Source organism: Photinus pyralis, unplaced genomic scaffold (assembly GCF_008802855.1).
Source record: "Photinus pyralis isolate 1611_PpyrPB1 unplaced genomic scaffold, Ppyr1.3 Ppyr1.4_LG10, whole genome shotgun sequence".
Classification (NCBI taxonomy): Eukaryota; Metazoa; Arthropoda; class Insecta; order Coleoptera; family Lampyridae; genus Photinus; species Photinus pyralis.
In genome coordinates, this window is record NW_022170250.1 from 430,937 (window position 1) to 486,869 (window position 55,933).

At 38.6% G+C, this 55,933-nt stretch overlaps 1 protein-coding gene across 1 annotated transcript; it reads left to right on the forward strand.

The window, feature by feature from the left end:
* Positions 1 to 3,259: 3,259 nt before the first annotated feature.
* LOC116162135 (nuclear pore complex protein Nup88) lies at positions 3,260 to 54,676 on the forward strand. Its single transcript, XM_031475674.1, has 10 exons — positions 3,260 to 3,502; positions 37,537 to 37,706; positions 52,460 to 52,585; positions 52,639 to 53,016; positions 53,060 to 53,243; positions 53,289 to 53,529; positions 53,580 to 53,944; positions 53,993 to 54,219; positions 54,263 to 54,511; positions 54,559 to 54,676. The coding sequence occupies exons 1-10, from the start codon at positions 3,296 to 3,298 to the stop codon at positions 54,623 to 54,625; spliced, it is 2,214 nt and encodes a 737-aa protein (XP_031331534.1). The 5' UTR covers positions 3,260 to 3,295; the 3' UTR covers positions 54,626 to 54,676.
* The last annotated feature ends 1,257 nt before the right edge of the window (positions 54,677 to 55,933 follow it).

The following is a 55,933-nucleotide window of genomic DNA, read 5'->3' on the forward strand; positions in this document are numbered from 1 at the left end:
TAAGATCGACCCGCAAAAAAAATTTTCTTATAGAACCTGGCCTGTAGAATCCATAATTTCAAACAGTTCCAAGATTGGGCTACTAGTTCAAAAGTTACAGCCCTTTGAATTTTTTTTCGAATTTGGTTTCTAGTCTATAACTTTGGATTGAGAAGTCTGATCGAAAAAGTACGAATTGTTTTGGATTCTACGCACCAAAATTAATAAGAAAAAGTGTTTTCCCGAGAAAATTTGGTGCAGTCGATTTTTGGTAAAAAAGGAAGGTTATACACTGCCTTTTTTTGAGCCCCGAAAAAAAATTGTCTCAGATCGACCCGGAGAAAAAAATTTTCTTATACAATGTTGCCTGTAGAATCCATAATTTCAAACAGTTCCAAGATTGGGCCACTAATTCAAAAGTTACAGCCCTTTGAATTTTTTTTCGAAATTGGTTTCTAGCCTATAACTTTTGATTGAGAAGTCTGATCGAAAAAACTCGCCTCGCCTCCCTTCCACGTTTAACTTCTCCTTGCGCCTGGTCAAACCAACAACCTTCATCCCCGCATCCACCAAGGCTTTGACGATTGCGAGGCCAATACCTGCACTCGCACCCGTAACAATCGCGACCTTACCGACCCAACGTTCCATTTTCATTTGATACAAATTTTCAACAGGCGACCTTGCGTGCGAATTGATTTTTCGTGTTCGCTTCTGCCACGTAATGTGCCTTAGTCTGATCTTGCACAATCCTAATTTCTCACACAAATTAAGCACTTATTTGAGTCTCACTTTAAAACGGAGACAGTTCAAGGACAAATCACCAAAGAAATGGCATTATCCCTCAAAACGCTTAGCCCTAAGGACTATCGTGATAGCTTTTTCTACCTTTTTAAAGAGAAATCCTTAACCCACAGGCTCCTAGTGTTGCGTCTGGTAGTCCATTCCCAAAAATTTATCGTGCAAGTGCTAAACGCGGTAAATAGGGAGGGGGGGGGGGGTGCTCCTGGGCATGGGGTATGGAAAAAGAGACATAACCTTCCCTTTTCAAAGAGAATTCTCTAACCCACTTACTTCTGGTGTTACATTTGAGGATTCTTTTCCAAAAATAATGGTGCAAGTGCTAAAAATAAGATATTAAGTGGTGAGTGGGGGGTATGATGTATCAACCAGGAAAAAAGGTTCAACGGTATATTTCCGATGGGAGTATTCCATACCACCCAGACTCCCGGTTCTACATTCTCCTTCAAACCGTTCAATCGTAAATAGACAGGAGTCTTTAGAACTGGGCTTCAGAAAAGGGAGAGGCACAATGCACAAATGGATGGCAAAAAAGTGAAAAGGTATTTGAATTTTTATGAAATTAAAGGGAGTGTTTGATAAAGTGGAATTAAAAAATTATGAAAGATGATGGAAGATGGGAAAGTAGACAAAAAATTAATGAGCAGGATTAATGAACTATATGGAGAGTTAAAATTGAGGTTAAGAATAGAAGGGAAGGAGTCCGAAGTGTTTGGGACATGTAAAGGACCAAGACAGGGCCCACTTAGTCCAACCTTATTCAATTTCTACTTAAGACACATTGAAATTGGAGAAAGTATTCAGAAAGGGCCAAGGTGGAGGAATAGTAGCGGGAAGTAGAAATATATGATCTCTGGTATACGCGGATGAGCAGAGGTTGAATTAAATGTTAGGAAGAATGGAAAGGTATTGAGAGAGGAAAGGAATGGAATCAAATGTAGAAAAGTCGAAGATGATGGGAAGGAAAAGGCTGACAGAATGGAAATGGAGCAGGGAAAGAATAGAAGAACTAAAAGAAATTAAGGATAACAAATGCCAAAAACTAATGGGTAAATGCGCAGATAAGAGAATTAAGGAAAAAGGAGGTGGTGGCGATGACTGATGAGAAAGGTGTGGCGAATTGGAGGAATGATTTTAGAACAGGAAAGTACCTGTTGGATGCAATGGTAGGAGAGGTGCTCATGTACGGAGATGTAGCGGTGGAAGGAACGGGAGGAACTGGAGAAAGTACAAAGAAGATATTAGGGCACCAAATTATGTACTAGATGAAGAAACAAAAATAGAATTGATAACAATTGTTTGGCCTTTAGTCTTTAGTTTGATGTTGCTGTTGATTATTCCTGTTCGTATTGTCTATTATCTTTCAATCTGGTCATGCATCATTTCACTATACGTAGTAAAGTAGTTACTTACTAATATAATTTTGTTTTCTTTCGTTGTTTTGCTCTGTACAAATGATCTTTGTTTGCTCATTGTGTAGATGGAAGAGCAGCGTTTTGCTGAATCTACGCCATGATTGTAATAAATATGATTATTATTATTATAATGATCGCAGTAAAGATTCGAGGAAAAGGGCGATAGAGAGAAAGCGAATTGGCGAAAGAATGCTTGACAACGGGGATGAACGCAAAGAGGAAAATATTATGAAAGAAGCGGATACGCATTTTCTGAAGTCGAAAGGAGGAGAAGAGAGGAAAAACTAACTGGAAAAAGGGATCTGGATGCACAATTACAACAGCAGAGGGGGAAAATAGAAAACGGACGAGGTAGTTATAGTTATAATGAGCTAATAAGGGTAGTGGCCACCGAAATATCTGTGAGAAGGAAGGAAAAATATTAAAACAATAGCCAGATTCAGATGCGTAAATAAAGAGAGAGGGAGAAAGTATGCCGAGCGAAAGAAAAGAATTTGGAACACATTGATTGATTGTAAAAAGGTAAGTACAAATAAGAACAAGCAAAAACTGGAAAGAAATAGTGAATGAGGGAGAAAGAGGACAAAAATGGATGAAGAGGATAATAGAAGAAAGAGAAGAAATGCAAAAAATATGGTCAATAAAACATCAATCTATTAACGAAAACTTATTATTTCTATTATTAATCTTAATTTGTCTTTAGAATAAGGAAATCAGTAAAAATTGTCGAACTAGAAATGATATAAAAATATCCCTTCCTACAGATGATCTACTAATATACACTATAAAGGTACCTTACCCAATATTGAGCGATCTTTAATGTACATAGAGGCCCTTAGAATATGACATAAGTGTTTTATGTTAATTTAAAACACCTTTCATAAGTTGTGTAGATTTTCCTCCATAGAAGCCTAAAGCAGTAGTCTTTTTCGTCTAAATTTCGCTGTTCCAATAAATTTAAAATAATTGAGAATGTGAACGGAGAAATAAACCGCGCTTGTACAAGTAGTTCAAATAGCCCCGCGTAGCTAAGCTTTCACACTTTAGTAGTGCGAGTGTACGCCACATCGTAGATCAAGTGAGGTGACGTAAACATCAACAACATGAGTTTAACCGACTATTTAAAGTTAAATAAGCACAAACTATTCGAAAATTTACGCAAATCCCTACCGGCGAGTATTATCAAGACTCAAAATGTGTTAACGATAAACGACGGCGTGCTATTCGTTTGGGATTTTCAAGACAATTGTGTTCTAACCTTAAATGTGAAGGCTGTGCATTCGAGGAACGACGAAACTGTCCCTCATCAAGTAAGTGCTTGTTTTATTAGTATCGTAAGGTGCGATTTAAATTTGCTTCATAAATACGAAATGGTATTACCCTTTCTGGATGAGTAGCATTAAGACATCGAAGGTAATTCTTGTCAATCTTTCGTTGCACACTGCCTCTATAAATTGTTGCCTTATTTTGCTCTGGATGGAGACAAATCGATGTTTCGGTATTGTCAGTGTAGCCTCTACATCGAGTTCCAGGTAATACTTTGATCGCAATGGATAAAATGTGTTCTGCTCACTTTTAGTCTCGCTTTTAGTTATCCTGGGGATAAGTTAAACCGAGACCATAATACTAAGTACTTTGCAGCAGGAAGAAATACTTTTCTGTCATGTATCACTATCCTCGCATTACTGAAAAAACATAGAAGGTTGCTTGCATAGTTTTGAACATGTCTATAAGTACTTACAGTCTGAACTCATTATGGTGTTCCACAGGGATCTGTAATTGGATTTACTATCATTTTATTTTACTTGATTACAGTGTAAATAAAATCGAGCTGTTTATGTAATATTCATACAGCTACTTGTACTTAATGGTGACAAAGTATAAGTATTTAATAATACATTTGTGAAGTAAAGGCTGTTTTATGCAAATCAATTAAAATTTGTGTAGGTAAGTATTTGAATCTAAGCATAAGCTTCAGTGTCAGGTAAGAGAAGTTGAGAATCTTAATCAAGCCTACAAGGATATAATAATAATAATATATTTCATGTTGGGCAGAGAAACTTTACAATCGTCAATTAGATGAAGAAACACATAACACCTTAAAATTATCACATACTACCTAAATTAAAATCTTCAATCCCTGACCCTTGACCCCTGACCCCTTGACCCATATTTATATATATAATATACAGTGTGTCCCAAATCGGGTGGGATTGCATGGGTAACTTTGTTATTATTAAAGATAGAGAATTGGTTAAATGGGCAATATTTTGCAGTTTTGGATGTTTATTTAAAATTTCCTTATGGAAATTTAAAATTTCCTTATGGAAATTCAAAATGTCGCATAGGTTCGACGTAAATTCAAAAAAACTAAAATTGGTCATTTCCTTGAATGTCTTATATCATCGAAAGTATAAGAGATATAAAAAAAAGTTTTATATAAAAGTGACTGTCTTTGATACGCTTAATTTAGAATTGATGTCAAAAAAAATTCAAGATGGCCACTTTTGAGGAACATTTACCAACTTCCTAAAGTTAAATGGGCGCCATATTGGATTTTTAGATTACTTGATAGATTTTTAAATTCTCTTTTTAACGAGCTATTATAACATAAGATTGAAAATAAGATACCAGTTATATTAACGGTTTTTATATTTTAATCAAGTAGGCTGTGATGAATTAAAAAAAACAAAACAAAATCTATTCGAGGCAACAAAACAATGAAAATAATTACACCAGATGTTTAAAATACTGGCCATTATTAGTGAAACACACTTCAAGACAGTTTAGTTTAGGCAACGTGTTGCCATTGATGATTATTATTATTATTGTATTGGTAGCTACTTCCACTTTACTTTTATTTTTTAATTAAGTACTTACTTTTATAATTTAATGTACTGTACATAATTCGTGAATTGTGACCTGAGCAGCCAGTTTGTTGGTAGGTAGCATAAACTAACCCTTCCTTCGAAACATACGTTGTCGAGAAAAATCCTTTAAGGAAGTTTATTGGAGAATTTGTAAATAATGGTGAGCAGTTAAAGATCCATCGAAGATTACCGGTCCAATTACATGACTTCCCATTATGCCATAAAATACATTAATTAAAAAAAATATTACTTGATTTCGGCGGGAAACTACAACATGTAGGTTTTCCTGTGACGAGTAGTGTTCATAATGTCGATTTGAACACTTCGCAGTTAGAAAAATAAGATTTATCTGTCCATATACTCGGACTGGTAAAACTATTAGTTTCGATATTCTTGCGGATAAACCACCTACAAAGTGTGAACTGGGACAATTCATCAATGGTAATACATTGTGTAAAATAAAGCGAAGTGTCTTGAAATGTCTTTAACTGGACAATGGCATGACTTTTTTCGAGGGGATAGTTTGTAGTTATATCACCATTTGTAGGTATGTAAGTATGGATAATAAGTCAATAAGTGATGTTATAAAAATCAAATTTTTCTAGGCCGCTGCCCGCTTATATAAAATTTTGGAGGGAGTTGTATTGCCCAAACCCCCCCTCTCATGAGTGCGTCCCTGATTTTTTTAAACATTTGATGTAATTATTTTCATTGTTTTCTGCCTCGAATAGATTTTGTTTTGTTTTTTTTTAATTCATCACAGCCTACTTGATTAAAATATAAAAACCGTTAATATAACTGGTATCTTATTTTCAATCTTATTTTATGATGGCTCGTTGAAAAGAGAATTAAAAAATATATCAAGTAATCTAAAAATCCCATATGGCGCCTATTTAACTTTAGGAAGTTGGTAAATGTTCCTCAAAAGTAGCCATCTTGAATTTTTTTTTGACATCAATTCTAAATTAAACGTATCAAAGACAGTAACTTTTATATAAAACTTTTTTTTATATCTCTTATACTTTCGATGATATAAGACATTCAAGGAAATGACCAATTTTAGTTTTTTTGAATTTACGTCGAACCTATGCGACATTTTGAATTTCCAAAAGAAAATTTTAAATAAGCATCTAAAACTGCAAAACATTGCCCATTAAACCAATTCTCTATCCTTAATAATAACAAAGTTACCCATGCAATCCCACTCGATCTGGGACACACTGTATATATATGTTTGTCGAAATTTGTATTTAGTTGAGAGGTCTGATCGAAAAAGTACGAATCGTTTTGGATTCTACGCACCAAAATTAGTGAGAAAAAGTGTTTTCGCGAGAAATTTTGGAGCAGTCGATTTTTGGTAAAAAAAGAAGGTACTGCCTTTTTTTGAGGCCGTAGAAAAAAATTCTTTTTTTGGAAATTTTGAAATGCCTAATTTGTCATTTTTTAGGAGTAACGTTGGTTTGCAATATGGCGTCTCTCTTATCCCCTTCACTGGGATTATTTAACTTAAAAAACATGACATAAGAAAACATAATAGGTGAGGAAGTGTTTGCTAATGATTTTGGCACTTTGTTTCTGTGATTCTGGTACACTAATTTCCAAAAGTTAAGTATATCATTTATGATCCTAATGGAGCGTGTTTTATCAGGAGGAATATATTTTTGTGGTGAAGACATTACTTTGTAAGTCCTTTCCAATCATTCTCTTAACGAAATTGCGTGGCAAGTGCGAATTTCGTTATTGACAAAATTCCGTATAGCTGTATTATTACAGTCGAGATTTTCCCGACAATGATTGATGAAATAACAAAGTTTGACTTTTGATTTATCCTTCGGATTTTTACCTACCAAGACGGATTGCTTTAATAAAGAATGGAGTAAAATTAATGGGGGAGGCCGGAGGACGGACTCGTTTTTCTTGATTTTGGTCGAGTTCCGTCTTCGTTTTATTTTTTTATTTCTACAATTACATCCTCTCGATTACCTCAAGGTCGTTTTTAATTTAATTAGAAGTTGTGCGCGCACGGTTAATCTTGTAAATTTATTGTAGCCGGGGATTTTGGGACAGGATCGGCACCCGCGGGTTTAATGTATTTATCAGGCGAAATGTAGTTTTTCGTAAATTAATTGAAAATATGACGGCGTTCGAAATTTATCACTTTCAGATGCGTGCCAAGTAATAATATTATAAATTACGGGAAAAAGGTCGCCAATCAAGGCGATTTTCTCTGCGTGCACTTTTGAGTTATTAGCGATATTAAAAAATAACTACCTCGAGCTGTTAACTGTGTAAACTAGACCGATATTTATCGCCATTTCTTTAATTTGTCGCCAGACCGTGCGTGACTAATTCTCGACCAATTTTATACGGGCTCGCGTAACTCTTCAACCTTTAAAATACTGCCCCATCAGAAAGGGAATAATCAAAAGTGCCTTAGAATGATTTGCATAGGAATCGCATCTGAGATAACGACAACCCTTCCGGCACTCGTTATCAGAGACGTTGATTGGCCTGTTTTAATCGTTTCTGTATCCGCGCGCCTTTACGCCACCGTTAAAGCACATCGTTTTATTGTCGGGCAAGAACACCTTTTGCTATTAGTTTTATATAAATGATGGTGAAAACCCGAGTTGGATAATAAGATTCCTTTCCGTTCACGCAAATCCACATTTTTCTATCTGCCATGCACGAGAAGCATCACAGATCCGTACAGATTGATGATATCTACATACTCTCCGATCAGCTGTTTCCACAGTGCTCGATTTCTAACAAAATTTATTTTGAAGATCGACCTAAAGCATTGTATGGTAGGGGTAGTAAGCAAATTAAGAGAACCGTAGGGACTACGTAGAAAAGTATTCCGGCAATTTGTCTCATTACCTATTAAATGGCCCTCATTGTGCCCATAGAAAAATTTTAAGAAACGAGTACTGTATGTAACCGAAAGCCACAGCGAATAACCCCTCGTACATAACCACAGCTGTCGTGAAGATGTGAATCTTAGTAACAGAATTGCTCCGTACAGATTGGTGATATCTTCCGCCTTACGTGTACCTACGTGAGGAAATAAATAACTGCGACTTAAATTACCTAATGGTCGATTATTGTAAGAACGACGGTAAATCGAAAACAAAGCTGTAAAATTTCCAAATCACTTAAAAGCGAGTAATTTTAATATTTTCCCCCTAAGTTAATTTTAATGTAGGATATTGGCAAGATTTTCCTAAACGCAGATTGCTTCCATCCATAAATCAGCTTTTTATGTGCCATTTACTCTGGTTATTAATCGTTTGTCAGAACTAAACGGCAATTTGCAAAAAAACATTTGAGAAATTTCGCAATAGATCATCGATTCAAAACCACACTTCTTATCTATTATTACATTAATTTCGTCCGGGGGGAGGACGGGTTTCCCACTCCTTTCGCTCGTTCCGTTTAAATTTTTAGGTTCGAAACTTTGATTTAATCATCCATTACCGAAATTAGAATCAAATATTGAACCAAATCTCAAATTTGAATAATAACAAGGCAAGGGAAAATAATTGGAAAGACAATATTAGTTTCCATTGATTCGAGGCACGCGATCGGGGTGTGTCTTGAATAAATGACACCAACAACGTAATGACTTTATGAAAATTAATCATCTCCTCTATCCCTTCATCTATAATACGCCAACGAAACATAGGAGACGCAATTGTTGTTTTTAAAAATCCAAAAGGCATATAAGAGCACGTATGAGCGCTAGAATACTCGCCGGTCATTTTCTAGGAGCACACGTAATGACCGTGTATCCTTAGGGACACCGTGATGGAGATGGTCTGGGAAAGACGTCGTACTCGCCACCGACACAATTTTTCTACCTCCGCCTCATTTACTTTCTTCACTTTTGTTCCGTGCCGCCGTTTTCTGGCTCGTCTCACGTCGCTAATTCCTCATATTGGAGGTATTGGCGAGAATCGAGCCAATTTCGGTAGTAAACACGCAAACTTATCATCATAACCGAGGACAAGGGTTGTAGTTCAAGACCGGTCAAGGGGGTGTAAATGACCAGTGTCCGTGCGTGTTCAACAGGTGCCCTTTACCCTATCAGTTTCGAAGGAGATTGTTTTCCCCTTTAATATCCTTATTTTTTCCACTCGTATTTATCTTGCGGTTAAGACTGATGCCACGAGAGCCAACTGACATCATTAACTATCGCTATCCAATAAACCGAGGACGGAATTGCCCACATCTATAAACCCTACATTTATTTATTTTCTTTCTTAATCTCGCGATCCGCTTTGATATATCACATGCCTTTGTGTCTTAATTAAATACATCAGTTTGTACAGAAGCCACTGGGAGTTTAGCTTATTTCTGACGGGGATTGTTGGATTTCCATACGAGAGGTCAAATTAACTGCCTTTATCAATTTCTTTGACTTTCCATCTAGAGTAAGTATATCTCGACGCCCTCTAGTCACTTTTTTAGCTTTTCTCGGCGGAAAACATTTTTTTACCCTTGAACGTGCCCTCTTCTTCAATCTCCAATACGAAGAGTGAGTATGTCTCGATACCCTCCAGCCATTTTTTGCCTTTTTTCACCATAAAAATTTTGTTTTCCTTTTAAAGTCCCCTTTTCCCGCTTCTTTAGCCTCCAATACCAAAAATGAGCATGTTTCGATGCCATTCGGTCATTTTTTCCCTTTCGTAACCTAAAAAATGTTGTTTTCTCTTTAAAGTTCCCTTATCCCGCTTCTTCAGCCTCCAATACCAAAGAAAGAGCATATCACGATGCCCTCCAGTCATGTTTTTCCCTTTTTTTGTCCAAAAAGTGTTGTTTTCCCTTTAAAGTTCTCTTTCCCCGTTTCTTCAGCCTCCAATACCAAAGAATGAGCATGTCACGATGGCCTCCAGTCATTTTTTTTGCCTTTCGTCGCTCAAAAAATATTGTGTGCCCTTTAAAGTTCTCTTTCCCCGCTTCTTCAACTTCTAAATACCAAGAATGAGCATGTTTCGATGCCATTCAGTCATTTTTTCCCCTTTCGTGTTTCAAAAAATGTTTTTGCCCTGTACAGTCCCCGTTCCCCGCTTCTTCCGCCTCCAATACCAAGAATGGACATGTCTCGATGCCCTCCAGTCAGTTTTTTCCTTTTCGTGGCCCAAAAAATTTTGTTTGTCCTTTAAAGTCTCCTTTTTACCGCTGTTTCAGCCTCCAAACAAAGAAGGAGCATGTCAGGATGCCCTCTAGTCATTTTTTTCCTTTCTTGCCCCAAAAAATGTTGTTTGCCCTTTTCCTTTACCCCCTGTTTCAGCCTCCAATACCAAGAATGGGCATGTCTCCAATCATTTTTTTCCTTTTTTGGCCCAAAACATTGTGTTTGCCCTTTAAAGTCCCCTTTCCCCACTTCTTCAGCCTCCAATACCAGGAATGAATGTCTCGACTCGGTCGTTTTTTTAGCCCAAAATTTGTTTCTTCCCCTTATTGAGCTCCAATCGTATTCCTGCTTTCATTTCGGTCGTGCTTTTCCATTCCTCCGCTACTGTTCTTCCAAGATACTTGTATTTATTCACCTGCTCTAAACCTTGTAACGTTTTATTTAAATTCGAAATTTATAGTTGGTATTCATACGCCATCTAGGTGTTTCCTTTGTAAACCCGTTTAGTTCAGATGTAAGTTATTTCTATGATAGATTTTTTTACTACCTTAGTTCTTTAGTTCGCCGCTAGGGGCCATCCGAGTGCTATAGGGTTCATTGACCTTACTTCATTCTCTTGTCGCTAGAGTTCACGGTATGTACCTTGCTGCATAACTCGTTCCCTTTAATTTGTACTTTTCCCTCCCAGAGAAGATCGTGCCTTCATGTTGGTATCATGCAAATTTTTGTCGATACGCCATTACTGTTACTTGGCTTATTGTCTACTTGAATAATGGCTTTTGGTATTGGATATCTCCATATTTCTCTCTATTGCTGATGTGTTGTGGCTGCTCCATTGAATACGCTTAGCGGATTTATATTTACAAGTAAAATTGGTGTGAGGTATGAACGGATATTACGTTACATAAATTTACACGTGTTGTTCCTGTTTAACTGTAAGTATTACGAAACCTTTTGGAGATGATCACTTCGATATTTCTAATTCTACATAAAATATACCTTCCGAGGCCCGATTTTGTCTACGATTACTTTTGTCATTCAGAAAATTCATTCCTGTTAGTTTGATTACGTTGTATAATTTAGATTTGTTTGTTATACGAGATATTTAGTTACCTACGTATTGTAATTGAGTTCCGGAACAGATGTCTACGATGTTAGTGACGTTACTTTTGTGTGTTGTTCGTGTTAGTTTATTTACATTTTGAATTAATTAGATTATATTGCTGTTGTATAGAAATTTAGATAATTGTGCATCGTAAAGTAGTTTTCATTCTCTCACACACCGATTTGTACGGACAATTCGTTGTCGATCAAAATTTTGCTTTTGATAGTTGTAAAATCATTCGAATTATTGATTCTTATTAAGTATACGGTTTTAGTATACGATTTACCCTAGTGTCAAACGTTAGACATTGCTACCGCAATATTTATGCACCGCGCTGTTCACTATTTCTCTTATTTGCTTGTTTGTGTTTTTATATGTTACAGATAAGGCAGAAAAGCGCCCTTCTGAGCTCAAAAGACCGTTACAACCAGAGTTCAAAGGTAATTTTGATTTTCGACCGCTCCTTTATATAACGTTTGGTTTTCGATACATCGAATTGTAATTACTACATTTGTTTGATGGTCATTTAACAAAATATAGCTCTGTTGTTTTCTGCGGAAGCCAAGACCATGACCAGAACAAGGGTTTCTTAGTCTGCCCTTTTTCCCAGTCGAGAAGGAATAGGCAACCCGCACTGAAAGGGCTCAGATTATACCTCTGAGTACCATAAACTACACCACTTTAGGTGACTTACTTTATTATGCAAGTTTGGAGTTAAAACGCTACAAAAAATTTAACACTAGTTAGCGCCTGGTAGTCAACCCCTACTCATATTGGCTTACCTGTGCCCCAGTGGTCGACCTCAAATATTCTGAAACGTGTTTTCACAACCATGGAGCTTAGTACGGTCGCAAAAAATGGTCCACTAAAATGGTAATTAGCAATCAACGTTTGCGTAGGTTCCAGGGGAAATTAAGCGTGGCGTCACGTCGGAACTTGAAGAGGTACGAACTTTATCTCATTTTAGGACCTAAAACATTGATTAATCCAAGTCTCGGTCCAAGTAAAAAAGGGTAAGTGACAAACAACAGCCTTGTCTCACTCCTCTTCCAATTTCAAACGGCTTTGATCTCTTCTGTATGCTCATCAAATGCTTTCTCATGATCTATCAAACAAAAATTTGCCTCTGTACCCATTGGATCCCTAGTCTGAGTACTGTACCATAAATCCGTAAATGTATTGAAACCCTTGAGAACAACAAAGTAAATCTAGTACCAATAAAAGTGTGATTTTGTTGTTTTGTATTAAACACAAGTAAATAAATGTATCGTTGTAATTCACTAATGCGAATAAAAGGCGAAATCTGGCGAACTGAAGGTAACACGGAAATAATAAAAAGAAATTAATTAGGCAACGTAGTCAATTTAATACGGCCTAGCGTAACGGGAATATTTAAATAAATGCGCGCCCATTTTTAAAGCGCCCAAGTTCTGACACAATGCGCGTTACAAGTTTATCAAATTCCAGACATTAAGACTCTCTAGTTGTCAGAAGTAAAGGTGGGGGGGCGCCCGTTTTTTGACAAATGCACGTACATTAGAACCCCCGCAAGGATTTCTCGCGCGCGCTACCGCAACAAAACGCCCCACAAAGACGCGAAAAGGGATTTCTAATCTTATACCGACCGAATTATTAATATAAATAATAATCAGAAATAATTTTCGGTAATGAACACAAACGCGTCTCCGTCTTTCGGCGACAGGCGCGAACGAGACGGCGAACGTGTATTATACCTGTAAAGATTGCATATTTCTCAAAATATTCGTCGCCATTTTAATTAAAATCTAACGAAACGATTGTCGGTTTTCGGAACGATTGTCATTAGTTAACAAGGTTGCGATTGTGTATTGTTTTAGTTTGATAGCGTTTCTGAAATGTATTATTGAATTGTGTTTAAGGAATTTGCCGTTTTGTGGGGGAAAATGATTTGTTTGCTTTTAAACGTTAAATTAACGCTTTTGTATAGTCTAATGACGTTGGATAACCCCCGTTCAAAACTAGAACAATTAAAAAATTAATCTTCGAATTCAAATGAAAACGTCTATTACAATAGTGCGAAATGTGACAGACAGATGGCACGACATAATAATTTTGTTTGATATACACAATTTATTTTTTTCGTTTTTTTTATATGTATCATTTCTTCTTGTGTTAAGGATTTTTACATCAAATACAATCGTTTCTTTATTTTTATTATCTCTTGTTATTTCTCTTTTCTTTTATTTCAAAAAGTGATTCTTTTTTTCATTCTACGTTCTCTTTAATTCTTTTTTCGAGTATATAGCGATATACGGACCCCGAGCTACGATCATGAAATTATATAATAAAAAGGTTAGAGGGTACCTTAAGCGTTTACAACAACAAAAATTTGCGGAAGATGCCCTAAATTTTCCACAATTTTAATAAAAAAATTCACTTACTTTCATCAAAATGTGAGGTTATGTTACTTCATACTACCTACAAATTCGTAACTTGGTAATTTTGAGAAGTGACACCTTAAGTGGTTAACTTTTTCGTCTACTAAATCGAAATATGTTGCGTTTATCTTCCATGCGCTGTCTTCCCCCATGGTGATGCACATCGTATGCGGAAAGGTGGTAGGTGAGTTTATTACTTTATTGGTCGGACTTATTTTTTGGTTCCGTCCGCTTCCTAATTGTTTCCTTAAATTTTGCGCAAGCCATTGTCCACGGGACATGCCCCTCCTCTTCGCACACTCCGCACCTGTTTTGACATTTCTCTGTCCCTGTTGTCTGTTGTTTGTAAGAAAGGAAGGTAATACACTGCCTTTTTTTGAGCCCCGAAAATAAAATTGTCTCAGATCGACCCGGAAAAAATTTTCTTATAGAATGTGGCCCGTAGAATCCATAATTTCGAACAGTTCCAAGATTGGGCTACTAGTTCAAAAGTTACAGCCCTTTGAATTTTCTTTCGAAATTGGTTTCTAATCCATAACTTTTGATTGAGAAGTCCGATCGAAAAAGCACGAATTGTTTTGGATTCTACGCACCAAAATTAATAAGAAAAAGTGTTTTCCCGAGAAATTTTGGTGCAGTCGTTTTGTGTAAAAAAGGAAGGTAATACACTGCCTTTTTTTGAGCCCCGAAAAAAAAATTGTCTCAGATCGACCCGGAAAAAACAATTTTCTTATAGAATGTGGCCCGTAGAATCCATAATTTCAAACAGTTCCAAGATTGGGCTACTAGATCAAAAGTTACAGCCCTTTGAATTTTCTTTCGAAATTGGTTTCTAATCCATAACTTTTGATTGAGAAGTCCGATCGAAAAAGCACGAATTGTTTTGGATTCTACGCACCAAAATTAATAAGAAAAAGTGTTTTCCCGAGAAATTTTGGTGCAGTCGTTTTGTGTAAAAAAAGAAGGTAATACACTGCCTTTTTTTGAGCCCCGAAAAAAAAATTGTCTCAGCTCGACCCGGAAAAAAATTTTTCTTATAGAATGGGGCCTGTAGAATCCATAATTTCAAACAGTTCCAAGATTGGGCTACTAGTTCAAAAGTTACAGCCCTTTGAATTTTCTTTCGAAATTGGTTTCTAGTCTATAACTTTTGATTGAGAAGTCTGATCGAAAAAGTACGAATTGTTTTGGATTCTACGCACCAAAATTAATAAGAAAAAGTGTTTCCCGAGAAATTTTGGTGCAGTCGATTTTTGGTAAAAAAGGAAGGTTATACACTGCCTTTTTTTGAGCCCCGAAAAAAAAAATTGTCTCAGATCGACCCGGAAAAAAAATTTTCTTATAGAATGTGGCCTGTAGAATCCATAATTTCAAACAGTTCCAAGATTGGGCTACTAGTTCAAAAGTTACAGCCCTTTGAATTTTCTTTCGAAATTGGTTTCTAGTCCATAACTTTTGATTGAGAAGTCCGATCGAAAAAGTACGAATTGTTTTGGAGAAATTTTGATGCAGTCGTTTTTGGTAAAAAAGGAAGGTAATATACTGCCTTTTTTTGAGCCCCTAAAAATGGGGGCATTTCTTCACCTCCACCCTTTTCCTTAAGCTGCACGGGTTGATTCCCACTCAAACCCTTTCTAGACCGTCTGATTTCGTCCTTCTTCGGACTTCCTTCAAAATGATAATTGGGTCTGATGTACTGCCGTTTCTAGTTAAGCAAGGACTAAAGAAACACCAAGAAGGATTCATCTTGCAAAATACGAAAGCGGATTGAGACAAAGGTCGCCATAAAAGAAGGTGAACTCATAGCTCGTTTGGATACTCTTCAAACTTGTCATCGAACCTCGAATCATCTCCAACAACTCTGTTCGAACTTTGTTTAAAAATCTTTTCTGACGCTCTCAAAATATTGCTTACCATAAAGTAGTTGGGTATTCTTAAACTGGCTTTAATTTTTCAGTGAAACAAGGCTACGATCTCACAAAACAACGGATACCTACTACATAGCGCACCCGTAGAGGTTTGTTACATCATAGTAACCCATAGTAATTTTTCAGTGAAGTAGGTATAACACTGGCCCTCGTTTCGCTCCCCTGAGAGACGCCTCTTCAATAAGAGCATGGTAATTACCTTTGATGGAAAATCGGTGTTCAACTCTGTTTCGTGTTTAATAATTGCTTCAATAGAAGCCTTCTTAAGCGAGTATGCGACAAAAATAAATTAATCTAAACGCGACATAGATTTACTTTGGAAGAATATGTGAAAAAAATCTGAGAGAAATCGTAGGAAAAACTCGGAGCGTATATAAGGTTATTACAGCACAAATTGGTGATTTTTTATCAGACGCAGAGCGGCACGTATAGCGAAATAAAATTGTATTATAAAAATTGCTCACTTTCAGACCTGATCAAGACAAATTCCAATACATTGTTTATTGTGGAAGTGAGATGAATAGATGAGGCACTCGCCGGCAGACAAAAATAGATGACCCAGGGGTATACTTTTTCGTACGTATCTCACACAACGTTTATACTTTATGGCTTTATAGATGTCCTAAATTTCAACCAGAAACTTTTAAACAAATGTCACATATTCCATTAATATCAGTTGGGAGAAATGTCAAATATAAAATTGAAAAGGTTGCATACATGACGACGTTTACGTTTTGCGGTTGAGCTTCATTAACGTCGCTTTTCGCCCGCGGATCTTTTAAACCAATGAAAACCCATTATATCTACCACAATTTAGCAACAATTTATTTTCAGTTTAAGGGAAAATTAGGATTGAGTAAGTAATATTAAGACAGGAACAGTAGGCGGTGACAGTAAATTAGTTCCGCCTCCGTACATATACAGCACTGCGCATTGTCAACACCTTGGAATTGATTTTTATAATTCTCAGAGCTCAAATTATGTAATTATGTGCTTCAAAGGAATTTTCAAATTAGCGGAAAAAAGATACCCGCGGGTCATAACGTTACGCGAAAGCCGAAGACGGCGACGCGCGATTTTCGCCCGCCACGTGGCAATCCAAAAATGATACACGCCAACACTAAATACTCGAAATGTGCGTACGTCAAGTCCGAAAGGCACAAACGCCCGAGGGCACCTCATCTCAGAAAGTCCATTTTTTTATAACTCAACAAAGTATTGCAACAAAAGGCTACAATTATAAGAAACTCGCATTTTCGTGGTTGGGAATTTTCAATGGCCCGTAATTGCGTATTGTTAAACAAGTGTGTTTAATGGGGTAATTATTAAAAGAGTTTTGTAATGATACGGGTCACTTGAATTAGGTAGGTAACAATCGCGCTTTGAGGAACAATTGAACATTGTACGCGCGGTACTCGAGGATTTGAACGATTAACTAAATTTATTACGAGAGAATTGCGGTCCAATTGAGGGTTAGTGCCGTGAGTGCGAAAATCACGGTAGATAATTTCTGTGTTCTTCGTAACTGCAGGAGCTACAGATCTACGGAATTGGCAGAAGTCTCCAAAGACTAAGAAGCTCTCTATAACAGTTCCTCCGCAGACTACAGACGCTCCATAAACTGTTAAAAGTAGTAATCGTTCCAATGGACTGGAAGATTTTGGTGTTTTGACGTTGTTAACAACGATTGGTTTGTTATTAAAACGCACGTGTACCAACCCCGCCCGCACCCCTACCATACGACGATATTATGATAGTTCCAGCCCCCCCCCCCCGCTTTTACATTCTTCCGCAGATTCGAAAGCCCTTTGTAGAAAGCTGTCATGAAAATCCGTAGGGCTGAAGGAAAACCCAGGCTCGGGGAGGTGGAGGGGGAGGATACACCCTAGAGAAAAAATTTCCCGTCGCCATTCTAAGGTCTTCGTACACTAGGGGTAATCCACATTCTTCCACACCACAAAGATTTGAAATCTCTTTATAGAAAACTATCACGCAAGTTCTTAGGGCTCTAAGGTTGAGAGAAAACCTAGCACTGGGGGATGTGGAGTATGCCCAGGAAAAAATAGATTCACTGTTCATACATTCCATACCCCCCACACCTCCCGGTGCTGCGTTTTCCTTCAATCTTTCAATCCTAAAGATTGTCGTGGTAGTTTTCTATAAAGGACTTTCGAGTGTTTGTGGAAGAATGTAGAATCTGGCAGTCTGGGGAGTATGGAATATTCCCCAGTAGTTCATGATCGTATGATTGTTGTAGGGAGAGTATTGAATCTTTCTTTCCTGTGAAAAGATATTCTTTATGGAAACCCCCAGTTCCTTTCCCCTCCATTATGATAAAGCTTTCGTGTATTGGGGGGGTATGCCAGACTCCCCGGCTTTTATTAAATTTTTAGTGTTAAAAGACTTTCGTCTTCTATAAAGGGCTTTCTAATCTTTAAGGGAGAATGTAGAAACGGGGAGGTATGGAGTTTTCGCCAGTATTTGATGATCGTAGGATATGGTTGTTGGGGAGGGAATATTGAATCACCCTTTCCTGGGAAATGATTCGATTTTCTTTATGGAAAACTATCACGAAAGCCCTTAGGGATGAAGTAAACGTAGCACCGGAGGTCGGGGGGTATGGAATAACCCCCCCCCCCCCCGTGTACGAAGAACTTATGATAGTCAAAGTGAACGGCAGAGCAAACCTTTTTTTTCCATTTTTCCTCAACGACCCGAAAGTCCTTTATACAAAACTATCACGAAATGCTTTCCCCTCCATTATCATACAGTTTTCGTACACCAAACCCCCCGGTACTACGCTTTTCTTCAAATTTTCAGCCTTAAAGACTTTCGTGATCGTTTTCTGTAAAGGGCTTTCGAATCTATAAGGGAGAAGGTAGGAGCGGGGCGTTTGGGTATAAAGAATATTCCCCAATATTTGATGATCGCATGGTATAGTAGGGAGGGAATATTGCATCTTTCCCTGGGATAAGATTCGATTTTCTGTGCGGAAAACTACACCGAAAGCCCTTAGTGACGAAGTGTTGAAGGAAAACGTAGCTCTGGGGGGTGTGGAATACCCCCTCAGTATACGAAGACCTTATGATAGTCAAGGTGAAGGACACAGCGAATCCTTTTTTTCATTCTGAACGACTCAAAAGTCCTTTATACAAAACTATCCCGAAATGCCTTACACCTGAAAGGTTGACGGAATAAGTGGAAGTGGAATACCCTCCGTCTGCGAAGACCTTATGATACTGAAGGGAAAGGGAACAGCGAATTTTTTTGTTCCTGTTGGGTATTTTATACTATAAGACCCCCACCCCTCCCTATTCTTCCATATCACAAACACTTGGGAGCCCTTTATGCATGTATGTGTGGTTTGTATGGGTGGCACTCCCTAGGTACAGACGTTTTCGGGTCGCATCAACAGCGACCACAGTCGTGGTATGACTGTCGGGACCTCCAGCTTTACATGCCCTCCGAAGCATTGTATTCGGGAGATGTTATGTACCACTAAAAACTGGCAAGTTGTGGGATTCGAACTCACCACCTGTGCGGTGAGCGTCCGAATCTTAAACCGTTACGACAAACTGACTACAAAGCAATTCATATAAAACTATGACGAAAGGCCTGAAAGGTTGGAGGAAAACGTAGCGCCGCGGGATATGGAGTACATCTCAGGAAAGAAAGACTCGCTGTTCCCTTACCCTCCACTATCATAAGGTAGTCAATACCCCTCAGATGCCACGGTGCTACGCTTTAATTCAACCTTTCAGTTGATAGTTTTCTGTAAAGGGCTTTCGAGTCTTTGAGGGAGAATGTAGAGGCGTGGGGTCTGGGGGGCATGGAATATTCTCCAGTATTTGATGATCCTATGAGAGTTGCAGGGGAGGGAAGATTCAACATTCCTTTACCGAGAAATGACGAAGGCCCTTATGGATGAAGTGGCGAAGGAAAACGTAGCTCTAGGGGGTATCCGTGTACGAAGGCCTTATGATAGTGAAGGAGAGGGGACCAGCGAATTTTTTTTCCATTTTCCTCAAAAACCCGAAAGTCCTTTATACAAAACTCTCACGAAATGCCTTAGGACTGAAGAAAGGTGGGAGGAAAACGTGGCACTGGGGAATGTATGATAGTTGGGTAGGGAGGGAAACATTGAATCTGTTTTTCTTAGGGGGGGGGGGGTTACTTTTGCCAAATATTCGATGGTTCTCACTATCACGAAAGTCCTTAGGTCCTTGAACTTGTTAAAGGAGAACATTGCACCGGGGCGTCTGGAGGGGGGGGGGGGGGTTGGGAAACATACCTTCCATAGAATGCCCATGAAATTTAATAATCACTGTGTGCCTTGGAAGGTTTCCTAACCTTAAAAGCTCTAAAAAGAGCCAATGTAACTGACTGACCTAGACAATTCTGGAAAAAGGCTCTTTTAAAGCCTTCGACTTATTCTTGACATATACGACGTATAGCTAAATTCGTTTGAGATAAGACACTTGAGAATAAATATTGTTGTGTTTTAATAAGGTCCTTATTTTTTTAACAGTTGTGTAAACGTTTCAAATAAATAAAAGTATCGCGTTGGACCGGACAGAGAAAGTTGCTTGGCGTTTGTGGCAATCTATGAACTTGGCCGGATTGGCAATTTGTATTAATCCAGTATTATTGGGTGCCCAACGTGGGGCGCATGTTAGGCATCTTCATTCTATGATTTACACGATGGTAAAAACAATGAATGGAGGTGACACTCAGTAAACTTGTAACGGAATGCGAATAAATTGGAGAGGATTTAGCAAGTCCAAACGAAACCTTGATTTCGCGTGCGAGTTCATAAAGGCGCTTTCTTAGCGTGATTCGCACAAAGTTTATGTGGTCTGCTTTGGACAGCACACAGTTGCCTAGTACCTCAGAGTACAAGACCGCTACAATAGCGGAAACAAACGGAGATAGTTGTTAAGTTGATTGTTAACGTGCCGCCTGCAATTGTTACCAATCCCCGCAGGGTTACCAACATTATGAGAATGTGGCCACCGAGTATAACCACTGTCTGTTCCTCTTAGTTTAGGGTGATTGGATTATACGTGTGTCGACTCTTTATTATTGCCAGAACGGGGGAGAGGGCGGGTGAAATTTATGAATAATGGCGCGGCTAATTGTTAAATCTCGAAGTGACTTTTTACAAAGCAATAAATTCTGAGGCCATTTCCGAACGAAATAATAAAGTTAAATCAAGCCAGCGTAACGACATAAAACAAAAGAACCCTTAATACATTTCTTTTATACGAAAATGACGACAATGGTGTTACACCATTTTAAGTAACAAATGAAAGAAAATAACAATGGTTGATTTGCATTTATGGCCGAGTTAAAACAATCGAACTGGTCCCCCGTCCTGCACGCGCTGAATGAATTAAAAACTAATTCGGGTTTCAAAAAATAACCTAACAGGAAGTGAGATCAATTCCGGCGGCGGCGGTTCGCTTTTAATCAGACGCATTCGTTCAAGAATCGTCACAGTTAACTTGATGAAGCTGCAATTTCAGACGCCGTTAAATTAATCATTCGATTTTAATTTAGCTCCGACTATTACTTGAGTAATTTACACGTAGTTAACGGCGAAAAAATGGGACTCGCAAACGACAATTTTTCCAAGCTTTGGCAATTAAATATCTAATTAAAATCATCCACTATCTCTTAGAGTCTCCCCCCAGACGAATGTACAATGCTCCTCGTTCGTTTCATTAAATACGCGAGTTCCTCGCCAATTTCCATATTTGAAGTAAATCAAAATACAAATGGCAAACAACTACCGAGACATCAAAAAATAAGAAACGGGCCAATTCCAAACAATGTAGCACTCACAAATGTTGTATTTGTCACCTTTCAGATGCAAAAACGTAAGGCGGTGGGGTGAGTAACGTGCAACGTTCCCTGATATTTTTCGCATATATTTTCGTCAAGGGTGCGATTCAACGTAATTTATTGCAAAATAATGTCAATTTTGAGCCTCCTAAGGCGCGAATATATTCGAATACGTTTAAAGTTGCGCTTTTGTTCGTTCTTCCACATACCGAGTTGGAAAACGTCGATGAATTTTAAAAATCCCGTCCACACATCGCAAACTTTAAAGTATCTCCCAACTCCGCTAATAATGATTTCCGCCGCCGCGGCGCGTTAACGGCACCTCGACGAGATCTTACCGCCGCCGTAATAAATACAATAATAACAATGGGAAGACACAATAAAATATCTCTCATTTTACTTGCCTAAGTTGTAATCGTAAATTATAATTATAATGCGGTCTCGTCGGTATATTAGAACCATCTCTGGAGACAGGATGCACTTGTACCAACGTATAAAAGCTGAAAGCCCCCAGAGCGGAACCAGTTAGGAAACGGTATAAGGATGCCAGCCTCCACCTCGAGATCCTACTTATTACCAAAATGTGACACAAATTATCGCCGCTTCAACAGCTTAAAAAAAGAGTACGCCACTTATACATTCAAAGTTTCATCAATTGCTTTAAATTAAGTTGCCGATCACTCAGATCGATATGACGGAATTACAGCTTTTACTATCGAATGATATTTTTTACTATGATTGACTGTGCCATTTTAAATATTCGGGGTGTTTGTGTGGCTGTTTTTGTTTCGGTGCCAATTGGTCCTATGAGACCATTCTGAATCGCGTGTGTTTGAAATTAAATATGCCTAACCAATATAGCTAAGATTTTAACTTAGATTCTCGTTGAGGCATTAGTATCTCTACAAAAATCTGATAAAGTATCACTATTAAGCATCCACTTACATTAAATAAGCGATTAGAAGAAAAAGAATCTTTCGCAAGAACGTTCATCCGCCTGCAATTTAAGCGAAAGGATTACCACGAGGATACTTGCCGTAACTACCTTCGTATATCGAGTTTGTAAATTTAGTGTGACGTTGCCAGATACGCTTTTATTATGCATCGACGAACAACAAAAACATGTTTTCTTGGTAGGGAGCCCTCAAATAACCGAGCTTTGGGCGATTATCGCAAACCTCCCATATTCAACTACGTCAGTACCCAAGAAAAACCTCTTACATGGCGTAAGTACCTTAAACATGTATAACTGGTCTACATTTCACTATTATATAAAGTTTGCTGCACTAGAATGTTGATAAAAATGTTTCCAGAGAGGTTTTGCGATATTGCGCAACGAATTTTACGAAGAATCCAATGGGAAACATTTTATGGTTCTAGTTCTTAATTCTAATCAGTGAATACTACCTTTACACTACTTTAAAACAAAGTGGAAGACTTCCGCAAATTCAAAAATTCAAATCTCCTGCACAAATTCAAATTTACTGCAAACAAAATTTTTCATTTCTTTTCTCCTTTATTAGCCTCTTATGCTTCCCTCTCTCCCCGTTTCCGCATCCAAGCCTATTAGGATAATACCTAATAACTTTTCGTCCTTCCCTGAGGTATTTCATCAACCACCACCCTTATCAGCTCTGACCTACCCACTATTTCCTCGTGAGCTCTTTATTTTCTTCCGCCCATCCGTATCAATTCCTTTCATAGTATTTTTTCTTTGCTCGTTGTGTGTTAAGATGGTGCATACACTTCAAGGTGAGACGGTACTACAAACACCATTCAATGTCCAAAGGTCAACCCCATTACTCCCCGGTCAAAGTCTATTACGCACCGCTCAAAGTCCATTCCCCACTGTACAAAGTCCAAAGGTTGCCGACCGGTCAACTATAAAAATTGTCCGTAGCTCAATTGGCTACGCGTTAGCCTTCTATTTCAGGTATCGTGGTTTCGAGGTTTCTAATCCCATCATCTTTTTTTGTTGTTATTACCCGTTCCTTCCATTCTTCAGGTTCTCCTCTGCATGTCTTGTTTAACAGTTCCCTGATACTACATGTGTCGAAAATCCAAGCCTAATTTTCTGTTTCATCCCTCCCTCCCACTTTCCCCGTCTTCAGTCTCTTGATATTTCGCCCCCTTTCTTAGTATCTTACCTTAATAAACCTTAATAAAGTGTCGTTTCCAGTCCTCAGTATATCTCTACCTACCACTTTTTTTGTTTTTTTCTTTTTCCTCTCTTTATCATCTTCCAAAAGTCCATCTCTGTTTTTATTTCCCTGATTCCGAATTCTTTCTGTTTTTACTTTTTTTCTGCTCTCTCAACTCCTCTATTTCTCCTTTTTTTCTTGATTATTATTCTCCCCTCCCCTTGATTTACCTTTTTCCACGTTATTGCTTTTTTAATACTCTCCTTCATATTTTTGTACTCCCTCCTATTTTTTCTTCTATTTTCTCTAGTTTCTTTCTATACGACTTCACAGTTTATCTCCCTTCGTTTTCGCTTCCATTACTTCTCTTTTAGACTTATTTCCATCGGTTGATAATTCAGTATTATTACTATTGTGTAATCAATTACTGATCTCTGTCTTCTCCCCATGTATGTTAATTACCCATCCCTATCTTTCTCCATATTTTTGTTGAAAATTCTCCATCCTCTTTTTTCTGATAATTTAAGTAACACGTTTCCCTCTTTGTTGCACTCTTTATCACTTGATTCTTTATCTTGTGTTCTTTCTATCTCTACCGATTTTTCCTTAGACCCTGTTCTAGCATTACAATAGTCGAACTAATAGTATTTATTTGGTCACTCTGTTTATAAAATATAAAACAAAAACTGCTAGTAGTGACACCCGACACTGAATATGCCTCTGATGGCCCCACGTTGACGGCCACTTCTTACCTGAAGTGACAGGTTTTTTGCAGTAACAGAATCGTGACAAGTAATTAATAAATAAGTTTAGAAATGCGACGGTTGTAGAATAACAAATTAGATTACTTTTTTGTGGAGTACGTCTCTGTATTCAAAGAAGGTTACGCGTTTAACAGTTAATTATTATGGTTTTCGACAAAGGGAATTATTTAAATAAACTAATAACAAATATTTCTCTTGCTCTTCTCGGGACTTTAGAGAGAAAGGAAATTTAATCAAATGAAATTTACAACCCGAAGAACGTCTGATAATAGAGAGAAACGGCAGTTGAGTGTTTTGGCAGCTAGAAGTCGTTTAATTCCTTAATACAGTAAATCAGTCGTCTCTTTCTATCCACCTTTCGTTTCGTTATTTATCTCTTTTGAGTATTTTCGTAATAACGAGATTCCGTGTCCTAAATGGGCGATTTCATTTCAGTATATCAAGTTCAGTTCATTTGATGGAGAGGCTTGGAGGGAAAAAAAATGTCGCGGCGAGTGTAAAATCAGAAAGTTTCGAAACTAAAAACCGCCTTAATTTTATTACGCATCAATAAAAACGCGGGAGTTTGTAATATAACCGTCTTAAAGGTGAAGAAAAAGTCAACAAAAGATATTTTGTCATCAGACCCCTTTAGGCATAAATGTCTCCACAAAATATAATTAGAGAAGCAACCCTTGTTTAATTTAGATCGCCTTCAACCCCATGTGCTCGGAAGATAAAAAAACTTAACCGACTTACACCAATAACTGCTAATTAAATTAACTTTTTAATGGCGCTCTTTTTCATGAGTTGCCTTGCAAATGGCTCAAAATTATTGCAAAACTCGCTTGTTATCTGTATATTATCTCGAGATAGGGTTGTACCATTTCGTTCCTTCTGTTTGTCTCCGCGTCCATATTAATCACGGCCATTTTTACATTCAACAATCGTAATTAGGACAATGACAATGTGTGTTATTATAAAATCCCTTTAGAAGATGGCGTGTCCGGCGACAATTCAGAACCCACTCACATATAAATAACAAGCTCCAATACGCTTCGGGCACAAAAGATGACAAATTTTATCATTAGAGAAGTGTCGCCTGAGTGCCATATCACGTTTTGTGAGGTGGCAACACTTTGTCACGGTGGAATGCGAATGCGATGTAATTTCGACAATTTTTATTTTCTCCTCCACTACGTAGGTATGGTGATTAGTACCGTTATTAGTCTTGCTAATTTCTCGACGGCCATCTAGATATTTTGGGACCATTTATTCTTATTATTGCTCGTTAAATTCTATCCGCATTTTTTTAAATACGTAGTACGTACGACCTAAGCTTCGCCTTCGAATTTTTTCGCGTTCCGCGGCAATAATTAAATACAAGCCATTTACATCGCATTTAATATCAGCAGATTATTCTCGATTAAAGGGACACGAACGTCTTATATAAATTAAAACAAATGAATACTATACTTAATCGTTAACTAGCCGTTTGTTTTAATTGTCGACGTTGAAGTAGATAGGGACAATATTGTTGAATTTCTAGATCTCCACTGAATCTGTGGCAGTCGTGCGAAGGGAGAGTCTATTTCCAAAATTAGACGATAACATTTGGAAAGATTATTGGGGGGCCGTCGGGTTGCGGGTGGATTGACCTGTATGGGCGTCCTTGAACTCATAGAAACTCCAATGCGAGTGTTATTTTGAGGTGATCTCTACTCCGACTCGAGACCAATTTTAGGTTTCCGCTCTCTTGAAAAACTCTGACGTGAGCTCTACGACGGCTCTAATCCTAAACAAAATCTCTAGATTCAAAAAAGCTTTCAGAACGTTTCTACAGAGTCAATATCGATGGAACCTCAACAGAATCTTGACAGATCTTTAACAGAATCTCGACGGTTTCAAAAGACCTAAAAGAGGGTTGAACACAATTTCAACTCGACAAATCTTTAAGTGAACATTAATACTCACAAGCGATTCATGGCGGGTTAATCTTCTGAATTATCAAGCAAAACCAGAAGCGATTGATCTAAAAGCGAGATTGGATGTAGGTGGATAAAAAGAGTAGCAAAGGCCCCAAAATTGTAACCGAATTAGCCTTTCGCATTGTAATCTTATTTGTTAAATTGAAATTCAAAAGCAATCGAGCAAGTTTCAAGCTCGACGATCAAATAGAAAGGTGGCGGCTGCGGCGTAAATTGATGAACGACGAACAAGAAGAAGGCGGCGACGTGTAAACTCGAAGGGACACCTTTTCAATATTAGCCTAATGAAAGAAACGACGAGAATAATTGTTTTCTCGATATTCGGGATTTCGTATTAAAAATAAAAAAAGGAGGCGGAGTGCGCGCATCAGGAGAGAAAAATAAGCTTCACTTCTGCAGGAAGTATCAAAATAAAGCTATTGGAATTAAAAATTCTCGTCGAGATAAAAAATTTAAATTTCCCTTATTAAGGATTCAATTAGCTTGCTCCTCTGAAACGTCAATTTGTATTTTTCCTCCTCTTAAACATAAGAACAAATACTGAATTTATAAAATATTAAAAGTTGTTCGGTTAATTTTCCGTCTGACGAGTCCTGCCTTTAATAATTCATTTTGTACACTGTCAGCGTGGAAATTAATTGCGAATTCGTTTCTGCTGCAACAACGCCAATCAAATTCGTTTTAATGCGATAAGTTCAGGCGCGTCTTGACTCTTTTTTTGTCGAAAATCGCTCGGTTAGTGTTGGGGATGATGTGTGGTGGTTTGCGCGATCGAATGGGTGCATTATGTGTAATTAATGAACACCAAGAATTTCATTAAAGATTGTTTGTATATCAAAGTGTCCAATAAATTATGTTGCAGCGGCGGTTTCAGCAAGCATTGGCGTGTTACTAGTGCGCCGTGTATGTGTTAAAGGTACAAATGGTCGTAATTGCCACCAAATTTCTACTGTTCAAATTAATTATTTAGATTGGGCTGTGCGAGTCGCGCCTATTTTTATGTAGGTTTATCTGCACAATCGGTGTTCGTGTCGAGGTGGACGAAACGAAATTGTTTTCCATTTTTCTAAGCGAAGTAAATTGAATATATTGTCCATTTTCATAAATTCATTCTAATTAATGTCACAGTCTTAGACTCTTCACCCGCATTGTTAATGTTGTTTTTATTACTATTTTTTGTTTCGGATTGTTATAATATTTATATTCGCAATTATTTTTACTTTCGTTATTATGATTATTATTACTTTCTTTTTTCGACTCTATATTAATTAACGTAATCCTCAGTGAGTCTTCTATATACACTGGCAATCGTCAATTGTTTTAATTTGCTAAATTTGTTCTTTGTTTTACTCTTTTTTCTATTCTCCTCTTCCCCCTCGTCTACTATTGCTTCCCTTGCTCTACTACTTCTCTACATTCTCATACATGGTGAATATTTTCCTGTTTCTCTCCACATAGTCTGCATTTCCCTTTCTTCTCCATTCTTCTTTCCTATCTCCTGGTTTTCGCATCTGAACCTCGCTATTAGTTGATGTTTTTCTTTCCTTGTAAGTTCATCTTCCGTCATTTCTTTAACCTCCTTCTTATCTCCTTGATACCATTCTTTAAATTATTATCTATTTTCCCATCCTCCATCATTTTCCATACTTTTTCCCTTTCTACTTTATTCTTTAAATCCATGAAAAACGCCATCACTTTTCCGTCCTTTTTTTCCAATTCTTTTTCAACCAAACTGTAGTACATACATACAGTCAATCGTTCTTCACTCTCTTCTGAATCCCACTTTCCTCTCCTCTTCTACGTTTCCTTCTTACCAGTCATTCAACACCATCGCATACTGGTAAAAAAATCATTGCGGATTTGACTACAATAAGCTAGAAAGAAACCGAATAGCATTATATGAGTCTCTCCCTTCCCCCGCATTTGGCCGTTATTGCCTTTTTAATGCTATCCTCTTTTAAGTCTCAACAGTATCTTTATTTCATAATTGTATCTCGCTTCGTCTTTGTATCTTTCTTGTTCTTGTTTTTTTTTCTTCCCTTTTTAGGGAACCTTAAATTCCTTTACTACTTTTACTAGTTCTAATCAATTAGTGCCCTCCCTCTTCCTCCCATGCATGTGTATTCCCCGTCACCGTCTTCCTCCATATTTCCAAATTCTCCATCCTCTCTTTTCTAATAACTCTAATGACAGTTCCCCTCTTTGTTGCCCTTTTTATCTCCTGATTTCTTTTATTCTTGTGTGGAATTTAAATCTCCCCCCAATGTTACACCCTCCTCCTTCTCCTCCCTTTCGTATACTATATTTTCAATTTTATTTTTTAACTCGGTCTTTCCTACTCTGTTGTATGTTGTATGTTTTTTTTACCAAAAATCGACTACACCAAAATTTCTCGGGAAAACACTTTTGCTTATTAATTTTGGTGCGTAGAATACAAAACAATTCGTACTTTTTCGATCCCACCTCTCAATCAAAAGTTATGGACTAAATAAAAATTTCGAATATATATATATATATATATATATATATATATAATTCAATTCCAACGGTGAACAGGTAGGTACATTCCAAAAGTATCGGAAGTCAGGACGCTTTCACTTTGTCTTATTTTAGGTACTGAACCCTTACACCAGAGTTGTATAACACGGACTTTACTTTTACCTGTCAAAAGGAATCTTACGAGCGATTCAAACAACCCCTTAGTTAACTAAGAGCCAGTTGAATCTTTCGGCAATCGCGGAGGACGGTGACAATTGTGTTTGAGTCAAGTCGACTTAAAGACAAACCCAAAAAATCATTGCATTTCTAGGTCACGAAAGTCTGCAGGACTGTTACGGCTGGCAAAGCAAATAATATGGAGAAAGGAATCAAAACTAAATAAATATTAACAGGTCTGGTGAGAAAAAGAATAAATGAATAAAACGGAAAGCTATCTGGTGAATGGAAAATAAACGGGAAAGTATTTCAGGTTATATCGGATCTGGAATACACGGGATTACGGTTCTGGTTTAGTGTGGCGACGCAAATGTTTAAGATGAGAGCTCCGAAAAGCGCTTAAAGAAACACGCAGCTCTCCGCCTGCAGAACCAGGTCGCCTTGCCATCGCGACCTCATGCCACGCTCCATCAGCCAAAAGTCCTGCAACTGCGCTCAGCAGGCGACATTTAACGGAGGAACTCTTATTACAGGATTTTTCAAATAAACTTTACGTTACCAAGCGATGGTATTCAGAAAGTGTACTTGAGAAGGTATGCAATGGAAGAGGAGGGATTTGGTTTAAGTTGAGATAGAAACGGCTCTGGCAGATATAGATAAGGCACTTGTTTGGAAAAATCCCTTCTCTCTTGGAACAAATGAGCCTGAATCCTAAAACCAATTCTGACACTGACTTTGGTAGAGACAACATGCTTTACTTATGACTTTGCAGTCTGTGTAATAATCAACTGCACATCCCTAGAAATTCGGTGTATGTTCTTTATAAACCCACCGCATTCCCAGGGGAGTTCGTCTTTTTAAAACGCGCATAAATAATCTGTTACGCGTTCGGGGCTATTAGAGGGATATCTAGAAATATCTCTAAATATCTCATCCCTCCTTCGGCCCTCCTTAAATAGTATCCCCTTTATTTTTAATTCTCGCTGAAAGCCGCGTATACAGACATCGCATTTCAAGCCTTATTAATCTCCACGGAATATTTTCAAGAATAAAAAATTAAAACCGAAAGCATAATGTTCTGTGTTTAGATGAAAGTGGAGTGGGGGTGGCAAAGGGCGCTTGAATATATTAATTGAACAACTCTGCATTTTTCTCTTAGAAGCGACAACAGTTTTTATTGTTAATCCGGAAAAATTGCCCCCGTTAAAAATTTCTTTCTTTGTTCCATTCTTTTAAATCGACGCGATAAAAAAAGGACAAACGATATATTATGTTTACGAGACTTCCAGGACCGGCAATACAAGTTAATATGAATTAGTCAACGACTTTTAAAGTCTGCAAATGTAGACTGCCACTTTTTATTTGCGTGCCCGAATTATTTGCATAAAGTTGTTCGCGCTCTTTTTCTAAATATTAAATTTCATTGCCGCGCGAACCGAATAAATGCACTTTTTGGCCGGAACTGTACTCGGAGAAGAGAATTTAAAAGTAAATTCTATTCTTGAAAGGTGAATGATAATAAAAATGGGGTACAATTTTTCTCGAGTTTTAAGTTGAGCTTCGTAATTATTTCCAAGTCCCGTGGGGCATGGCAGTTCGGCAGCTAAACATCGTTGCACCTTGTTGTACAATTGCCTTTTACATCTTCCTCTTTCACGAAGGCCTTTTGTTACGCGGGATAGAAATAACAAAATAATGACGTGTACCTATTTCGCACGTGTGCCGATTTACATACCTAATGGTAATGTCTCCCGGTAGGTGTATCTGGCTAGAATCATTTTTAGCGAGCACTTTGTATTTGTATTTACTAATTTTTATCTTCTAATTTGCTCCCCTTTTTTTTCCTCCGTTATTATTACGTTATAATACGTAACTTTTATGTTGTACTTTTTAAAAAAAATTAACATACCTCGACGCTACTAATTCGTACGATAGATCCGGGAAAAATATTAGGCTAATAAGAAAAGTTTAGACGAAATAATATTGACACGAAATGATGTAAAGTTTTTTCGTATAAGAATAAATTGTATCCCGAAGCAATTTTAAATTTGTTATAGAAGTTTCAGGCTCATAAAAATTGCGATGAGCTTAACGATTCATTAAGAAGGTATATTAAAAATAAATTCCGGTCCGTACCATTTTTAGCGCGACGACGGGGCTAAAGACAGAAATGGTCAAATGGGGCGCGAAATTCTCGACACCTGTTTACTATTTTTCTTCAAATTTACAAATAAATGAACCTAATCATATGAAAATTTGCAGTGCAATTTGTATGTAATCTACTCGCTCTTTGTAGCTGCTGTTTGTGACTTGTCACGTTCTCGTCGTATTTTATTTTGGATACCTGATTGCGTGCATAGTTGAGCATTGACGCCGTATTTTTTCGACGAAATCGCCGCGCGATTAGTATGCACAAATTCGTTGGAAATTATACAGATCCCTTATACACTGCTGTCACAGATGTCCTCCACCAAGACGTGGTGGCAGTGTTGAAATAACGAGACTTTTTTTTCTAACCGGCACGTTTGCCATTTACAGTTGATTGATCTGTGGATTAGCACCAATTGCAGATTAATCTGTCGATTATAGCTATGATAATTACTATTTCACACAGTTTCAATAAGGAGCCAATGAAAATTGTTTAACCGGAAACGTCATGAACCGGGTTTCGGTTTTCTATCAACAAGACGGTGTTCCATACCATAAGTTTAAATAGATGCAAAATTGACAGTCGTACCCAGCGTGCTTGTTTTACGTCAGTTCTTCACGCCTGCTTCTTTCACGTCTTTAACTTTTTCTTTTCCCTCACCTCTAGCCTACATATTTCTTTCTTCACAATTCGTTACAAATATTTTCTGTGTACTTTTTGAACACCTATGGACGTTATTTCGTTTATAGAGCGTGTGAGCGCTGCCTTAAAATTAACTACATTGGCGATTGCTAGATGTCACTATCTAATAATAACAAAAGCATTGCGCGCAATATTTCCACTTCCCATACTACTCATTTTTGTGTATAGAAGGAAGATCCCTCTGCTTCACAGGGCACTTCTTCCTATTGACCTGAGATGAGAACCTGATTTCCAGATCTGTTAATCCACTAAACATATTATACTTCTTCTTCATTGCCTCCTTTCTTCCTGTGGTTTCTTACCTAAAATAATAGGTAATGAATTCTTTTTATAAATGAGTCCTGTCACGGTCGCCAATTATGTGGTTTCTTACCTAAAATAATAGGTAATGAATTCTTTTTTTTTATGTTCAATTCTTTTTTATTTTTATTTTTCTGTCAAAATCACAAAATTTCTAATCTAACGTTTTACAAAAACAAAAACTCATCACACTTCAATAATAAAATCAATTCATGCTTTAAACATACACAAACACATTTTCCAACACTTCCCATCCATCCTACACGTGTTTTAAGTTTGTTCCTTAACTCTCCCTGTTTTTTCACCTTCTTCTTCTTAGGCTCATCATTCCTTAACGCTTACGTCATTTACGTTTTCTTTATATCTTTTTCGTGAATCTTCTCTTCTCCCCTATTTTCTTTCTTTCCCCCCCTCTTTCTTCTAACATTCACGCCAATTTTCTTTATCCTTTTTTAACATCCCTGCTTTAACACTTTTTTTTCGCATTTTTTTATGTCTTTGAAGTGCCTACATTCTTTGTGCCTTGTCTTTTACGTTCACGAATTATTTCCCCCTACGCTTCTCTCGTATTTATTTTCTTAATGGTTTTTTCAGTCTCCTTTACGCCTTTATCTCACCTTCTTTTACACCTGCTTCACATCTACTTCTTTAAAGGATTCTATATATTTATTTCTTTTATGTTTCCTTCTTCTACCCCCTGATTCTATATGTTTATCCCCCCCTTTGACCTTTGCGATCTTTTTATACCGTCTTTATCGCAGCTTCTTCGCATTTCTTTGCGAGTCTTTCCTTCGCACCATACCTTTTCTTTACTTCCATTTCTTTCACTTCTCCGCGTCCCTTTATTTTTTAACATCTCCCTGGTAACTCTTCCTTTAGCTTCGCGCTTTCTTGATTTCTTCGAAATTTCTTGAGGACCGTCACTCCTGTGCCTGATTTCATAACGCCTCATTCGTGCCCCTTTACACTTTCTCTTCGCCTTTTCTTCAGTCCACCTTCACGTCCTCTTAAAACTTCTTACATAATTCCTCCTCCTTTTAAGTTTCCTCTTCGCCTCGTTTCGTGTCTCCTAACATCCCTGCTTCGTGATTTTCTTCGTGCTTCCTTCATGCCTCCCTCGTTCAAACTATTTTTATTTTAACGCCCTTTGTTAGGGGCATCTCCTCTCCGCTTTCTTCTGCGTCCTCCCTCAACGATCCCTGACGTTTCGTCTCTTTCATTCATTGCTTTTTCCTTCGCGCCTCAAAATCTTTATTGTCGCCTCTTTTACACATACATTATTCTTGTTTCGCTCTACTTTACTCCTTTTATTGCGTTTTCTTCAAACTCAGGCGTTCTTTATATTATCTTCTTTCTTCTGCAAGTATATCTACTCTTCTTCGCCCCACCTTCACACAGCTTTAATACCATCCTTATCAAACTACTTTCGTGCCCAAACTTTCTTGATTCTTTTGTTTACTTAATTTATTTTCTATCTACCTTTCAAATTCTCGACAACTTCCTTTAATCTTCGCCCCTCTTTTATGCCTTTTTCTTTGTGCTTTATTCAAACCTCATTGCAGCTATCTTTATATAATCTTCATACTACTTTCGTGCTTTCTTCAATATCTGCCTGCTGCTCCTTTACATCTCCTTTATTTAAATATCGTTTACGCCTTCTCCCTTTACGTCGTCTTTCTTTACGCTTTCCACATACACTTTTCTTCACTCCATCTTCACGTCTTCTTCAAACTTTCTTTTCTACAACTAATTCCTTTAAACCTTTTAATTTTCGTTTTCTTCGCCCTTTCTTTATCATTTCATCATTTGCGCTATCCTTACACGTTTTTCACGACATGCACTGTTCTTCATAAAAGCCCCTTCACGTTTTATTCGTAACACGTCTCATCCACTACGGTTTCGCGCCTTCTATCTCTTTTCTTCTTTGCTTCTTTTCTTCACATTTCTTTCGTTTATACTTCCTTTACACTTTGTTTCATGCATCTCCGATACCTATTTTGTCGCATAGTTCCTTAACCCTCCTAGCCTGTTCACCTCCTTCTTTCTATACTCATTGATGCTTTTTAACGCCTTCGTTCTTTACTCACTTAATTTTTCTCTCTTCTCTCTCACATTTTCATTCAGACACCCTCACGATGTCCTTACATTTTCTGCAGGGGTTCGTAGTCTCTTCACTCTCTTCATTTTTTTTCGAGAACCTTCTCTCCTTGGTCTTCCGTTTCTTCATTCTTTCTTCGAACGTATTCGCGCCGCTTTTCTTTATCTCTGTTTAACACCCATGCCTTAACACTTTTTTTCTTGGAGTTTTTTATGGCGTCTTTGATAATCTTTGTGTCATTATTTATTTATTTATTATCCCTCTCTTGTTCTGGGCCCTCAACAGGCTTACTCCCAATTACAGAGTGACCCGCATAATGCATTTTAGAGGTGCCTCTGCAGAAGGTCTTAAGTTGTTCTATACTACTCCGGGATTTTCCTTATGAATTAGGAAAACAGAAGGGAAACCTAATTCGGAGTAACCGGTAGAATGCTCGAAACTGGTCTAAGGTAATTCTCATCTCTGCTACAGATGAAAAATTCACATCAACCCAGGTTCGAACACCCGACCTCCGGATTTATAGCCCAACGCTCTACCACTGAACAATAAAGCCGGTCATATTTTACACCATCTTCAGCTCTTTCACGTTCACGGATATTTTCTTCGTGCTTGTTTCAGTCCCCTTTCAAGGTACAACAGTTCTCAAAAATATGTGCGAAGACAATTAGTGTGCATTAAATGTATATAAAAAATGGTATTTAGACAAAATAAATCCATATGGCCCATCCGTGTAACAGAAATTCATTTCAGAGGCTTTTTTTTGGAAAAGCTGCTGATCACGTCATAAAGAGGAATTAAGTCGCAGTATGTTTGCTATCAGAAATTTTTTCTTCGCGCCAAGATATACGAGCGCGTAAAAAAACGGTGGGACAAATTAAGTACACTTAATATATTTTGCGCAACGTAAAAGTCGGAAATCTCCATAAGTAATTCAAATAAATTCTGATTTACGGGCGAGTATATAAATCCGAAAGAATAATTTCTGAGGTTTTCCTGTTACAAGCGGCAAGAAATTTATAAAGCGCCATTAAGCGCGCGCGCGTTCAAAATTCAACACTGTAACTCATTTTTGTTGTATGCTTTTGTTTCTAATATGTTAGTCTCCGTTTAACATACCCCTTCGGTTATATTCTTGCAATAAATTTCAGAGGACACTTTCGCCGTTCCACTTGCATTGAAATCAACGGGTTTTGTTGTGCAATAAACTAGCGCTGATAAAGGACAAGGATGGAGATCGTAAATACCGGATGACGTGTTGCGAAAATATGGTTATTGAGTATAGGTTGTATGTTATCGTGTGTATGGAATTTGTAATGTAGAACCTAGTGTTAATTTACACGGCCTTATTAAATACTATATTACGTTTTGATACTACCTTGTGGTAGCTTAGAAAAATCGCGTAATTTATGAGTCTAAAGTAAATTAATTCCGAGCATATTAGAGACGTTTTAGCCAATTATTTGCTCTATGGATGCATTAATGGCTCAAATTTACGATGCTCTACCGCTTTTAATAGTTACTTGATTTTTTATTATTGTTAGCAGCAAAACCCCTTCGGTCGATAGTGTTGTTCGCAATTATTGCCCGTATTTACTTTGGCCTGGCGCGTTTTTTCTTTCTCTTTTTACAAACGAGCGAAACGTTAAACGTTTAAAATGAAAATTAGTACTTCCTTTTATGACATGCTTAATGTACGCATAAATTAGGACGTGCTCACACAAAAGAGTGGAACAAATGACGATTGGGCGCAAAAGAATATTCCATTCTAGAATACTTCAATAGTTTTAGGGTATGCCTTTTGGACTTAGCAACAATCCAGCTGAGCGTTTTTTTCTAATTCCAAAAGAAGATGCATATCCATTGCTACACATATTTGTGCTTTTAGATTAATTAAGTTTCTTAAAATGCCAATACTACGCGTAATGCTCACAATACAATTAGTTATCACCGAGACTACCACTGCTATGTATAACGGAAAGAAGGTTTTCGAAGATTGTTTCGATGGAAGTTTTTAGTAAAAGTCCTAAAGCGATTACGAAATATATTTCTACGAATTCTAATAAGTTTCAAAACAAGCACTTTTATACTATTAGCAACGTTCGAGTCAGAATCTTTGCCTTTACCGCAACTTGGTAAGGGCGTGAATCATCTTGTCTGATCAATTAGCGGTGTCAATTGAACTATGAGTTGACCTACAAAATCACAAACTGTAAGGAAACACATGCATCGTCCTAAGAAAATTATTTTTTGTAATTTTGTCTTGTCGAAATTGAAACGGTTGGTGAAGGTAGGTGTAAAATTTCAACCAGAAAAATACGCGAACATCAATCTGTGAGTAATAAGTACGAATGAGATTCCCCGACATATTTGGATGAGTGACAAAGATATCAAAAAGCAATGAATACTAAACTGGATAATAAATCCGTAATCTTAAACTCAAAATTCTTTCCCTCGGCGAACCGTATGATTTCCAATCTGTTTTAAAACTTTATAATTGAATAATTTTTCAATAAAAACAAGCGAAGCACGCGAACTTGTACCGCCAGCTTCGAAACTTGATTGAAAAAGAAATCCAATACCCCAAAGCCAGCGTTCCGGAAAATTGTCGGTACCGGAGATGTTATTATCGGCAGATACTTACAATTTTACGATTGTTTTAATAAGTTCAATTGAATATCTTAATTCCGTCATCGCCGAGCCGTACGCGTTGCTCCCGTCTCATCAATTACCGATAACCATTAAAAGTAAAACTCCCCCAAACGACGCGCGGTCATAAAAAAATCGGTGCACATTTTCATAATCCGCATATTTCTCTTGCTCGGGGCAAAAAAGGCGAACGGAAGAACTACCGGCTTAATTTCAAAACAATTTAGAAAAGAAATTACTTCGAATCCATCTTCCTGCAGATTCAAATTACGCCCGGCCATTATCGAAACGGCTTTCTCTAGAAAAATAATTAAGGCGAAACCAATCGGTGTATACAAAACCTCTTAATTCACACTCTAACCCCATTTTTATGAGACCGGAAAAGCCGGAGGCTGCGAAAAATAGCTATTAGTTAGCGGCAGAACGAGCTGGGATAATGGCTTCTTTGACTTCTTAGATGGATTTTTTAATATAATAATTTCAATAATTTATACGCTCGTTGCCGAGCTCGATTTAAATTAGGCAATAACCTGGATTAAGACGAGCGTTTTTTCCCTTCTTTAGCGTGATATATTGAGATATTAATAAATACGCCGCCTCTAACAATAATTATTATTGCAGATTCTTCTACCGACAGTATCTTCTCGATTCGCCGTCGAACTGCTTAGGGCAAACTCTTCAAATACTCTTCTGGTGGTCGCCGGTGGAAGCGGCGTGCTCGTTCTCGAACTGCCCGAAAGATGTCCGCCGCACGGAAACTTCTCAAACAACAAGGAGATCGTGTATTGCAGGTAATGACGTATTTATTTCCCCATTTTTCATTAGTTTGCTGTGCAAACGGGGGCGCGTTAGAGACACCAAAGGGCAAAGTTAATTGCTTTAAAAGTATCGCAGCACCTGTCTAGAAATTTTCAAAGTTCCATTAGCTGTGTCATACAAATGGTGGTATATTATAGTCTACCCAAAATATATGCCGTTATAATTTAAACTTCTTAGCAATTTGGTCTTATTTATGTGTCACGTGCGTTATTTAAACGAATAAATGGGAATAGTTGAAGGGAATTCGGGACGAACGAATTTTAAAAAGAGGTCCTAACGTTAATTTTGGGATTTCGACGTCTGGAGATTCATAAAATTTTGTTCTTATTTTTTATGTGCAGATGCTTATATCACTTCTAACGATGTTACAAATTCGGTGTCGCTGTTAATCTCGCGCTATATTACTAAAGTTTGTTGAGAATACATTATACCTTCCCATCTTGGCTTCTAAAGTGGCATTATTTAAAGTTGCCTGCTATAGAAATATTTCGTAATTTATTATAACTAACCGTTTGCTTCTAATTGCAGTTTGGAAGTTGCCCGTGTATATAAGATTAGGCGCCTTGTTTTGTATTCTGCATTAATATTGTCCCCTAAATATTATCATAACGAAACTCGTGCTGTGTCACTAGTTGTTCTTTACTCGTAATACCTTTGTATTGAACGACATTGCTGCAATTCAGTCGATACCGTCCAAAGCTATAGATAAATTTTACTTGCCATGTCAATATCGCATACAGAATCAGGCATGAGCACTTGCCTTAAATTGGTGCCCCTTACCCCACTCGCTCGGATCCTATTTCTTCAGTTTACATTAACGTAATTTCAGCAAAGTTGAATGTTTGGATTCAATGTCATTTATCAAAATCTCCGGACGCTTGACTGACTGGGGAGTATTCCACACCCCCCGATTATACACATATACACGTACAACTATATCTATAACTAAATGAAGCAGACCTGCTTTTGACAGTATTTACTGATTTAAAGATATAATTCAGGTAACGTATAGATTTTGATGGAATACTTAAAATTAGCGCTTTATCGTACGTTTCCAAATTTTCTTATCATAAATTTACCCAAATTAGGTTTTGAATGTACCAAAGTAGATATACAAGGGCGCGCCACCATGCGGTGAACTTCGAAATTAGATCAATGTGAAGTTTACAAGTCACCTGCCTCGCGGCGAAGACCTTTACAGGTATGTCAAGGTGAGACAAGGACACTCGCCCCTACCTCCAAGCGCCCTTCTGGTGTTTGACCTTGGTACGTTTGTGACCTTGGTCAAGAAAAGTTCAAGGATCTCTCGTCTCCAAAGATCAATCACCCCATTTCGTTGCGGTGGTATGTTGTTATTTATTTATTCATGTTCATATTTCATCCGAAGTCATTTGTCATTCCATTTTTAAGGCCATCAGAGGTCAATTAGGTTTTATGTGTACAGCATCCACCTTTCCTGTAGTGGTCTAGGTCATTGGTTATTTTATAGATACCACCAGATGGATATTCAGTAATAATCTCACGGTGTTCTTTGTTTTTTTTAGCTTTATCAGTATTAAAAAATACCACAGAATACAAGACAGTGATTAGTATGGGAGCAGCTTCGAGTTAAGAATTGATATAAATAACTTGTAACTAAAGCGGGCAGGGCTGTCATTGAAAGTCGATCGTAAAGTTAGTAAAAATGTACACTGTTAATGAAGTCGAATCTCACAGTACGCAAGCTAATTTCTTTTCATTTAACATTCGTTAATTGAATTGAATGCAATATAAATATAATTCAGGAAACTTACGCGTGATCTAATTGCTCGAAATAAGTTTGATCAAATATGCGAGCAGCTAACGTAAATTATATTAAATTTGACTGAAAGGATTAATTATTTTCCTTTGGTTGCTTTCACTTGTATTTTAATTTTATCATTTCATGAAGGTAAATTGGAATATGGTCAGAATTGGGCCTTAAACTTTGGTTAGCGTTTCCGTGGCCAATCGGTCCCGAGTACTGTCACTTATACGTGCGTGCTGAGTCGAGGAAAAAGAAGTGAGTATAACCTCACTACATCTCAGTTCGCACTTACCGGGAAACATGGCATGCAAAGCACTGTGACATCGGGCCCAGAAGATGAAGAGGAGCCGGTTTAGGTGTAGAGGTGGTGGAAGTAGTGTAGAACTGTTTGGTAAGGCAGTTGGTAACAATACAAGCTATTCGTTGAGTAATTACTCAGAAACACCCGTGATAGAAACCAATAGTTTTGGAAGACCACGAGTTTGACCACAGGATGATCAGCTACGAAAAATGAGTTCATTTCCAAAATGGTAATTAGAGAATAAACCTATTTATCTCCTACCATGTCTTTAATTTACCTTGTCTCTGTGCTACTACTTTAAATAGAAGAGGTGGTAGACAACGATCACGTCGGAACATAAAATACTACAACGTAAGATCTTAGTATTGTCAACTAGTAAGTCAGGGAGATGAGTGAGATCCAGACTTTTTTTTACTGAAAGTGCAAACATTTACATTTGCTCAAACTACGAACTTAGAAAATCATTTCGTAGACAAGTGAATATTTTAATCAGAATTTTACGCGAGGAATTGCGTGGTCATGGCGAAACCGTACAAGTTCGTCTAGTCGTAATCAAACGCGAGCAATCAAAATGATAAAATTATAAAGTTGCGTTAACTGCGAATGAGAAACACGGTCGGTAGAAAATAAACAGGGTAAAATTAAAACCGTTATCGACGCAAAATCCAAATATAATAATTCAAAACAAGATATCGTTTAACCCCAATGGGGCATTAAAAATGTGAAAGAAGGAAAAATACACATTCAGCACGCTGGTCAACCCTGATAAAAAATCGACCATTTCGCATCGGGTATTTTATAAAGTATGCACAGAACCTTCGAAAGCAAATATTAAATTTAACCCCCCGATTATATCTATAGATATTTATTATCGCATTTAAATTTTATGATAGAGTGGGGTTAAAGCCAGAAACGGAAATGAATGAATGATTAAGAGAGTCGATAAGGGCGCGAGTGTACAGGTATTACTCGAAAACGTCGGCGGCTGATATATAATAAACAAAGTTAAAATATGCCCCTATTTCAGCCGAACCACAGCCACCTATATCTTATAATCAAACCTTCCCGCGGTTTATTATTTATTCATTAATTAATCTATGCCCCCACACTCTTCCTCTATCGGTTATCCTTTGCTCCTGCAGTTGAGCTATCGCCTCTGCCTTTGTCTTTTACGCCGCCTGCATCTTCCGTTGTAAATTGTAATAAGGGATGCTGCTCAAGTTTCCCACCGGGCCGTCGACTTTGCAATAATACATACAACACATACGCGCGGATAATTACTCGAAAAGCGTATAACAAATCAGGAAGAAAAGGGAAACTTGCCCGGGTTAGATAAATGAAAACAAGGATGCGGGGGACGGAGGATCGGGACACGTGTAACAACTAGTATCTGAATTATGAAGTTTCTCCACCACTGACGGCAGTAAACCGAGGTCCTAAAACACCTGAGGAATTCATTTGATGTTACGCAACGCTGTAAAAACTCAGGTCTAATGAAAAATTCGGCTGGCAATCACATGGCGTGTCGAAGTATTAAAATTTCCCAACTTTTATTGGTCTATTTTTATGGGCGAAACTTCAGATTGACTTCATTAAATGTTTGTTTAACGCCTTTTGTTAGATTGAGTTGAATTTTTGATAACTTTGTGATGCGATTTTTTACATCGTAAAACGTCGAATCTTTAACGAATAAAATATGAACGACAATATCGGACGTTATATGAGGTCGTTGATTTTTTTTCTTCATCTTGTTGGAGGACACATCCACACTTTCACTTTCAATCGTCCAACGCTGGCAGTAGACCTCAACAAATCTAATTATAGCGGGACTAATGGTGCCCTGGCAGATTCGCGCAGCGTTGAGAGAACCCAGAAGCTAAGGGGCACTACATGTATGAAGTGGTGTACCAAATTAAGCTACATAGATTTTTTGAACTCTTCGTATTTTAAGGAATTCAGAAATCTGTTTGCAGTGTTGTCAAAATTTTTCACGGGATTTCGATTTGCTCGATGATCCTTTTCCTGTGGAATTTGCTGAATTTAACCGCCGCTTCCCGTAGCCCTTGATAGCTTATCTCGCATGGTTCTCCTTCCTGCGATAGTACTGTCTCTTGTCTTGGACTTCTTCCAGAAGGAGGAGTAGCCTTCTGTCCTGGCGGCCTTTGTCTTCCACGATAATGCAACCCACTTCCGTATTTTGTAGGACGCATCGGACCGAATTATCATGTGGATTGGGTCAGAAACGTTGGAGAGAGTGTCGACTAAGTGCCCTAAGTGGGGGGGGGGGGGGGATCTCGACCTTGATTTTTCCTCGCACCGGGCCTGTACCAGTCAGCCCTACGCCAGATATCTCCACGGACCCCCCTTTTCTGCGGAGACCCAAGGGTTCAGGAGGTGGAGGGGGGTGTTAGGAATTAATTTTATCTTTCATGGTATTCTAATTGAAGGTCGCAACGAAAGGAACCGTTTTCCACCAACTACCGCCTCTCTTTCTCGCCCCTTATCAAATGATGAGGGAGGGGGGAGGGGGACGGGGTTACTGGTTCTATCCTTCACGGTACTCTAATGAAAGGTCTCAACGAAAGAAATTAATTTCTACCAACCATAGTCCTCCTCCTCGACCCCTTATCGTGATCGGATATATTCTCTTATATCTCCAGAACAGATTGTCGGAAGAGGGTACCACTCACAAAGCGCGATTGGGACGTCTAGAAGAAATATCTCCATTGGTGATAAGTTGATAACAAAACTTCAAGAGCGAATATCTCGGTTTGTCGGAGGAAAGTTTTCTCAAAGGCAAAATGAATCCATCGGAAGACACATATATACCACGTTGTTATAATGAATTTTTTGAATGAACCGAAAAAAATGCGCAGAACCGAACCGTTATTTTTTTTAGAACCAAAGCCGGACCGGAACCGTTATATTTTCGGTTAAATATAAACAGAACCGGAACCGATATATCTTTTGGGTCCTGGTCCCTGATTAAATATAACATTTTGGGCATAATACATAATATATTGAACAAATAACTATAATTCTTAATAAAATAAGATAAAAGCAAACCAGAAAATGTCTAAATGACAAAGTGGAGCTTTCTTTTTGTATACGAAAATTAATTTTTTCCACTTATCACGAAATTTGTTCAATAGGTATTCTTGCACGATTAGGGCATTGTGCGCGGGTACACCATCTTGTTGAAACCAACAGTTTCCAACTTTTGCTTTCTTTTGTGGTCGTTTTATTCGTAATCAAAAATGTTGATAACAATTTCTCAGAAATGAAACTTCTCAACGGTGTCTCGTAAAACCCAATAAGTGGCAATGAGAAAATGTTTTTTTTTTGTATATGTTCAAGTAACATCAGAAAAAAATAAAAACGAAATCGGCAAATTTCTTGTCTCTAATTTGGCCATCATATCTTCTATGGTTTCCGAAATCCCCATGATAGACATCCTTATCTGGGACATCTTCATCCAGAAGTTATCCGTACTCATTTATTATTAACGTTAAATGATCAATTGAAATGTTATCATCTGCGACGGCCTGAAGAGCTTTTAGGTATTAATACATTTAAGTTTAAACCCCTCCACGGTTTTTGCGAGTCCGAACTGCTCCGTGGTCACCTGCTATTTTGGGCACTTGAACTCTCTTCAAAGTGTATTCTTCGGTCTGTGTGGGATTTTTAATCATCATCATCGCAGAACGAATAACATCATCTACAGTCGTCGGATATTTTGACTTAATCAACTTCTATGGCTATGACTTGTGCTCTTCTTAAAAAGCTCACGATTAATAATTTATTCATAAACTCCTTGATATTAAAAGGAGGTCACGATGTCGTTCATTGTGCCGCAATTCTTTAAATAAACAAAAAATAATTAGCAAATGTAAACGGGCGTAATTTTTACACATTGCTGATTTTTATCCGCGGTTGATGTAACCAACATTTACTCAGCGCAGAAGTAATTTGTAATTTGGGCTAAACGGTAATAAATTGTTAACACTGTCGCGCAAAATTTAACACGATAAAGCGGAAACGGAAAGACGAACAAATATATTAACAAAATTAAAATGCGTTGTCCGAATTAAACGAAATTATTTTCATGGGCCACATGTTCCGCGTAAGTGGAACTTTTTTTTTATTGTCGATGAACGAGAGAGTCTCTAAGAAGGCGACTCGTAAAACGCGTTTTATTAAATATAAGGAAGATCGTAAATAGTTGCATTCGCATCACGTCATATTAATTAGGGTACGTAACCTTTTCATAAATGTCCGGACCATAATGAAAAGAAATTCTAATTAGGAAAATAAGAGCCGTGGCGTAAAGTCTCGGATTTATGATTTTTATTCGCGGCGTTCGCCGGAAATGGTAATGCGACATGTTTTTACATCAACCGTAATGGATAAGTTTGGTTAAATGTGGGAAACTTCTCTGCATTATGCCGATAAATTAGAAGAACTTTACACCCTCGAAATTATATTCAAGGATAAATGTGAAATTGTTGTAATTTTGACAATGGGATGTTTTATATCCAACGTGCGTTAGTTACCTACTTAGAATACCGTACCTACTTAGGCCCTCTAAAACTTGCTTAATTAGTAATTACGCAGCCAATTAGTAAATTTATACTGGCCCATCTCGCCGAAAATATATGAAACTTAATCACGTAGGGCAAGAATTACGAAAATATTAAAATTCATTGCACACGTATGACATGATATATGACAGAAAAGGGTAGCAAAATATGGGGTAATTAAGAATCGAGGGTTGGGAAGCCGCAGTTTATTCAAAAAGTCATATAATGTTGCTACAATGTAATTTTTACATTTAATTCGGTTTACTGACGAGTGCCGTCCCTTTTCGCCGTGCCGTTTTCGAAATATTTAAAAAGGACGGGAATATCGGCCGTGACGTGGCGCAGGAGATCGTACATTAGATGTGTACCTGTCATTTTTATCATTTAGTGTGTTTCTCGAGTCCCCAGTTACATGCTTTTATTTTTTGGATGGCACATTAATATCTTTTATTTTTAACAGATGTTACCCCTTTTGATTCTGCTAATGTATGGTTTATGAGCGCAATTTTTATATTGTACGGAGGAGCGATAGTACACCGTTAATCACGTCGATGCTATTCGCTGTCCTTTTTCAATTTTCTTCGTAGTACTACAGCGGCGCACTGATTTATAAATACGGCGGATTGGTGATCACATTAGCACTAAAATTGACCTAACAAACTTGTACGGGTGAGCAATGCTGCGAAGTTTATTGCAAGGATTTTAATGCGATCGAAAAATGCATAAAACTAGTCGAAATCTGACTCCTGTTTTTAATCCCTCTAATCACAGGGCTATATTTGAGCCGAAAAACTAATCTTAAATAATATTTAAACAATTCCGTTGATTTTTACGCCAATAATACCAGGTGAGGTTGTCTTCTATTCTATTCTACTCATAAGGGGAGCCCGACCAGGCAGCGCTTAGGTACACTAAATGCCTATGGTGCATACCCCCTTTCTTCTTCTTGAGTTCAGCTACTGCTCTCTGTCCGGTAGACTGACTATAACCCTTTGGTCTTAGTAAGACAGCCCGGATCACATCCCTTCTTGCGAGGAGGGGATCGGAACCAGGTTTCCTCCCAGATCCCCCCGGGCCCAGAAGCGCCCCCATGACCAAAGTTGACGTAGTTTTCATGGCTCCAATGGCCCTCACACAGGCGAGACTCTGTACCTTTCCTAGCTGCTTCCTGTAGGTACAGTAATATTGTGCTTATATCACTGCAGTGTAAAGCCAATATACCAGTCGAGGATTCAAGCCCGACGTGCAGTCAAAAGCCCTTCTACGTGCTCATAGACATGCAGTGGCCTTTTTGCTTATACGCTCAGTGTGCTCCTTTCAGGTCAGGCTGGAGTCTATGATGTCTGAAATATTTCCATATATACCATTATATCCTAAAGCCACGGAGAATCTAAAGAAGTGCAACAATTTAAGAACAGCTGTTCCACGCCTTTTTGCAAAAGAGCCGGGAATATTATCCCGTCCGATCCTGTACTCTGAACCGCCCATCTCAGAGATCCTTCGGTAACCGCCCGCGCAGCTACTTTCCAGTGGATCAGCCTTGCACCTTGGTGGGTTCGAAGTTACGTAGTCCCCAGAACTTGGAAAATGTGTTTCCAGGGGACATGTGAGAGCCTCACCCGCGGTAAACGTATATCTACCGCATGGAAGCCTCAGTGTCCCCACTTTTTGCCCCGGGTCATTCAAACGGATCTTACCAAGTTTTGGAACTTTAATCCATGTTGTCTCAGAGGGTCCTCCATGATCCTCGTTTAGAACCCATCTTGCACTAAGCTCTGTCTGTAAAATTCTGAAAACCGTGCTTCTTGAAACTCTGCTAATTGTCGTCTCTTTAGTAGTGCATCTTCCAGTACCAAACACTTGGTAATTTCAACATCTGAAGTAATCACGTCAACATGGCGCCCGGGCACAGGACGCCCTCCAGGTACAATCATGAAATTAATAAAAATGGCTAGGGAGCACCTTAACTAAGCGTTTTCAACAACAAAATTTGCGAGAGAAGCCCGTATCAACCGGTGACTTGCATTGACCGCCTTATACACTCGAAAGGGGAAGGGACACCTTTCGCATCATTCATAGACCGCCTCTTTGTTATCGATACTGATTGTATAAAATTAGTTTTCTTGGGTTTCTGCAAGTTTTTTCTAGCGTCTTGGCTTCCCATTATTTTCGTGTTTTTTCAAGATTCTTCCAAAATGCTAAAGTTTCTTAGGGAAGCTTTTCGAATTTCCTTGAAGCTACTTGACTCACCATGGACCTTATTAGCGCCTTCAGGGACTTGAAGTTTCTATGAATTTCTTTGCACTTTAAGCTTGCCTCGAGTTTTCTTAGTCCTTTTCAAAATGATCCCAAACTTGCAAACCTCCCACTTAGAAAGCTTTAATATATTCATGAAACTCTTTCCATTCTAAGGAATACCAAAAGACTACTAGGGAATACCACAGAAATACAAGAATACCCTGTCACTGTATGAAGTAGCTAAGCTGTTATCTCTTAACTAAGTGGAATGCCACTGTTTATTGCTCACAAATTAGAGGCAATGAGCGACGTTTCAGTTCTAAATTTTAACGCAAATCGTTTAGTGCATGTCCATCAACCATTAGATCAGAGTAAATAGAAAAATTGAAACCCTAACCGTATGCACGACCGAGAATCGGTTAAATAATACAGTAAAATAGTATGTGGGAATAATAACGTCGGACGCACTCCTAAAATATTCAGATCTCCATATGTCACGTTTGGATGAGAAGTCGTAAAACTGAACGGCATCAAACACGAGAATCGTCCATAAGCATGCGACTTTTGTTATCTGTTGCTGATACTTAAGAGCGTGACGTGCCGGTAATAGAATTGAAAGGATCCGCTTGCACAATTTTTCTATCTCCCTCCTCCAGAAAAAAAGGCGAATGAACGGTTCGCTTCCGTAAAAATGTAATTTAATTGTAATGCGCGAGCCGGAAAAAGTTATCTTATTTTCGTAGAGTTTCGCATGAAATATTAGCCGGTAGTTTATCGCGGTGTCCATCACGAAGAATTAAACAACGGCGTGAATACGAAATGCTCGCTTGACCTAACGATTTCGTTTCTCCGATCTCTGGGGTATTGCATATGTACGGGCGGTCCATTCCTTCAAGGGATATGAGCGTATCTGCACTATGTGCTGGTCGCCCCCTAACACGCTAAAAGAAGATGGCGGCAATTAAAGAGGTGGGTTTTTTAGCATTGGAACTGCTTATGTTTTGTGGAAAGGGTATAAAGTTATTGGTTAGTCGAGCAGAAAAGAAGACAATTGGTGTCGCGTCAAGTGATGATTGTCCGGTACTCGAATGCAATCGGTAGAGTTATTTGTGGCAACAAGCAACTGGACTATAACAGGGCCCCTCTCACTCTAATGGGGTCACCCTGTATACTTTATAATATTCAACTCCGAAAATCGCGATAAATTTAAATCCGTAGCGGGCTCCCGTTACAGAATCCTGAACGATCCTCAGGGATCTTTTTGAAGCCTTCTTATACAGGGTCTGTTCGAAAAGTATTGTCATTGACTTGATTGTGAAGTTGTGAAAAATAGCTTTCCAAGAAACGGTGTCTTTTCGTGGAACTCGTATCTATATACCGTGCAAGTTAAAATTCGGCGCTCGCTGCAGCAAAAGAAACGTGCCAGGAAAATATGGATTTGTGCGACAAAGACCCGTACTTTTTGGAGGATGTCGTCACATGTGAGGAGGGGGTGTTCGAATATGATCGAAACAAAAAGTGCACACCTTGGCATCTCTTCGCATCAAAAAGGCTAGAAAGAACAAGACGCTGCTCGTTGTGTTTTTTTAAAGCAGTTTGTACCACATTTTGCATGCCAAATTATAAGTGGAAGGCTCAAAAGTCCGACTTGACCTCGCAACCAGTTGTAAACTCTCCCGGACTTTTTTTGTTCCCTCGCTTGAAAACTCCTTTGAAAGGTCGTCGTTTCGGAGCAGTTCAGAAGGTCAAAGAGGATTTCTTCCGCAAGAGACCTTCCATGACGCTTTCGAATCCTGAAAGCAGTGGACGCGCTGTATTTTGAAAACTTTTAATGTTGTAGAAAGATCTGGCCACTACATTTTTTTAATCAAATTGGTGACTAAGTACTTTTCGGGTAGACTCTGTAGGTATATGTGTTTTTTTTTTAATTGGAAAACTTTCTTAAAAAATCGTTTATTTAGAATCGCGGGGGTTTAGTTAGTTTATTTTTATCTAACTTCGCTTGAATGTAGTCGACGTTACTAACCTTTACGGAACTCATCTTTTGATAGTTGGACGTTACAAACTCGTGCGGAGCACAGCACAGCATGAGCATCGGAAACCGATTAACACAACCATAATGAAAGGAGTGAAACATGACGCAGATTTCTTTCGATAGATGGCGACCGGGAGTGTAAGTAAAAAATGGACACGCCTTCCTCCCTTCGGCGATAGAAATAAATTTTCGCAAAAATAAAAATTTATTACGAATGTAATTTTTAATACCTATCTAGATTTCTTGTCATTTTCCGGCGTGGCTAAAGCGAGAATCGTTCAGCGCGAGAGAGAGAGAGCGCCCGCGGAGCGGAATATCCGAGAACTGTAAAATTCATTCAAACGTTTCTATATTTTTGACTAATGTCTCTTACGGTAGATTTGAGTCCGGTTTTAAATTCAGCCGGAATTATCGCAGTCGTTTGAATTAATCGTTTGTCGACTTCACAAAAATTATCTCGACTTCCGTTCGTTTTCTTTAGTCATTAAAATTATAGCGACCAGAGGGGACGACTATATTTTAAAAATCACATTTTAAAGTTAAATGTGCGGTAAAGCATCGGACATTTCTTAACTTTATTTTTTTTGTCTCCTTCAACCGGATGGATCCCCTTTTTAAATAGGTGTACTGAAGATTAACTCGAAACGACTTGCAAAATCAGCATTCAAGCTGTGGAAACGAAATCTCGGCGAGGTTAGTTAAAATTTTTGTCCGGTAAATCCTTGTTAAGTCCTTTACACTTCTTTTAATGTAGCTCGGAGACATTTAAACAATATTATAATCCTAATAATTGCAGTTAGAAGCGCTGTTGTCGTAATCCCGACAACTTCTCCAATTCCCAGCGGAACATGGACTTACCTATCTGTCGTAGATTTAGTCCAAGTTTATGATTATTTACATCGAAGTTAAAAACGTCCCCCTCCTCCTCCTCCATGTCGAATCGGCATAGAAAAAATCGAGGAAAAGAGCGGACGTTAAACATTTGCCGTCCCAAAGCATACACGCGTGACGTTAAATAATGGGCATTAAATTTGCATCCCAAACCAAACACGGGACGCGATTTTTCACAAAAGGACGCCTTTCCCCTTTCACCGCTTGCGCCCCGCATAAATCGGACGCCGGCTACACGGCAACATAATTAAGAAATGAAATAAACAAATTAAGAAAATGGCGGCTACGTGTGAGATCCCCGATCGGTATTGCTTTTTATTCACGCCGATTCCACCTGGGCTAAGAAGGTGCGAAACGTCGTCGACGGGGACGAAAACAATTCCGTGCAGCCGTACACGAATTAAATGAAGTTTTATTCTCGAATTATTCCAGTAAACCCGCAAGATACGTGGATTCCCGCGCTCTGCCAAAACTTAATCCAACAATAATTTTATTGCTTTTTTATGCTAATTGCGAAATCTTAAAGCCCAACTTGCCGACTCGTATAATTCTGTATTATAACCTATGTATTCTTAATTACATATTATATATTTGCGCCCCGGAATATTCATTTTATAAAGCCGTTAAAGATTAACCGTCTAATTTATTAAGTTAATTAATAAAAATGTACGCGCAAGTACAATGGGAGAGCGATCGTGTAGGTAGGGTATGCAAAGTGATTCGAATTTAAAGCTCGCCGTTCGGGGAATGGGGGATCGAGTAACAAAAGAGTTATAGAGAAAGAGTAAAGGGTAACCGGACTTTTAATAATTCCTAACGGTAGACATTATCGCGCCGACCGTAAAACCAACACGCTAAAGGAACTTCTTTCGATAGATTTACAGGATTTTCGCTAACACTACGTTTTGACGTAACGATTTCGTTTACACATAAAACGACGTGCATGAAATGCTCCTCCCCACCTCGTGTGGTAAATATAACAGATTTCTACTATACGAACTACTGAACACTTATGTCTAGGTACTGCCAAGTGAAATTCATTCTAATAAATATTTCACACCTTTATCCCCACCCCCGTCCCTCACTAAGGAGTGACATTGTGTATTCTTAAAGTGGTTGTGGGTGTTTCTTGTTGCGTTCCCTTGCGGCGGCTTCTAGTAACAGGTGCGCGGACATCCGTAAGAGACACTTACCGACGTGCGCTGCGCCCTTCGTAGGTATGGCCGTAACAGTTTCCCCCTGTTAAACTGAAGAACGTCCCGGTCCCAGTTCAAGTGATGTGAGTGGTATTGTCCGCGTTTCCTGATTGACATCAGTGGCTGTGAGTCCTGTGTCGGGATCAATTTGATCACATTTGCTTTGATGAGAGTATGTAGGAGCTTCCTTTGAAAACGAGTCAAGGGATCGTTTGATAGGACGATTATGTCGTCCAAATATGCAATTATCGTGTTTTCGGGGCCTTTCTTTGCGTGCGTGCGTTGGAAGGTGACTGGGGCGTTCCGTAGCCCAAATGGCATCCTTTTATATCGGTGCAATCCCAAACGGGTTATAAAGGCAGTTTTATCTCTATCGGAAGGATCGACGGCGTTCCCAGTCTTCGGGCGACTAGGACTGCCCCCGAACAGGTGGAGGTTTTTTGTACGCCTGTCGTCTTGGGTCGTTTGAATGGCTGTTGGCTGGTCCTGCCGTCTCCGGCTGGAACGGGTGTTGGCGCGTATTCCTCATGAATGACCAGTGCCCTTCCGGCAGGTTTAACAAGATTTTCGCGTCTTCTATGAAGTCGACTCTTAGGAGGGTACGGTTTCGGACTCAAGGGAGTACCACGAATTCGGTGAGTATCACTCAGTCTAATAGCGTGACTGGCACCGTTGTATATCGCGCACCCATGTGCCCTCCCGGTGGCACTCGCAATCGTTCGCTATGAGCGACGACGGGGCGGTTGTGTCGGTTAGAAAGAAGACCATTTGTGCGATATCGGTGTTTTCTCTGCAGTTCGGACATTGGCTGCGTATCACTCCGGGCTTTCCGCATCTAAAACTATGCGTACGTAACTACGTTTACTGAACTTTGTTTATTATTCTTAGAAGCTGCGGTTATAATTACGTCTCTTAACAATAAGGCCAAATGAACTGAATTTATAATTGAAATTATCGACAGTTTTAGTTACAATTTCGCCACTCTTATGTACTATAATGAAACGTCTCCGCGATTTAGTTAAATACGCCACGCATCCGACGCCGTTTTTCTTTAAGAGGCAACGACGATTTGCTCGGTCAGCACATTTACTTTCTTTTATATTTAGGTTTGTAATTGTATACTTAAGAATTTTAAGTTTACTGTTCGATTTATCAGTTTAGTAATCCTTTAAGTGTATTAAAAACGGCTGATAACTTTTCGGAAAATTTTACACTACAACTTTATTTTTCACGAAGTGCCCTTGTGATTCGAAACTATCGTTCGAGAGACACAATAACAAATTCCAGTCTTTTACACCGAACATCTAAATTACTTTTAATCTCGGTAGCAGTCGACTCGATATGGATGGAGTGACTGAACTGCTACGTTGTGTAATCGGTTCTTTGTTGAAACGTGAGACTTAAGCGGGAAGGGGAATTGAATAAAACGCAGAATTTTGTGCGTAAGAAAAGACTAGAACCAATAAATATTTTACGCACACAACAAGGCAATACCGAGGAAACCTTCTACGGGACAAAAACCCCGGCATGATTCACACAGATACATGAAATAAATCAAATACGACAACAAAATGCGAATCAAATGCGATTAAAGGAATGAAAAAGAAACATATACAGCGACAAATCGGGCTGCATGCGGTTACTCGTTGCCCATGGTGAATGCAGCATAGTCATTAACACATATCATTTTTATTGCAGAAGTCACAGCTTGGACGAGCATTTACTCTTGAGCAATCCGAGCATCGAAGTCCGCCAGGTTCGGTTTCACCCTGCGAGTCCAAATCAAACGCACATCATGGTATTAACGTCCGATAATGCGCTAAGGTTTGCCGTGTTTCTCGCCCAGTCTCCTTGTTTTTGCTAAACCGCCGTTGCAGATTATACAACATCGAGAACTCGTCCGCCGTCGCACTCGGCGTTTACGCCGTCGGTAAACGTCCCAAGGGCGTGATGCCCGGCAGCAAGGCGTTCTTTCTCGGTCTGTTCGGTGAAACGGCGGTCGACTTTGATTTCGGCCCTCCTGAAGTTGACGATCCCTCGTCGGATGGCGTCGAGGAGGAATCGCTCGGTAAGAGTGCTTTAGATATTGCCAATGAGGACGACGGGGATGAAGAAAGCGCGATTCTGCGCAAGTTTAAAGATATGAAATTGCGTGGAACTATCATCAAAAACACTGCGAGGAGTTTGAAATGGCCGATTTTTCTACTGGATGGTCTGGGCTCTGTGTTCGTGCTGATCATCAGTCTTAATGATGGGTAAGTGTCTAGTCTGGAGGTAAGCTTCTAGCCATTTTTGTAGGGATACTCCGAAAGTTAAGGGGCCACTGCCCACTTGGCCATCTTATGATCAGTCCTACACGAATGACGCATGCGCAATTTTGTGCCATCCATCTACACCTCCCATACTTTCCATCGCTACAATCAACGGAAATATTTCACATTCAATTGTCTTGCCTTTTGATGAAAAGAGTGACCAGCTGAGGGTAAGAAGAATAGCTACTTTTGGAAAATTAACGAGGTACTTTCAGAGGTGCAAATCACTCACGAGCAGTTTGGATGTCCCTGATCGTGCGATCTACACATTTGAAACGTTAGAGTTAGAATTGGGGTTGGCCACTACTGACGCGTTAAGTGATTACTGCTGTCCAGTGTTTCTCCATATGGACGAGTCTCGTTCAGGCCACTACTTTGCCACTCACGAAGCGGGTGTGCACGCCATTTCGATTCCTGTCGTTGAAAATATTACTCAAATACTTAACGGACCGGACGGTAGGTGCACATATTACTTCCTTCCAGATATCGCCAAGCGTGTATTTCAGATGAAAATTTTATGGAGCAATTAGTAAATGAAGCTAGCACTGTGGAATACGTTGTATGCACCAAAACCGCCACCTCCAACAAGATCAACCCCGTAATTGGCTTTTCTATCTATTACAACCCGCCTAGCATGGTAGCGCTATTAGGTAACGGTCAATTGATCAGCATGCTGCTACTATCCTTCACATCACTACCGTGCACTTACGATTTTTTACCAGAAGACATAGAAAACTTCAAATCGCCTTTAAAAAAAATGCTAAGCGAACCTTTCGATGTGCAAATTTATAAAATTTTGAAACAAGCCGCTTCGCAACCCATCCTCAAGTTGAACAACAGCGAAAACCACTCGCAACAGGAGTGTTACGAGGTACGCCCCTCACAACCTTTACCCTCTCGCCAATTCACTGACTTACAGCTATTGCAACGCGCCGCTCAGGTATTCAGAGAGGAACACTTTAAGTACTACGAAAAAGCGCGAGAAGAGATAGAGAAACGCATCAAAGTGTTGCAGATGCTCAAGAATTTCCAGACCACCGAAATCCAGAAGCTGATAAAAGAGAAGCAAAATCTCCAGACGAAAGCGGAAAGTCTAGCGGAAAAGTACGAGGACATCAAAGACAAGCAGGAGCTGCTCAAGAACCGGTAAGTTCTTTCCTCCCATCAATGACTCACTCCAAATTTGTAGGTGCGAAAAGCTTCTAATAATGGCGCTTCAGACGAAAAGCGAACCCTCCGAAGCCGAGCAACGATTCGTTAAGGAACTTAAGAACGCTCAGAAAAAGGTTGAGATGTTTACTACGAGCATAAACAAGTTGAAGAATCAGAGCAAGTACCAAGAGGTTCAGATGGCGAATTGGCAGAGAGAACAGAGCAAGAGGGAAAGCGGACTGGCTTCCATTCAGTCTCAAACTATCAAGACAAACCTGCAGGATATGTGAGTGATTTTCAGTTTTGCTGCAAGAACTTTGCAATTTTTTTTAGGACCGATCAAATTTCGGCGATGATGAGTGAGATTACGGAATATAAAAAGAAGTTAGGTTTAAATTAGTCTTCTATGTTTTGTAAATTTATAATAAAGAGATTTTGTATTTGAGTTTAAGAGAGGAATCGCGACCTATAACCTCCTGAGACTATTCCGTAAGAAAAGACTAGAACGTATACATATTTTACGCACACAACAAGGCAATATCTAGGAAACCTTCTACGGGACAAAAACCCCGACATGATTCACACAGATACATGAAATAAATCAAATACGACAACCAAATGCGATTAAAGGAATGAAAAAAAAAACATACAGCGACAAATCGGGCTGCATGCGGTGTTTTTTCACAAAGATACATGGTTAGATTAAATATCCAGAGCGACATACTGATAATTAATCCACTTACACGTGAATACATTAAAAATACTTAATAAAACTAGAGAATGGCATAATCACCTGTACAGTGTAGATAACGGTACATAAACAAAATGAAGTTCAAAGATTAATAGTCAGTACAAGAAGGAATAAAGTGGTTGCTACCTGTAAATACAACAAAATAAACATTGAGAAACCCCGGGAACGCTTGATTCGCCATTCCTTTAACTTTTCCCCCTGACTTCGTTATGAAATTCCCCTGGTCTTCGACATCTGCACAGAACGGTTGAAATCGAAAACGTAATACAGAGCGTATCGTATTTTTGTTTCAAATGTAAAAGTGTGTTTTTTAGTCCGGATATTCAGGCAGAGCTAGGGGAACATATTCTGTTCTCAAGGTACCCCACAATACTCTGAAAAAGGCCCACAACGGGAGAAGTGGAACTAAAACTGCATTTTTACCCCAGAATCAATTAACATTTAAATTAAATCATAGTTTTGCCCATGGCCTAATAAGAGTATGGTCTGCTATTCCCGTGAACGAAATCTCGCAAAAGTCGCGCATGACGTCACGCGGTTGTGTACACTGAAATATTGTACACGCGCATATGAATAAATATGTGCGGTGTCTGGTTGCAATAATAACAATAGAAAAACTAAATACAAGTTAGTATAGATTTCCAAAACATGTTGCTTTTCAGCGGGGTATAATTGTATCGGCATCGACGGCATCTGATTGATGGCTACACCTTCACTCAACGATCTAACCGATTGTTAATAGATTTGTATAACGACCTAATAAATAGGTAGATAGGTACGATACGGAATATGTTTTGACACCAAGTTGTTGGTAAATATATCTTTCAAAGGGCCGGCGAATGCTGCTTTGCTCAGCCATTAGAAAACTTAACGGAAATTAATACTTGTTTAACGGGCCAACATTGCAAGAAGGTATTGCTGAAATACCTACCGTCATTTTGCTCAAGAAACAACGAA

What these genes read in the sequence shown, in the direction of transcription:
- LOC116162135 (XM_031475674.1), top strand. Translation starts at nt 3,296, where the DNA reads ATGAGTTTAACCGACTATTTAAAGTTAAATAAGCACAAACTATTCGAA. An exon ending in AAAAGAGTGACCAGCTGAGG is followed by an intron (nt 53,244 to 53,288) that starts GTAAGAAGAATA and finishes AGGTACTTTCAG; the next exon opens with AGGTGCAAATCACTCACGAG. An exon ending in CGCAACAGGAGTGTTACGAG is followed by an intron (nt 53,945 to 53,992) that starts GTACGCCCCTCA and finishes ACTGACTTACAG; the next exon opens with CTATTGCAACGCGCCGCTCA.